At 41.6% G+C, this 72,089-nt stretch overlaps 1 long non-coding RNA gene across 1 annotated transcript; it reads right to left on the reverse strand.

Moving 5' to 3' along the window:
• Window positions 1-23,935: 23,935 nt before the first annotated feature.
• LOC122455436 lies at window positions 23,936-51,938 on the reverse strand. Its single transcript, XR_006273642.1, has 3 exons — window positions 51,855-51,938; window positions 27,931-28,101; window positions 23,936-25,510 (listed from the first exon to the last, which is right to left on the reverse strand). It is a non-coding gene; the product is annotated as an uncharacterized LOC122455436 (long non-coding RNA).
• Between the last annotated feature and the right edge of the window lie 20,151 nt (window positions 51,939-72,089).

Raw genomic sequence — 72,089 nt, forward strand, 5'->3', positions numbered from 1 at the left:
GGGAGGGGGCTGCGGTGAAGGACACCCAACAAACTTAGTGTTGGTTTGAACCTGCCGCAGTCTCAGTGCCTCGAACACAGACATGCATAGGACAATGTAGTATCAACATTCTAATTATACCAGTCACATTTGCACTCCGTTTTTCTATTCCTGTATCTAGAAATGCTGAAAATTCAGCACCTGGGATTGTTTAATTCCTAAATCTCATTTAAACTATAATTGACAGTTCCTAAATAAGCACTAATACATTTTATAAGAGAAAAGCAGGAAAAACTAGTTATATGCTCCTGAAGATGAATAGATTTCAGCATTTCATACTAAAGCCTGGTAATGAGGCATGTGTCTCCTGACATCTGTAAAATAGCTCCTGGTCTACCTCTAGAGAGAAAATAATTACACCAAACCCATTATTACTTTAAGCCAATTACCTCTGATTGCAGTATTAAATATTTAGTTACACAGAAAAACCATCTCATACAGCCTCAATGACCTTGCAAGATTCATCCTACAGGAAAAGCACTGTCCTATCAAAAAAGTAGCTTAAAATCCTTTTTAAAGAAATTGAAGCTGGGGAGGGGAGGTGTAGGGAGATGGATGGAGTTATGCGCTGAATCCTGTAAGAGGGTGGCAGATTTCTCTCCCTCCCACCAACCCCTAGAGGACTTTTGGCTGGATCTGCCAGAATGATTTCTGGGGCTCACATTGCAACATGGCCCCTTCCCACTGCCTCCCACCTATGTCTTAAAGGCACTCTGTGCATATAATAAACTGGAATCTGACAGTGGCTGAATGTTGACACTGAAAGCATGCTGCTGGTTTTTGTACTGTCACAAGCTTTCCCTATGGAGATGGACTGAGGGAAGATGAGGATGTTGAGGAGGAAGGGTTATAATGTTCATTTGTGGTGGATTTGGAGTCCTTTTGTAGGCCAACTCTGCATCAATCTAGATATTTTAAAAATATTCTATGAACATCTAGAGCTTGGGCCCTTATTTAAAAAAAAAAAAGTCGTTTTGGGAAACAGAGTTAAATAGAACGAGAGTGATTTCTCTCCCCATCCCTCCAGAAAGGATTAAGAATTTATTTTTAAAACTCCAAATCTCTGTTTTGCACCAGGAGTGATAATATGAGGATTCAGTTGTAGCATGCCCAGGTTATAAACAAAATAGAATCAACCACATATTGATTCCCCTGAACGTATTTTTATTTTAGGCATTTAGAACGTCTCACACAAGGATCCATGGGTTAACTGCTGCTTGTAACTTTTTTTTTTTACAGGTATGTTTTAGATTATATACTAGGAAATATCAATCTTACAGTCACATTATTTGTTCATATAGTTACTAATCCAGACAAAAAGGCATGTCTGGGGTTGTTTCGAGCTACTCTTGGAGCATTTTTTAACTACAGGTCTCATTTTTAATAATCTGTCCCAAGATCTGCAATAAACTCTTGTGAACTCTGTTGTGGGTGGTGTCTTTTATATTCCAATATAAAGCAAAACAACCTTTTATGTAAGGACTTTCCTGCTGGAACCAAGTGCAGCTTCAAAGCTCAAAGGTGACTAGGCCCCAGTCCTTAGGGCAGCAGACCAGCCCTGGGAAGCAGAGTTATTTTAGAATTGTGCTTGCTGGTAAGATTACCTGGAGCACCCTTACAGCACCCAGGAATTGGCAGACAAAGTCCCTCCCTGGTCACATCTCCAATTTTATTGTCAATATAGGAATAGTTATCGCCAATGACATCTGGGAATTCTTATACCAAAGGAATGCTTGCGTAACTGGTCAGACCAGCTGTGCAGCTGCTTTGTGGTGGCCGGGATCTAGCCCATTATAAGACCACTGCAGTGATGGCCGGGATCTGGCCCATTATATTTAAGATTAACACTTAGAACTAGCAAAAAGAACGAGGAATACAATGCCACAAGTACTCCTCATTCTTTTTGCTGATACAGATTAACATGGCTACCACTCTGAAATTTAGAACTAGGCAGAACTTACCTATTCTTACCAGTTCTAACCTGATTTTTGGGTGTCCAGTGGAGAGCTCATCAGAACATTAAATAATAAATTTCAGTGAAACCAAAGTGTTTCACAGAGGTGTATCAGTTTCAGCAAAATTTCTATTGGCAAAAGGAAGAGAGAGACACACACTGTAACCTGGCAGTTAACACACTGGCCTAATTCAGAGCAGGGACTTAAACTTGGGTTTGGCATATCCCAAGTCAGTACCCTAACCACTAGGCTACAGACACACAGATCCCTACCTGGAAAAGCTCAGGTTTGGAACTGAAGATGGACATGTCAATAATTCCATTTTTAGTAACACATTTGAACAGTTTTGTTTTTGTCCCATTGCAGAATATATTTAAAAAAAAATAGTCATAACCTTGAAAGTTGCCACAAAACAGAACTGTCCTCTGGTCACCTCTGAGCCCCGGCTTGGTAGGGTGGTTCCCAGATCCTAGGCCATGCACCTGTACCACCCTTCTTGCTCCTAGCTAAGTGTCAAACCCTTTTGGAAAGGGAGGAGCTAAGTCCAGGAATGGATACTTTTCTCTAAGCAAGACAAGCCCTCAGAATAAGAAGCAATTCTAGGAGGAGACCCCCACATATAAGGAGTTACACATACACATAACCCAGCAACAATATACTCAGCTCCCTAAAAACCAAATACAGAGATTCATGCTCTCTAAACAGATTGAGAGTTCAAGCAGCCCATCCCAGCCTGCTGTTCCATTCAGGGTACAAACCAACTCTTTGCTGAAGTCACAGTTGCTGGCCCCTGTTTCATGGGCTTCCCAACCAGGTTCTACTACTTCTTGCTCAGGCCTTTCTGCAGGAGCTTCCAGTTCCCCTTCTCTTCTGTTTGTCTGCATAAACCCAACTGGCACCACAGCACCCAACAGAACCTCTATACCAGCTCATTGGCCCAAAATGAACCACGTGACCAATCTTTTCTCTCTGTTCTGTAGTGACATTCCTTCCATCCAGTGGTAATCAGGTGGACGGGCAGCAATTCCTTATTCTGGTTCTGGAGTAACACTCCTTTCCCATAGGGCCAGGTGATTAGCAGCCAATCTCCTATTGCCACCCTGGCCTTACAATGAGTGGAGCAGGCCTGCTGAGGGCACTGCCCTCCCTAGCCCATGAGAGCATTTCTGTGGAAGGGAGGCGCTCTGCACAAGTCCACAGCAGGTTACTTCTTAGAGTTCTGTTACTGCCTAATATGGATTTTGCTCATTTACCTTTTGGTGTTTAAAAAGCTGTAGCACGGCTGGATGTTTACAAGGCTGCCTGATATATAGCTATTGAATTCTTCAATAGGCAAGAGGGGTACTCTCATGTAACAGGATATATCAGAACCTGAAAAATAAAAGCCATCATTTTCCCACATCTCCTAATAGTTTACAAATAAAAATGATGGAAGCGTAGCTCTCTACAGTTTTTGCAGGCCAGCGGCACCCACCTACCTCCATTGAAACAGGTAATTTTCATAACACGCAGTGATCAGTATGTTTTGGTTGATTAATTTTAGCTACATCTCTTTAAGACCAGGTGATTGACAGCAGTGCACAAATCTATGCTGAGTGTAATACTTTAAAGGTGCAATTCCCCTCTGTCAAGGTTCCTTCCCCACTCTGAACTCTAGGGTACAGATGTGGGGACCTGCATGAAAACCTCCTAAGCTTACTTTTACCAGCTTAGGTTAAAACTTCCCCAAGGTACAAACTATTTTACCTTTTGCCCTTGGACTTTCGCTGCTACCACCAAACGTCTAACCGGGTTTTTTATTAGAAAAGAGGCGTTTGGAAATGTCTTTCCCCCCAAAATCCTCACCAAAACCTTGCACCCCCCTTCCTGGGGAAGGTTTGGTAAAAAACCTCACCAATTAGCATAGGTGACCACAGACCCAAACCCTTGGATCTTAAGAACAATGAAAAAGCATTCAATTTTCTTAAAAGAAGAATTTTAATAGAAGAAAAAGTAAAAAAGAATCACCTCTGTAAAATCAGGATGGTAAATACCTTACAGGATAATTAGATTCAAAACATAGAGAATCCCTCTAGGCAAAACCTTATGTTACAAAAAGACACAAAAACAGGAATATCCATTCTATTCAGCTTATTTTCTGAGCCATTTAAAGAAATCATAATCTAATGCATATCTAGCTAGATTACTTACTAAGTTCTAAGACTCCATTCCTGTTCTGTCCCCAGCAAAAGCATCACCAAGACAGACACAGACCCTTTGTTCCCCCCCCCCCCTTTGAAAGTATCTTATCTCCTCATTGTGGTCAGGTGCCAGCAAGGTTATCCTAGCTTCTTAACCCTTTACAGGTGAAAGGGTTTTTCCTCTGGCCAGGAGGGATTTTAAAGGTGTTTACCCTTCCCTTTATATTTATGACACCCTCAAAAGGTTTAACACTGTAGCAAAGCAGATCAAGCACTTTCAGTTCAGACCTAACAAGTCACTCAAATTCAACTGGATCCAAACATTTTCCTCTTTGCTTCCAGTTATTTGACCTCTCAGGAGTATCAAGGCAGCCTGTGTGGAGCTGGTTGTCCTTACTCCCCTCAAAGCTCTCATAACAGTTTGAATTGGTATTCTTTGCTCTTTTTAAAGGTGGGGAATAATTCCAGCATGATGAATAGGGATTGATAGTCATTAGTTCTTCTACACTAAGATGAGACTATTCCTATATTTATTTTCTCCCTCTTGTCATTTAATTTTGATAATAAACCAATTCTTAAATTACACCCAGTCAGCTCTCACCATCATTATTCTTCCTGCAGGGGTGCTTTCATCCTTTGCCTGTGAAATCCACTCCTGCAATGAATCAAATGAAATGAAGTGTGGCATTGGGACAGAGGTTAACATTGCATCCTTTTCTCTGGAATGGAAATGGTGAAGTTTGAGGCAAAAAACCATCAAACATCATCAGTTGCTCTCTTGCTGAAAACAAAAGAAAGCCTTTGTATATAATCCAACATGGAAGCACATTCTCTTCTCCTAATATCTCAGTGCATTTTCACATTTTAGTCTTACATGCTTAATCTTAGTGTGGTTGTAGGTATGTGTTGGGCATTATTTTTTCATTTATAGCACACATTGTCTGTTGGAGTGGTTTGTATGCCACTGTACCTTAGAATGGGTTCACATGAAAAACATTTCATAAGGTCTGCCTGTATCTAGTCTAATGAGTGGAATTTTTGCCCTGCCTCTCCTGCATGGTCCGATCACATGTATGCCAATTTGCTCTCGTGGCTGATCTTGCAGAGCTGCGGGGCAGGAGTTATGTTGGAGATAAAATCCCATTTCAGATTCCATAAACATAGCTGGCTGAATACGAGCATATGTCCATGTACATTAATCCAAACTGTTTCTTGGGTTGGGCCAAAGCTTCTGTTACTTCAAACTATAGAAGATTTCTGGTTGCTTCCTCTTTCCCCAATTCATGTTCAGCTTGCAGATGTCTGTAAATGTTTCAGCCCAAGAGTCTGTGAGTTTATCCACAATCACACACCCTTTATGATGCAGACAACACCAGCTTAATAAAAGGCCAAGGGCGCTGACAACCATGACATGACTGTGAACACTGAGTAAAATACTAGAGAATATTAAATCAACTCATGTCAAATTCATACGGGCCAGGATTCTCATGAGCCTGTTTCTTGGTGTTTATTTATCAAGATCACAGGACATTTTAATCTAAACAGTAGCTTACTGCAGTCTTCCTGGTGCATATCTTGTACATCTACTGTTAAACATCTTTGGCAAGTGGATGAACTTTTATCTTTTCCTGAGGACGTTGTTTACCATTCACTGCCTGTAGACATGATTTAGCGTCTATCAATGAGACACCGGCAGAGTAGCAACTGGAGAAGGCCAAATGAAAGCTTCAGTTTTTAATCACATTGCTACATTTAAAGTATTTAAGGTGACCTTTGAATTTAGAAGGATCAGATAATGGTTCTGGGGAAAGAACAACAAACAAAACACAACACTAGCACTAAACTTGTCTTAGTGCTGGGGAGGGAACATTACAAAAATTAAAGATTTTCAATAACATACAAAAAACCCAGATAAACCTGATTTACAATTGAAGTAAAATGTTGATTTTTAATTGTATCCATATTTTGCGTTCATGCAGAGACAAGCTTGGTTTTAATTATACTCTCTTCTGAAAGAAACCAAAACTAGGGAACTCATTTCAAAGATGGCTGAAATAGAGTAGACGCTTTACGTATGTAAAGAGACACTTGTTCTCTCAAATGCCACTCAGGAAGGCTCAAGCAAGGAAAAAAGCAAAATTCTTAATCTGGCAAAGGGAAAAAGCAATGTCCTTTGCAATTAATCAGAGAAAAGTAAACACATTTTATAGTCACCAATACAATATACGTCAAGGAAAGTATCTGATAAAATTCAGCATTGTTTGGGATATCTGACACTGTTCTCAATTAGTCTCAACTGCACAGATTATTTCCTTATAAGGTAGCTTCAGCTAAAAGGAGACTCAGAAGTGTTTTTTACAGTAGAGATTAACTACAAATGATTTAAAGTGATTATAAGGTACCTTGCATTGTTTAAAAGTGGACTTACATTTTTTACAATTTAAAAACGCATGGAGCGTGTATGAAGCACATATTCTTATAATTTGACTAGTGCTCTGATTTTTCCAAAATCAAGTATACTAAAATGGAAGATATAAGGAACATCATGCTCTTTAAAATAGTTTCAAAATATTGAAAGGATTAAGTGTCTTTAAGGCAATCATAAATCATGCAGTGCTTGGCCATGAGCAGGAGAGGATAGGTGAACAAAAACTGAGCTAATTCCTTAGTATTTGTATATTACTTTTTAAACATAAATCTCAAAGTGGTCTAACAAAAAGTGGAGAAATATTTTAGAACCAAGGCAAGTGACTTGCTCAAGGTCATACACCAACTCAGTGGCAGAGGCAAGGTTAAAATTCATGTCTCCTGTTTGCTAGCCCTTTTTGCAAGCTTTTAGATCACAGAAGACCCAGCTTTGTCATTTCATACTGAATAAAACATTTCTCATGGTCATTTGAGTGTTTATCAGTTACCGTACAAACTCTAAGAGTGTCCACGTGCAGTGGCAAGGGATAAGAAGCAATGTATCTCAATTAAAACACAAGGAGATATGCTCGTACTATGGTGTATTTACCAGAGATGCCAGAAAAGCAGGGAAATTTCTGGATGCCTAAATTCTATGGCAGGAAGTAGATCTGCTGATGGGTAGTACGACTAAGACTGCAAGCTTATCACAGTGGGGAAAAATGTCACGGATACTATGATTTACCTGTTTGTCCATGACTTGTCTTTGAGTCCATACTTTTAATAAACTCACCATGCAGTGGTGGCTCCTGCAGGGCTGGGCCTGGCTCTCCATGCCAGGTGTTGAGACTGTTCAGGTGTGGCCCGGCCATCCCTCCATCATGATGGGGGGGGTGGGAGCGCAGCTGGGCCAAATTTGAATGAATGGCAATGGGACCTGGCACATAGGGTCACAGCACAATTCAAGCTTGGCCTGGCCACCCCTGTGTCATGATGGAGGGAGTGTGGCTGAGCCAAATTTGATTAGGTGGCATTGCCACCTTGCATGTGGGCTTGCAGTGCTGCTCAGGTTTGGCCTGGCCCATCCCTTTTTTCATACAGAGGGGTGGCAGGACCAAACCTGAACAGTGCTGTGACTCTGCATGGCAGGTGACAATGCTGGAGCAGAGAGCCAGGCCAGCCCTGCAGGACAGGCGCTACCGCTGTGTGGAGTGGGAGGGCTGGATGGGCTTGCTCTCTAGCCCCTGACCACTCCCCACAACCCCTCCTCACATGTCATAGCATTTTTTAATCAAAAATATTATAGAACCCATGCCTTTAGTAAAAGTTACCATGACTGCTTCCTGATTTTTAATTTAAAATATGCCACAGTCATAACCAGGACACAATGCGGCTGAGTCGCCTGTCACTTGCAGCAGTGGAAATCAGGAGTGACTCCATTTATGTTAATAGAGTCACAGTGAGGTAAAATAGTAGGTTAATTAGACCCATTACATTTCTACCATCATATGAGGAGGTCATATGACTAAGAAAGATGAATATGAATCAGTACTGTCTGAGCAGTGATTGACTTTGGAGCACATTGTGTACTTCTCTAGATCAATTTTGATCTTATGATCAATTAAGATGATCTGAATGAGAGAATCAGTTTAGCATATTTTGCCCTCTTCAGGAGCTAGCAGAAGTGGGAACACACCTACTGAAGTCCGCATTTAGGCGCTCCTAAATAAGTGACCTAAAAGTTAGGCCATTTATTTAGAAATTTAAATATGTACTTAAAAGCCTAACTTCAGGCACCAGCTTTTTAAAATCTGGGCCCAGGTTTTCAAAGGAGACAACAGACACAGATGAGGACACACAGACACAGACAACATCAACTAGATCTTACATAGCACTTTTCATCAGAAGATCCCAAAGCACTTTACAGAGGAGGTGAGTATCATTATCCCCATTTTACAAATGGGGAAACTCTGGCCTGAGGTAGTGAAATGACTTGCCCAAGGTGACACAGCAGACCTGTGGCAGTGTCAGAAATAGAACCTAACTTTTCTAAGTGCTAGCCCAGTGTACTATCCAGTAGGCCACACTGTCACTGTAAATGGCTGGACTGATAATAAACTAGAAGTTAAGGAAATGTCTCTGGAATTGAAGGTGTATTCATTTACAGTGGCTCAAAGCCAGGCAGCTGTGCACAGAAACAAGAGAATAAACCAGAACAACAACAGGATATAACTCTCCCTCTTTTGAATACTGTATTTTTACTATCTACTAAGGCAACTCTCTGCCTATTCCTGTAGGCATCAGCCAACTATATGTGCAGACAGTGCACTCCTCAAAAGTCTAGATTGCTTAAAACTAGAAATCATTACGTTTTAAGCAAGCAAAAATGAACCCAATGCCAAGTTCTGTAACAGACGGAGATTGGCTCGCATTTTCCAAAAGGTCCAGCGTCTAAGCTGGTTATCATAAGTATTTTGGCTGATCACTAAACACAGTGTAATTTGTTGTCCTAGAGATGATTTGCAATTAAAAACTTATTAACAAAGTGCAATGATAATGAGAGGGATAAAATGCCAAGCTGTGGAATTACTTAATTATGTGAAATAGTTTTACCAAACCCCAGGCTCCATGGAACATTTTTTCCTCTCTCTAACGAACAATCAGTTCTTGTTGAATTCTAATTAGCTTCAATAATGTTGATCCCACTAAAATATTAGCGGCAGAAAATGCAAAATGAATTGTTTCCATTATACAACTGCCTTCAGGTACCAATGAGCTCTGTAAACTGCAGAATGAATTGCAGAACTTTTAAATCTCCGGCAATTAGAGAAGACAGCTGTAGATTATCTTTAAGGGACAAGAAGTCTAACTCTAAAGGTGAGGTGACACAGAGAATGATACATTGCCTACATCAATGAGTGTGATTCCTAGCTTGAGTGAACATACTTGTGCTAGCTTTGAATGAGCAAGAGCTCTAAAAATAGTAGTGTAGCTGTGGTAGCCTGGGCAACAGCAAATGCTGGCACAGGCTAGCTGCCTGAATATGTACCCACAGATTCCTGGCAGGTTTGTACTGGTAGGTGGCTAGTCCATGCTCACCACTGCTTATGCTATTGTGACTACACTACTAGTTTTAGCATGCTAGCTTGGTGAGAGCTAGTGTGAGTATATCTACTCAAGCTGGGAATCACACCCCCAGCTCCAAGTGTAGACGAAGCCACTGATATAGCAGACACATTGTGATGTCTAAGGTATCGCCCAGGGTTTGCATGTAAAGCAAACTCAGTTTGGATACTTAGGCTTGTTTTATCTGGATATAGGGCTGGAATCTAACAAGAACAGGCTTGTAGGAAATTTTCTGGCTTGATCCAGGTTGGAAGTATTTCAAAAATAGCCTCTCTTGTGGTATTTCAGAATTTTTGCTGAGATCAGAAAGTAAAGAGGCATAACAAAGTGAAAAGAAAAATCTTCCAACACCCACTCCCAAGCCTGAAAAAAAAAGAGTTGTGATTTGAGTGAAGGTTCTGGTTATTACATACACAAGATCACACCCCATTTCTTCTTGCTGGGTAGGATGAAGGGTGTCAGACTTATTATCTATCTTAGTTAGTTTCACCCCAGGATTCTAGGTATTCCCTGTTAGACCATTAGCTTAGTCCCCCTCTAAAAGATGTTCACCAGTTTTCTGTAGGAACCCAACCTGTAGTTTCTAAGTGCTTTCAAACTCAACAGGTCAGGCAGGTCGCAATAATAAATGATACTCACAACACAAAATGAAATTAATAAATTGACCCAGACTTATTTCCAAAACTGCCACATTCCCTGAAGTATTAAGAAGTTTAATTAATGTTGCAGATGTTCAGGCTAATTTAGCTATTTGCAAAAGGCAAAATTGACTAGTTGTTAAAGATGACCATGGTAGAAGTGTGTGAAATACTAAAATCAAGTTCAACAAATTCAAGTTCTGAATACTTTGGAATTTGGGCTGAGTACAAAAATGGTCCTATTTTTCAACTATAAACAATATTTTTAAACATTCAAGAACTGAACTATTGATTTTTTTCCTAGGCAAGAATATTTTTTTAAGCAAAAATAGGCAGAACTAGTAAAACAGACCTATTTATTAGCAAGTAACTATATAAATAAAACCATATGAAAACTCACAGTTTTCCTGTCTTAGATGTAAAAATACTCATTTTATTTAATTTTATGTGAAAAAGTGCAACAGCACCCCTACCAGACAGCATGAATGTGTGTGTGAATGCTTGCAGGGGAGGAGGGAGGAAGCAGCACTTTAGTGGGTTGATCTGATGGAGTGGAGATTCTCACATCTGGAAGAGTTTGATGGTAAGGGAAACAAAACAGGATCCTGGCCCTTTAAGTGTAACTCACTTCATCCACAAAGGGAAGTATGAGTGGCTCTCTTAATTCACAAAAAGAAAAGGAGTACTTGTGGCACCTTAGAGACCAACAAATTTATTAGCGCATAAACTTTCGTGAGCTACAGCTCACTTCAATCGGATCGCGAAAGCTTATGCTCTAATATATTTGTTAGTCTCTAAGATTCCACAAGTCCTCCTTTTCTTTTTGCGGATACAGACTAACACGGCTGCTACTCTGAAACCTCTCTTAATTCAATCAGTCTTGAAAGTTCAGTCTAACAGAAGTTTGTCCAATAAAAGATATTACCTCACCTACCTTGTCTCTATCAGGAACAAGGAACTCTCTCTTGTTCTCCTTTCTTCCACTCCTCCCTGCCAGTCTCTGTCTTTTCTAGTATGCTAAGGGATTAACCCCTCACATGCTGGGCCAGACTCACTACCTTGAGGCAGGCATCTATGATGCCTTCCTTTAAATGGCATGATATCCCCATAGCCCTTCACAGAAGAGAAAAACAAAGTAAATTAGGATAAAACCTGATTTAAGTGAAATAATCTCAATGTGGATCGGGCTCTTTAAAAAAAAAAGATATTTCTCTTCAAATAACCTAATATGGTTCAGGTTTTCATTAATGGAATGATCAGAGCAGGAATTCCTCCGAATAAAATTTGCTAAGAAAGCCTTTACACTGAGACAGAAAATAGCTCCTTGCGTTTAGTGTCAAAAAGTTGGATATAAATCTTGTAGAATACAGGCTTTGTTCTCTCCAATGTCAAATTGGCCTGATCTCCCTAACTCTGAAATATCTAACTGTAGAATATTTTTAATTACACGTCGGTACGAATGAGAGCTGACTTAGCACGCTTCTCCTGGTAGCCTTTTCTGGGAGCAAGTGGAAGCAATGAGGAAAGTCACACAGTTTTAAAGTTAGGTCCTGGTTTGGAGAAGGCAATGGAAAAGAGCTTACAGAGTTAGACATCAGTTTCTATTTTTTGTTGTTGAGGCTATAAGTGGGATGAAATCATACTGTGATGCTGCTCCCATCATACCATGAACTATGTGCAAGACCTGTGTTGGCTTCAGCCGGCTCTTGTTTTATTAAGAGGAATTTGCTGTAGATTCCAGAATCTATAGTCAGTTTTTAAAATCTCTCCTCCCCAGAGTCCTGCAGAGTAATATGCTCTGTTACAATGTTACAACTTCCTCCATCTCCTTCCACTGAACTAAATGGCAACATCAATAAGAACATAAGAAAGGCAATACCTGGTCAGACCAAAGGTCCATCTAGCCCAGTATCCTGTCTTCTGACAGTGGTCAATGCCAGCTGCCCAAGAGGGAATGAACAGAACAGGTAAACATCAAGTGATCCATCCCCTGTTGCTCATTCCCAGCTTCTGGCAAACAGAGGCTAGGGGCATCATTGCTACCTACCCTGGCTAATAGCCATTGATAGACCTATCCTCCATGATTTTATCTAGTTCTTTTTTGAACCTTGTTATAGTCTTGACCCTCACAACATCCTCTGGCAAGGAGTTCCACAGGTTGACTTTGTGTTGTGTGAAAAAATACTTCCTTTTGTTTGTTTTAAACCTGCTGCCTATTAATTTCATTTGGTGACCCCTAGTTCTTGAGTTATGAGAAGGAGTAAATAACATTTCCTTATTTACTTTCTCCACACCAGTCATGATTTTATAGACCTCTATCATATCCCCACTTAGTCATCTCTTTTCCAAGCTGAAAAGTCCCAGTCTTATTAATCTCTCCTCATATGGCAGGTTTCAGAGTAGCAGCCATGTTAGTCTGTATTCGCAAAAAGAAAAGGAGTACTTGTGGCACCTTAGAGACTAACAAATTTCGCTTATGCTCAAATAAATTTGTTAGTCTCTAAGGTGCCACAAGTATTCTTTTTTCCTCATATGGCAGTTGTTCCATACCACTAATCATTTCACATTTCACATAGGGTCACATTTGAGTTCTTTCAGAACTCTTGGGTGAATATCATCTGGTTCTGGTGACATATAACTGTTTAGTTTATATTTGTTCCCAAACCTCCTCTGACACCTCAATCTGGGACAGTTCCTCATATTTCTCACCTAAAAAGAATGGCTCCAGTTTGGGAATTTCCCTCACACCCTCAACCGTGAAGACCGATGCAAAGAATTCATTTAGTTTTTCCGCAATGGCCTTATCATCCTTGAGTGCTCCTTTAGCATCTCAGTCTTCCAGTGGCCCCACTGGTTGTTTAACAGGCTTCCTGCTTCTGATGTACTTAAAAAAATTTTGCTCTTACTTTTTTGTGAGTCTTTGGCTAACTGTTCGTCAAATTCTTTTTTGGCCTTCCTAATTATATTTTTCCACTTCATTTGCCAGAGTTTATGCTCCTTTCTATTTTCCTCAGTAGGATTTAACTTCCACCTTTCAAAGGATGTCTTTTTGCCTCTCACTGCTTCTCTTACTTTCTTGTTTTTTTGGTTGTCTCACTATGTTTTTAAATTTGGGATATACATTTAAGTTGAGCTTCTCTTATAGTGTCTTTAAAAAGTTTCCATACAGCTTTCAGGGATTTTACTTTTGGTGCTGTACCTTTTAATTTATGTTTAACTAACCTCTTCATTTTTGTATAGTTCCCCATCTGAAATTAAATGCTGAAGTGTTGGGCCTCTGTGGCGTTTTCCCCGCCACAGGGATGTTAAATGTAATTATATTATGGTCACTTTTACCAAGCAGTCCAGCTATATTCACCTCTTGGACCAGATCCTGTGCTCCACTTAGGACTAAATCGAGAATTGCCTCTCCTCTTGTGGGTTCCAGGACTAGCTGCTCCAAGAAGCAGTCATTTAAAGTGTCAAGAAACTTTATCTCTGCATCTTGTCCTGAGGTGACATGTACCCAGTCAATATGGGGATAATTGAAATCCCCCATTATTATTGAGTTCTTTATTTTAATAGCCTCTCTAATCTCCCTGATCATTTCACAGTCACTATCACCATCCTGGTCAGTTGGTTGGTAATATATCCCTACTACTATATTCTAATTATTTTAGCATGGAATTACTATCCATAGAGATTCTATGGTACAGTTTGGTTCATTTAAGATTTTTACTTCATTTGATTCTATGCTTTCTTTCACATATAGCAGTGGTTCTCAAACTAGGGTCGCCGCTTGTTCAGGGAAAGCCCCTGGTGGACTGGGCCGGTTTGTTTATCTGCCGCGTCTGCAGGTTCAGCCGATTGCGGCTCCCACTGGCCATGGTTCGCCGCTCCAGGCCAATGGGGACTGCAGGAAAGGCGGTCAGCACATCCCTTGGCCTCCACAGCCCCCATTGGTCTGGAGCAGCGAACCGCAGCCAGTGGGAGCCGCAATCGGCCGAACCTGTGGATGCGGCAGGTAAACAAACCAGCCTGGCCCGCCTGGGGCTTTCCCTGAACAAGCGGCGGCCCTAGTTTGAGAACCACTGACATATAGTGCCAATACAACTGCAGAGTCCAGTCCTTACTTAAGCTGAACTCCTGCTGTCGTCAGTTGGGGGTTTTGAATAGTGTTGTAGATCTATTACCTCATATCCTGGCTTTGGCTGCTGTGTCAGTTTCCCTTTCAGGTAGAAGGTGGCTTATTTAAATTGTAGACTCTTTGGGGACAGGGACTGTCATTCGTTCTGTGTTTGTCAAGTGCCTACCGCAGTAGGTACCCCCATCTCGGTTGGTCTCAAGGGGCTATCGTAATACAGGTAAATAGTAATAGTTATTATTATGCCCCCTGGTCAATGTGACCTTCATCACATCTCGGGTATCATCATCCAAACAAACCAACCAACAGCCCGGCTGTCTACAAGAGTCTGATAGAATAAATTGCCTCTTCATCACAATTGGCCTCATTTTATCTATTGGCCTCGTTTAATTTATCGAACAACAGAAAGTGTGTTATGAAACGTTTACATTTAGAACCATATGAATAATAACCATCTGTGGTTTTCCTCCTCATCGGATATTTATTCCCAGTGATTTTCCTGAGCTCTGACTCATCCTGAGGGTCAGTGTACAAAGATCAAAGGATAACTAAACAAAAAGGTCCAAGCTCAATTGTACCTGGATGGATCTTTGGCTGCTCTGGTCCCAGGATTTCCAGCAGGGTTACGACCAGCTCCCATTGACTGTACTGAGGGCTGGGAGAAGGGGAGCTTCCTCCCTTCCTATTCTGGAAACATGCACTATACTAACCCTAGATTTCTGCAAGCTGTGTTGCAATACCCAGGTAACTCCCTTGACACAGACACCTCTCCAAATAAATGCACATGCCTGACATAAACGAACTCCCTTGCTGGAGCTTTGTCCTTCCAGGATCTCTCAGTGCTGGCTCTGTAAGGCACGTTCAATCACTGCCCAGTCTCCATCTTGGAAAGGCCCAGTTACTCCTGCTCTCGGCACACTTTATAGCGAGACGCACAATCTTCATCTCAGTTCCGCTACTGGGGAAAAGAGAGGTCTTTTATATTCCTAGCCCCTTTCATGTCATGAGTTACTGCCACACGTACAACTGCCATCAGTCCTTCTGGGTGATGTCTTGGTTGCTTCAGTAAAATTGTGCCAAGCCATAAGCTTGCCTTAAAGGGCCCATCACACTGTTACCCTGGCCTCCCTTACATGAGTTTGCAAAGTCCAAAACACAATGGGAAGTGCAGTGCTTCTGCTGTGCAACTGGGCTGTGATGCAGAAAGAGCTTGTGCAGTGGGACTAGAGGGAAATGTCTGTGTGCTGTGCTGCAGATCTCACCACCAGCTCTGTGCTACTCACCCTTGAAGGGGGAATGTACTGAGCCACAGTGCAATCAATGGATGGAATAACTAAGGATGTGAGGTGTGCCTGGCCTCTGTTTTGGAAGGCAGGGTTCTGGGTAGCAGGCAACAGAACAGACTGAGTGACTAGCCCCTAGCAGGCTCCCACTGCTGTTTAGTGTAGTTGTTAAATACAAGCTCTCTGTGACTTAAGAAAAACAATACAATCAACAGCTCCAGGCTGAGCAAGGATACACTGTCCCAGTATCCAGCATCAGAGGAAGCAGCAGCTCATGTGCTCCCTCTTTCCCTTGTTGCGAGTGTGCCCTGGTCCCATTTGCTGGCTGGGGTGGAGACAAGAATATTCTCCCACCTCTGCATATAGCATTTTTTACAGGCAAAACCCTATAACTCGAGCTTTGCTTGTGGGACCAAGATCTGACCTTCGTGTCTGGGCCCATAGTCACAAACAGCTGTTTTTGGAGAAGGAATTAATTTGGGTACATACAAATTGGAGCTAGGGTACATTGCTATCCTCCTAGTACTTATCCAACAGGTTGGCGTAGAATAACATACCCGCACAAAGAAATAGGATTAAGAAGAATTGCTCTGGCAAAAGGTGCTGGATTGACATTCCAGGACACAAATCCTAGGTTTAGCTACAAAACAGACAAGGTAGCAGAAGTACAAGCTTTCATCAGATGATTCTACCAGTGTGTCTCAGTGTGACTTAGAGGGGCTACCTATAGGGAGATCATGTATTGCAGCAAGTCCTTATGGTGAGGTACTTCATGCTATTGCAATATGTTTGGGAAAGCAACTATTCTGCCCCTTTACCATTCTCCCTGCCTCCCATCCCATTTTGGATGAGAATTTCTCAGTTTGTTTTTGTTTCTGTCTACATGAGTGATCAGGATTTAAAAGCATGAAGCTAAATGAAAACACGTAAGGAGATTTGTTTCCTTCTCTCTCTTATATTTCCTGTTGTTATGAAACCAACAAGCATCTTCCTTTAGAGATCACATCATAATTACCCAGCTCAGGATGGGGGAGGGGGAATTTGCATCCCACATGTGGCATTCAAGCTCCTTTCACAGGCTGTATGTACACTTCTGGGTTTGCTTTTTCCTACTTCTCTAGGGGATCTCTTTTATAATTTCCCATGATTGTTCATTTATCCTTTCAGACTTTGGATCCAAACTGTTTCTTATGCCTTGGTGATTCAATCACATGTGCAATTTTCTCTCTTTGTGGGCAGAAGGTTTTTTGCTGCAGCTCATAAATTAATATCCTGTCACCCTAACCCACCTCCATCTTCTAAAGCCCAGTCACTTTCCTGATTACCTTGACTTATCCAATATACAGCATATCTCCTTTTGAAAACCTTGTCTCATATTCATTTCTCTTGCAAAGGGAAATCACTTTGTTCTCTTTTTGGCTGGAAGAAGGCCCAGCCATCTTTACCATTATTGTACTCTAGGCATCTTCTCTCATATTTTATTCTGAGAGCAGCACATTTGGGAAATAGAGAGGGTAGATAATTTTTACTGGCTCCCAACTTTTATGCCCTTGGGACCTCAGATTCAGTTCCCTCAGTACTTCAAAGGATTTCTAGCAGTGGAGAAGGTACTTTGCCCTCCGGCCTCTTTGTACAAGTGTGAGGAAAATTCACTCCTCCCTGGCTTCTGGGAGTGGGTGGAAGAGCTTGTTCTCCCATGATGGGAGCTGGGCTCTGAACTTCCAGCTCAGCGAATAGAATGCCAGTTAGCTGGTCCTGACACCGTACAGTGTTGCTACCCTATTAAAATCTGCTGGCAACCCACCTCAGTGCTGTTATCCACAGGTTGAGAATGGCATGGGGGGAGTGGGGTGATTTGATTTAGAGAATCTTTCCCCTGGTTGAGAACGTAGACACCAGGAACAGTAGTATTTAGAGAAGACCAGATTGAAATGCAAAAAAAACCCCAACAAAAAACAAAACAAAACAAACAAACAAAAACCTTAGAAATCTGTACGGGAAGATGGAAATCAGGAAGTGAGTTCACTAACTGGAAACCCCATCATTTAGCCTAGTTCCATTTATGGTATCAGGAATGCTCAAAATATGAATATTGCATGATATTGCTACATTTTACAGACTCACTTCTTGTAGTTCTTCTTGTAGTATTGGTGCCTTCCATCAGTGCTTTTGTTAATGATTCCAAGTTCTCAGCTTGAGCTTGTGACTCCATCCCCTTATTACAAAAGTCTTTGAGATTTATTAGCAGACTCAGCATGATAATCTAATGTCGTCCTTCCAAGTGTAATAGCATCTAACTTTGAATCAAATGACTCACATTTTCCCCCCCACAGGCTGAATTGCATTAAGTACAGTATATAGGATAACCTTACAATCAGCAGTGGCAGATTTACAGATCTAGAAGAAGATTCTTTTTTGGTTGATTGTCTATTTTTATTACAGAGGTCGTACAGAGACACAGGTTGGGGGCTAGGAATGTGAAAACATTCCCATCATCACATTTCTGTTATCTTTGTCATCACCAATCAACTCAGACATTGCACCTTTTTCTCTTGTACTTGCTTCCTTTCCCATTCTTTCACTTAGGGACATAACTAACACACACACACACACGCATGCATGCACAAAGAGAAGTTAAAAGTTGCCTGGAGAGTGAGGAAGGAGTAAGGGGTGTGGAGGCACCACCAAATAAATTCATAGGAAAAGAAAACAAGGCAGATACACCTTGCTGAGCTGGAGGTGGGATCCAGATGAACCCAGGCCTGTCCATCAAACCCATAAGGAGATTGGCGTTAAAGGAAGTAGCTGGATTGATAGGGATGCTTCAGACACTTTTAGGGGCAGATCCTCCACTGGTGTAACTTGTGACAGCTCCACTGACTCCCATGGAGTTGTGACAATTTACACAAGCTGAGGATCTGCTCCTTATTTTTTGTCCAGGGCAATGGAAAGAGATGATCTCGTGTTGCCTACAGTTTTATATGAACAGAAATAGAGAAAGAGGTTTTAAGAAATACATCTAATAGGTTAAAATGTATTAGATGTATTTAAATATGCAAATAAAAGCCATAGACTGTTCTGGTTCATATGATCCTAAATGTAAATATTTTTACAATGCACTTTCTTTTGTTCAATGTATGAAACCAGGCCAATTTAATACTACATGTTTGTTTGTATGTGTACACATGTAGACACAGATGTGCCCTGGAACTAATTATTTTCCATGAAAGTGACACTGGTAAATATTACCATTTCATTCCCAAACTATGTATAAATTGCCACACTGAGCTGTTTGTGTGGGTAAAGTTGACTAACGGTTATTGTTCTTGGCTTTTTAACTTTAAATGCTAAATTACACATAGGCAGGCAAAGCCTTTGCATCTATCTTTATGGAGTACTTGCCTGAACATCTTCCAGGGATAACTCTTATTTATTCAGCTGGCATGACTGAATTGATTTCATACATGCAGAAAATTTCCAGGAAACATGTGGGAAGTAGTGACCACAGCAAAACCACCAGCATTGGAGTCAAAATTGTAACTACATATAATGTATAAGTATTCCATAGATATACAGTATATAAATAGATGCGCATGAACTACAATATATTTTACAGGATATTAACATGAAAGAAGAAAACATTATTTTAAATAAGGTCAGACAACAAGAGAGAGCCGAAGAATGTCAATTTGTCTGACTGGTGGGAATACATCACACAACAGATTTAAAACAGACTCTCACTCCTGCATGTGCGCAGCAAAACCACGTGTGCGCTCTGCAAAGATTCATTAGGCCTATTGTTTCAAGTGTCAGCATCCTTTTATTCTGAACGTTTCTAAAAACAAATGCTATCTCCTGTTTAAATCTGTTATTCAGATCTATTGACAGGGAAGGTTAATATATTATAGTGCAGAAGTTTTTATCAAGTAGAATTCTTGTAAAAAGCAGGGGAGTAATTCTGCATCGGTAGCATTAGGGCTGGGTGAATATTGTAATGTGTACATTATGAATATTTGTTTGAAATAAACCTGCAGATTGTATGCATTAAAATATTGACATTCTTCTGCTCTCTCATTGTCTGACCTTATTTAAACAGATTTGAAGGCCAAAAGGGTTCATACAAACCAAAGGACACTTACAAGCTTACAGCGGCACAGATGTACCAATACAGCTTTGTCTCTGTAAGAATGCTTATGTAGCCATTTTATACTGATGGGAGAGAGCTCTCCCATCAACATAATAAAACCAGTTCAATGACCAGTGGTAGATATGTCGGCAGGAGAGAGTCTCCCACCAGCATGCGAAAGCTTATGCTGACAAAACTTATGTTGCTCAGGGGGATGGGGGTTTTTTCACACCCCTGAATGACAAAAGTTTTGCCGACGTAAGTACTAGTGTAGACATGGCCTAAGTCTTGGAAATTAATTTAGAGTCCAACCCTGGAAGGTACCAGGCCCTCATAACTAGAGTTGAGCAAATAATTGTTTTTTCAGTTTGGTGGCCTGAGCAGTTTGTTACACCATCGTAAATTGGGAATAACACCACTGGAAGAGAGAAACAAGGTGGGTGAGGTAATCTCTTTTATTGGACCCACTTCCGTGGTGAGAGAGACAAGCTTTCAAGCCACATACAGCTCTTCTTGTGTGTGACTCAAAAGCTTCTCTCTCTCACCACAGAAGTTGGTTCAATAAAAGATATTAGCTCACCCACCTTGTCTCTAATATCGTGAGACTGACATGACTACAACTACACGGCATTCCACTGGAATAGAATTACCTTCAATTTATACCAGTGTAAATGGGCACAAAAGTTGGCACATATAGGGCTAGATTCATTGTGAAAATTGCTCAATTCTAGTTTCAGGGTCACTTTGGAGGAGCGCTAGGACAGATTGCTTCTCCTGGCATGTGGACCCAGCTTTGAGGGCAGCGGGGGATCTAAGGAGAGAGAGAGCTACCTCCTTTCCAGGTGGTTTCACCTCAGTTAGGCACAAAGGGCAAACAGTCCCTGCTCACAGTGACTGCTATTGTGAATGTCCCTTGTGTGGCCATAGTGAAGGGAGGGCTTGTGTGCTCCTACCAGGGCAGATCATAATGAAGCCCATATTTTTTGGGGTGGGGGCATGGACTGGTATTGATAGGTATATTTTTACAGGTAAATGTATGTATGTGTGTGAGAGTCCTTTAAATTCCCAGGCTTAGCTGTTCTCCTTAGTGAAGTAGACTGGGCAGTCATTACAGCTATTAGAACTCGAGCGCTCAAACCAGCGGCTTCCAATGTTTGGAGAATGAAGCTATGCACTATTACTGTACACAGAAAGTGCTCTGACTGCTATTAATCATTAATTACATTTGTTCTGCATTTATAGATAAACAGCTCAATTTGGAAATGATTTATACATGGTCTTTAGCATCCACCACATGTAAAACATGACAGTGAAAAACTAGTTTAATCTTCTTTAGAGTAGCTATTAACTACTCCTCGTGCATAATACAGGCACATATTTCCTAAACATATACCTTTTTCAGAAAAGGTTTCAGACATTGCTGTCTTCAAGGTGCCAGCAGTCTATTACATTTTCACTGTGCTACCTGGTGTATGTCTCCATCTCTGACTAAACAGCAGTATAAGATTATTCCCCCTCACCCCCCGCTCAGGAATTATGTTGGTCTTTGTCAAAGTGGGTTTTGAGTCCAAGCCAGCAGTACCGCCTAGTGGCAATACTCCAGACTGTACTGTTCAGTGGCAAGAGCCGGTGGTGGAATTCAGTGACTGTATGGCCCAGTGGTCACCATACCTAGTGGTGGGATTCAGCAGCTGTGTCACCCAGTGGCGAGAGACAGAGGCTGGGAGAAGAGGAACCCAGGCCTCCCCTACTCCAGCAGGTTCCAACCCAGGGTCAAAAGAAACAATAATTCATTATGCATGGCCTAGGAGATGGGCACCCCTGCACCTGCTCTCTGGGCCACTTCCTAACCTGGCTTCAGAGCTTCTGCTGGTGCCACCGGTCGGTCTTGGGGTCTCCTCGAAACTTTCTCGGGCCACTCTCCAGAGGGTCTCCCTCCAGCTGCAGCAGTTAGTCGTCCTCAAGCCCCATGGCTGAAGGGTCTGCAGCGGCTTGACCATAGGACCTGGTCCCAGTTTTTGGGAGCCTTGGAGGCTTCTCTGCAGGAGGCTGCAACACCCAGCTACTCTCTTGCCCTGTCCACCAAGAATGAGCTGAGCTGCTCCCTTTTGAACTCTGCCTCCACTGTGTGCATGCCCAGCGGGGTGGCAGGGCGTGGCCTCCTGTGTCCAGAGCAACTCCTTTACCCTTGCTTCACCTATGTGGGGTTCATACACCCCATCATTGTCCTATTATTAATTGGTCTACCCTGGTATGAGGGAGTAGTGAGGACAATATTTCATAAGCATCCACACATTTTTTCTGTAGATGAGAGAAAAAAGAAAACCCACATAATGAAGATGGAGTCTTTTAAAAATATTATAGGTGGTCTCTGCCATGTTAAAAGTAAAACATTCAAAATGTTTTTAAAAGATACAAGTAATAGAGACAGGTCTCCTGCTGATAACAGCCCACCTTAATTGATTAGTCTTATTACAGTGTGTATGGCAACACCCATTTTTTCATGTTCTCTGTGTATATACATCTTCCTACTGTATTTTCCACGGCATGCATCCAATGAAGTGGATTTTAGCCCACAAAAGTTTATGCCCAAATAAATTTGTTAGTCTCTAAGGTGCCACAAGTACTCCTCATTCTTTTTTTTTTTTTTTTTAAGTAATAGAGAGTAAGTGATGACTTTGGGACCTTAATTAGGTTTCTTACATGCAGTATGTATTTCTGGGCCATAAATACATTTGACATTTAAGTTTTGTGGAAAGATCAGTATAGTTGTCCTCCACATCTGTTGGCTTTTAGTGCTTCCATTTAGTACGGAAAATCAAAAGGACGAGAGAGCTTTTTAGGCAGATGGAATTGAAAAATGTTCACATTGTCAGAGACCCCTTATTTTCCCTCATCTGTTACTCTGGGTGCCTTAGTAGAGTATAACTGTGAGTAATGGATTGAAATAACATAAGCAAAATATTACCTAAAGCTACTTTTTGTTGAGATCTAGTTGGCTGTGGGATAATCTCTTAAAAGCAATGGTAAATTGTATTGCTTGATTCATTTACAATTGGACTGGGCACAGCAGTAGAACATATAGCATAAGAGAAAATCCTGCATTTCCATAGAAATGGACTTCATGATTTATTTTACCTGTAATTACTACAATTCTTGTTCAGGCACTAATATTTCAGAGAGCTGTACATGGGCACAGCAGTCTGCCCACACAAAGTGCCTTCCAGATTAGGGGCCTTAGTACCCACTCCTCAATGTTTGGTGTTATGTCAGATAAAAGCCTCCCCCAACCCCCGCACAAGACCCCAAATCATTAATCTTTATTCCCACCTGGCTTCAAAATTGGCAGATGCCCTTGTTTTCCTAATGGAGACTCCTTGAACCTTACAGTTTAGTTCAATCCTTCAGATTCTAAACTGAGGTTCCTTCTACCTGTCTTTGTGTTTGCCCAACTTGGAAGTTAAAGATCTGGTGGCTCTTTTCAAGGACAATATATTGAAGATAATTCTGCATCTGATAGTCCTCTCAAAAGAATAGGTTCAAATATCAAACTTTGCAAGGTGATACACTTTGGCCCCAATCCAACAAAGCCCTTAAACTCATGCTTAACTTCAAGCATGTGTCTAAAGGGAGTCCGTACAGTCAGCTGTACGGAAGTGCATACGTGGCTGTTGCGTTTGCTTATTTATTCACCACACTCTTATTAACTCTTTAATACCTAAGGGTCATTTCTGCATTAGTTGTTCCCATGGTCTATGGCACAAGTCAGTAGCATGGGAAAGGGGAATGGATGGTTAGTGGATGTATGAAATTTCTTGTCGGATTCACCCATCCCCGATAATAAATTATTTCAGACCAGTGAGCACTATCCCACCAATGATTCCTCATCCACTTTTTACCTAAGTGTGACACTGCAAACCCTCCCTCTAGCCTTTTCACAAAGAGTCCCATCAATTTCAGTAGGAACAACTCAGTAGGTAAGGATTGCTTACGTGAGTAAGTGTTGGCAAGTTCAGGAGGCAATATGACTACAGAGATTTCCTGTACTCAGGACCCAGGTAGGGTGGTGGATATTGACATATTAGAAGGAGGCATACTGTTGAAATTTCATTTTCACTTTTACATGTGACCTTTAGTTCTTAAATCATAATCTATCATTACACATTATTAATCCAGGTGCATTCCTCTTTGAAAGGTTGATGGTGTTGGGGTGCTGCTGTTTAGTGAAGGTTTATGAGAGAGGATGCTGTCTTCTAATGGAAATTTCTTTTCTTTCCTGGCTGGGCAGGAAGGCAAAGGTGACTTACAAAATGATTAGGATTTTCTGCTTTGCAACACTAAAAGAATTCCCAGTGAAGGAAAACAATGTTTTTGACCTTTTATCTGGCTTCTCTCCCTCTTTCCAACAGACTAATTATAGGCTTTTGCCATTGGAGAATAAATCAGGTTTCAAGACTACTTTATTTCACAGATGGTATTAGATATTGATTTTATTTTTAACCTCTTTTTATTCCTCCTAATATTCTTTTAAATTTTATTTTCATTTATTAAGAATTTTAAGACTACTTCATACAATACATAGCAACAAGAAATATGAGAGACGATGGCCCTGATACCTAGCAGAGCCTTAATTCAGACTGCCTTTATGTATTCATCATGAATTGCAGTTACCTTTTGTAACTACTTGATAATGCCCACAAATCACATAGTTAGATATCATAGGGCTGGATCCTGCAAGGTGCTGAGCAACTGGTGAAATGGTGAGTAACCCAGCTCCCATTGAGATCAATGGAAATTGAAAGAAATTGCTCAGCATTTTACAGGATTGAACCCTAAGTACTATAAAATGCATCCCTGGCAGTTAACTGGAATCATTTGCAGCCACAAGACGTTATCACAAATTAGCAGCAGATTGCTTCTGAGAACTGAAAATCAGGTCCAACCTCTCAATAGTATTTGATCTACCTAAATACAGATACGGAGAGATAAATAAGAGTGTCTTTCTCTCTCTAAAACAAACACATTGTTATAAGGTACATTTTAAAACATGCAGAACACTAGAGAGCTACAACAACAGTGTAGAATAATACACATTTACTATAACAATTTTCATAGCTGTATTTTCCAACAAAGGAAAGAGAATAAAGAAGTACAATGGTACAGATATGTATGATTTGTTTATAATTTGGTTATATATTCTTTCAACTGAATCAAGATCAGACTTTCCATTTTTGTTTGGAAGATATCTTGAGCAGGGTTTTACTTCAAGACCACTAATCATAGTTAATACAAAAATTACAAACTGCACAAACAGTACACAGCAGGCAGAAAGCAAGCTCTGTGCTCAAGGCAACAATCCCTCTTCTTCTCTCTTTAGACTCAAACTAGTTCCTGCCTCTGATATGTAGCTAGCCATCCTAAATAGGCATGATTTGCATCTGCACATTAATTCTCCTAAACATGCTACAAAGTCAGATTAGATAGGGTAACTACAAGCTGTTGCTTAAAGATGATTACAAAAACATTCTCATTTTAGAGATGGGCCTGAACTGAAAATCTGGAACTGAAGACCTTGGACTTTGGGGATACACAGATCTTGATCCAAATGCAAAACTTCACAGCTTGGATCTTTCTCTATAAATACACCAAAAACTTCATTGTCAAGCTGTTACAGTTACTACATACATAACCATACCTGACACAAGAGCAAATAAATGAAAATTAAGCTCCCTAATAGTATCTGCTCTGCTACACAGAAGCACGAACCTTACCATTACCACAACTATCATTCATCACAGCACCACAGACCATATATCACAACCTTTTCACCATTCTGCATGCGCTGTTTTACCAGGTTACTTTCCCCCTCCCGCAACACTAGTAATTGTGTCTGCTCGGTGTAATAGTTGATTGTGTTGGAAGTGGGTGGTTTGGTAAAGTTATGTTCAGAAAGGTCCCTAAAGGAGACAATGGAAGGGTGGCATCCCTGAGAAATAATGGTGCAGTATATGGTCTGTGGTATGTCAGTTGTGGTAATAGGAAGGTGTGTGCTTGTGCGTAGAGGAGTAGAGGGTATGAATATATTGGAGGGTGGCTTAACTTTTCATTTAATTGCCTTTGTGTCAACAACTCAGGCTTGTGTGCACCTGCCCAATCAACCAACCAGGCTTGTGAGTGCCCAGTGCCCCACAAGCAGACTTGTTTGTGATCAATGCCCTCCCCTCAATTGCATTTGGATGAGCCCTTCCTCCCAGTCAATCAGGTTGCTGTGTATATCCAGCCTCTCCCTCTCAGTCACTTAAACTTGTCTGTGCCCCACACGTAATAACCAAACATGTCTGAATGCACAGCACATAATTTTCTAGTTATAATGTGAATAATGGCTTTAAAAATAACCCTAAATCCAACATTAAAAAAAACAACAACAAAAATCTCTCCCCCTTTCCCGCCCACACCAGATCTACTTAAAACCCACCTTCCTACCTAGCTCTGCTTAAACGGACAATATTTCTAAGAAGTATCATACAACAATGAAAAATAGAACAGCCAAGAAAAAAATTTCACTAGAGCCCAAATTTCTTTCACTAGAGTATGAATGGAAAGTGAACATAAAAAAAGGTGTACATATTAAAAGAAAATTCATTAAAAAAATTAAACAGATATTTGTGGGCTTTCCTTGCAGTATTCACTTAGCTCTTTTAAATACCAAAAATGTACTAAAAACATAAGCCCTGTTCCTGCAAACATATACACACATGAAATAAATTTGCATACATGAGCAGGCCCATTAAATTCAGTGAGATTAAAGGTACTTATGTATATGTATGTGTGTATACAGGCATATAAATATACATTATGGATAAAAGAGGATCTGTATAAAAGATCCATTAAGAAAATCATTTTTACTTTCAGAATAAAGACCATTTTCAGTCTTAGAATCCAGGAATCAATCCCTATGTATCTACTGATTTCTCTAAGGATGAATTTGGTCTCTTGGAATAAAGAACAAGATTCTAATTGCAGAGGAAGTTGTAACTATCTTGTGTATCTTTTCATCTCACTTTATTATTTCCCTCAAATTTATGTAGGTTTAGCCCTGCTCACAGTTTCATGAATAACATCTTCCTTCTTTCCTATATGTCTGTCTGCTAAAATCATTCCGACTGCAAAGAAATTGCCTTGGTAGATACAAGATGAGTTTGACAAATGCATCTCTCTTTTCGGGATATGTACCGGTTGCTTTGTTGTCTGCTTCCATTTTGTCATAAGCCATCTCACTGAGCTTGATAACCTACATGATTATCAACCCATTGGAGATCTTTTGCTTATTTTTCTGAGGCTGTAATGACTAAAATTTTCTTTCTGGTAAAAACTCATCTACTGAAAATATCACTTCCTATGATCATCAGCATGCTTTGTGGAGACAGATTTAATTCATTTTACAATGTCCTGAGCTACTGTGATCATTTTCTCCTTCCCTCCCCCACATGTTGTTAGTATATGAAGCATTCAAATTAGATGCAGCATGAGTCATTGAACTCCTGTACTCAAGACTACGCTAAGGAAATGGATGGCTTGTGATAAGTGAAAACTGTCACTTGTTCACATCCATCTCAGTGACTGAAAATAATTACTATCTGAAGGTGGTTTGGTTGCTTATATGGAATAGATTCTACTAGGTGGTTGCCTATCCATTGACAAACACTAGCAGTAAGACCAACATTTGAACAGGCAAAGTAGATAATTCCATAATCATCCATCCCATTTTGCATTATTTATTGGGAGGAAGGATGATCCAGTATTTTGGGTGCTAGCTGGAGAACTCAGTTCAATGCCCTGCTCTGTTCAATTTCCTGTTCCTCGGGAACTTCAAGCAAGTCAGTTTATCTCTGTGCCTCAGTGCCCCATCTGTAAAATGGGGATAATAGCACTGCCCTACCTCACAGGGGTGTCGTGAGGATAATTACATTTAAGAATGTGAGCTGCTCAGAAACTATGGTAACGGGGCCATATTTTCACTCTCTCTTTTCCATAATGCATGTGGAACACCTTACCTCTCAGTCTCGCTAGTGCGGCGCACTCTCTGATTTCAGCCACAAACTGAAGTATGCAGGACTAAAACATGCAGATGAGCTGCACAGGAGCTCCAAACTCAGCAGGAATTGAACTCCTCTGTACACCCATCCTTGTGGAGCTAAGAAGCTCTGAGAGACTTGCCATCAGCCCTGAAGAGATTAGGGAATTTCATCAATAGCAATATATGTTGGCCAAAAGTAGGGTGACCAGACATCCCAATATTATCGGGACCGTCCCAATCTTAGTGGCTTTGTTTTATGTATGCAACTATACTCTCCTCCAAAAAAAAAAAAAAAAAAGTGTCCTGATTTTTCACACTTGCTATCTGGTCACACTAGTGCAAGATTTGACCTCAAGAATACTGATGCCATTAGAATACTTAGTAGAATTATACCCTTGTATAATTATATGGCTATATTAATTATAGTACAACTTCAGCTCAGTGGGTCAAGCAGGAGTGATGCTGTATCTCTGTGACATTATGTCCTAGGCACTAGCATTATACAAATAAATAATATCAAATTTAAAAAAATCAGGAAAGAGTTTTGATTGCATTACTTTCTACTGTATCTTAACATTACTGTTTCTGGTTAATGCTTTCCTTCCAGCTGAATGCCATAACACATGATGCTTGATACTTGTTTATTGCAATATAAGAAAGAAAAGAATCAGCATTATATATACAAGTTTACTCTTGTATATTCATGGTACATAATAGTTGATATTCAAATGGGGTCACAGAGTAGTTGGGGAAAGGAAAATAGTAATGTTATATCCAGGAGTGATGTTATAATCAAGGACACTAAAACCTCAGTTAATTGAATGGAACAATGGGTCAGTGTCTTCAAAGGCAATTGTGCCCAGGTAACAAGGAGTATAATTTGTTCTCATAAATATATTCTAATATCTCTCTATATACACATATGTTGATTTATACTGTAAATTTGTTTCTATACAGCAATTTTTTCTAGTAATTAAATAATGAATAGAATTGCCATTTGTTCTAAGATGGAGGGAAAAAAGAAAAATACCTTTCCATTATTCATTTGGCGTCTCTAACCCAGTCCATGATAGATAGATAGATAATATATTCTGCCAGGGAACATAGCGAGAAGAAATGTTGGTAGAATCACAAACAATAATAAAAAGCCAATGCAGTTCAGGTTTCCATGTGTATTATTAAGCAGAAAGTACATCAGGAAAGCATACAGATATGAAGACTAAAGAACGGTGCAATCAGTATTGATACAAACATGAAAAATAACATAGGTACTGTACAGTACAGGGGGTATTAATACAATCAAATAGCCTCGTTTTTTCAGCTGTTAAAAAAAATTGTCATAAGGAAGAGGTATGTTATCGTTCACCTTTGGGTCTTTCAGGGGGCTAGTCAGTGATGGCCAGAAAAGCTAGAGGGGGCAGACTAACTCTTCTTGTGGCCTGTATAAATAAATGTTTTTATTACTGATTTCTAAATGCTCCCTGCAAGTGTAGGTTACATTCACTTGCTCATTGTCTTACTTACGTGGTAAGTTCTTTGCATTAGGTACCACCTTGTACTTTATGTTTGTACAGCAGCTAGTACAACGGGGCACTGATCCAGATTGCTGCCTCTTGTCATTATAGTAATAACAAACAACAACAACCGGACAGCTCTGGAGTCTCACTAGAGTCTCCTGCATTTTTTTTTTGTAGTGTTGGAAAGAAGCTGCCATCCAAAATGTTCATGTGAATCACATAATGGCATCCCTTGCATCATTGCAACATTTTCAAAATGATTAACTGATTTTCCTCTTCCCACTTTCCTACCCTGCTTGAAACTTTACAGCTTCTCTAACACATTTTGATATTTTAAAGCAAACAAATATGTAGAGAAAGTTCATCCATATTGTTAGATGCTCATTGCAATTTGTTTTTGTTTATCCTATAAATTGTATTGGAGATTCATTCACTTGAATCCAGCTTTTCTATTGTATTAGAAATCAGGTTAGATTCTTTCACTGAATTTATCTTAAGTACCTATCCAGGTCCTTGTAAGAGTTTTCCACACACCTGGATTTTAGATTTAATTTTTCAGGTGAAAAAAAAATCAAAATCTCAGGGAAGACCATGTTTTAACTATATACAACCTTTGGGGCTTATTATTTTTAACAAGTCAAATTACAGTAAATGCATAAAGGAAAGGAAACAAGCTATGGAAAGTTGTGACATTCCATCTAGGCACAATTCTTAACTTGCAGTAAGATCCCCATGAAAGGGCTATCAGTCAGAGGAGAGAATACTACAGTAAAATGGTTAAAATGTGCTCTGACTAGACAGTGGATCATGAAGAGTTTACTTTGTTTGTCTGGTTTGCCCTAGGGATGAATTTTGGAACCAAGATGATGCATTGACAACATGGCCCCTAGATGACTTCTTGAGCTACTCTGAAATTAATAACTGTTACTTCAGTGGCTTGGTAGAAGGAATCCAGGTGGATCAGTATGAATTAAAGGTCAGATCGTATCCCCTAGATCTGAGTGCAGAGGGAACCTGAAATATCTAGACCTGCATCTGGCTGAGTGGTGGGCATAGGCGTGGACTCTGAGGCATCGTCCCCTCACACACCATGGGCTCTATAGAAGTAGATTATCTGCATGTGAGTGGTTGTGAGGAGAGGCTGGGAGACACCTGGGATTAGGAGACCTACATCAACCACCCCAGTTGTATGCAAAATGCACTCCCGCTTCACTTCAGGGGGTGGGTGTTTCAGGAGCTGTCGCTGGCACAAACTGTTGAAAAGCTGGGGGATTGGGAGCAAGGCCTCAGAACCAGTATAAAGGCAAAAGGCCTCCATGCAGATGGCTCTGACCTCCTGCAGAACTGGAGGATACCAAGGGTTTTGAATTCAAACCCCTTTTCACTCTTTGGAATGGCATGTCCTACTCTCTTGATTGAATACTATGGAGTAAACTTTGTGAGGAAATCCTCAAGGAGCTTTCCTTTCCCTTTCTATTTCTCTCCTCACAGTCTGTCTGTATTTGTTTTTCATTTCTTTCTACTCTCTGCTCCATTTTACTCTTTTTTTTTTTTTAAAGTGGTATGAGCGTTTTCCCTCACCCAATCTCAACTCCTTTTACACTATTTTTCCTAAGGGGAAAGTATACAAACCTAGGCCCCACTCTTGCAAATCTTTTCACATATACTTAACCTTGCACTCATGTGGCATCACTGGGACTATTTACATGAGTCCAGTTAAACCTGTGAGTAGGTGTTTGCAGGATCAGGGTCCTAATAACGTTTGAGTCAAACTATTAAACTCATGATGTATGAGTGGGAGTGTATCGCTCTTTCTAGTCTTAACTGTAAATAATTAGAAGAGTTTGCAACATAAAAGTTTCAGCACTGGATATTTAGGTTGGGTAGCATGAACTGGACCTGGAGTTTCTAAACCCAACAGTACCATCCTCTCAGTACAAATGGGAGAATGGTAAGAGACATGACACCTTTGACATTAAATTCTTTGAATGAACCAAAACTCTTTTAAAATGCAAAGTGGTCAAATATCAAGAGACTCCTTGCAGCAAAGCATTAGCCCATCATCCAGTGGATGTTATAATGTCTTCTACCCAGGACTACCTTTATGACAAGAATGGCTGAATGCTGGACCTTTCCTAGTCCTCATTAATATCTCCAAGGGAGGAGAGATTTTGTTCTTCCCCCGTACTTGTCATAATCTTCTTCTCTCCCCGTCTTCCCTCCTTACTGTCATTCATTTTCATTGCAGGCTTTAGAAATGGTGAGAATGTTGGCACTGAGCTTTGAGAATATCACAGGCCTGTAGGAGCGACGATACAGTTTTGTTTTCAGTACAAATCCTGAACTGAAAGCAAAACATTAATCTTTGTCAATGGGAAGATTAAAAGGGTCTAATCATGCAAAATCTACTCATGCAAATAATGTTTACTCAGATAAGGCGCCCAATTGACTCTTTGTGAGGGAGGACGGCTTATGCAGGTTCAGGTACAACGTGAACTCAATGTGCAAAATGATTCATTCCTGTAACGATCAAAACTTTAGAGTGTAACGGAAGCTTGCTGGCAGTCTTACAGGCCAGACCCACAGCTCTCCTGGCTTGACCTTTCCCTGTCTTCTACTTCCCCCTGGCATACTAGGTTGGAAGAAGCTCCTGGGCAGTACACAAGGAAGGTGGACCCTCTATGCATCTGCTTTCTCCTTTTCTTGGGTACAAGATTGCCCCACGGTTGATCTCAGATGCTGTGGCACTGACGAATATGCGGTGACATTCATATTCAGCAAGGAACAATTAAAATAAAACCATACATCACTTTGTTCGTCTGTTGAACTTGCCACATGTTTCACCAGTGGCCTGGCACTCATCATAGTGACAAGCTGCCACTCCCTTCACTTCTGTTCCCAAATTCAAACTCTGTTGTTAAAGGTAAGGCAACAACAACAACAAAAAAGACATCATCTTCATTTGATGACTTTTAAACATGTTTGCTAAATAGGGTGGTTTAGAAGAAAGTTAAGGCAACTGCTTTAATGGTACACATTTATAGCCATTTTGATCGTGTCAGTGAAGTCCAAATTGGAACAACCTCCCAAATCATCTGTTCATACTGGGCGTGTCAAAAGCAAGCACTTTTAGCTTTATACTGTGCATAGTTTGACACTCTTGCTTTGGGGCTGATCTATATGCAGAATTGCATGGATTTAATATAATGCATCATTTTAAACTGATTTAGTTAAACCAGTGAGAAAGGCTGTGTAGCACTCTTATTTTGGTTTGAATGATCTTATTTTGGTTCTGTTTAAATGGACTAGGACTAAATTAAATCAAAAGACACCACTCTTAAACTGAAATAAAAGTATCTACACAAAGGTTTGCATCAGTTTAACTAAACCAGCTTAACTAAACTGGTTCAAGCTCCTGTGTGGACAAGGCCTCAGTGACACAGGTGAAGACTAACCACTGAAAGGAATGAGTCCTGCTCAGGACTGCAAAATATTATACGGGATTACATTTCACTTGTCCTGGCACAGTCCTCTCACCACAGTCATGACCCATACCACCTTCCATGAACAGATCTCATCCAGTATAAATGGACCAAATAAATCAAAGCTTCCAAACCATTTTGCAAATCCACAATAAAAATGTTGCAACCTACAGTATATTTCTTGGCCCTCAGTGCTGATTGTATGCTACCTGGTCTCTTAAAGACAGCGATGTCACCACTGATTTTCTTTCTGCACTACTCTTCCATCTTTTTATGTTTCAAGGGGAAAAAATGAAATACCTACGTTAGAAAGTAAAAATGGACTCACTATAATCCATATTTTTCTCGTGTTATTTGTTATTCCTTATTTCATCAAGCATTTATATATTACAAAAATGGAATACAAGTAATAATAAAACTGTACAAATACAAAAAACCAAACAAACCAAAACTGACCAATGAGGTCATGCAAAGGGTAGGAGTTAAATTCATGAAAGGTATGTAGTATTGTTGCAAATATATATTTTGCTTGCAGCATGTCCTTGGAAAACAAACTCAGCTAGAATGTTTCTGTATATTATAACCCATGAGAATGGATCACTATATCTCATGCATCCTTGATTAAATGTATTCTTTCAAGCCTAAATTTGCAAAGGCGACAGGTGATTTTGAGTGCTTCAGTTTTTGGTTGCATACTCATGACATCTTAAAAGGATCTCATTTTCAAAGGCAGGTGCTTAGCACTTTTGTGAAAATCAGAACTTTTTTAGGTATCTCAAGCTGGGCATTCAGAGCTTTAGGTACCTCCAAATTACTAGTCATTTTTGAACTTGTAGGCCTTCTAGTTAAATAATTTTAAATAAAACTCCATGGCTCCTGGCGGTTACAACCATAGGGCTGGAGCACCCATGGGAAAAAAAATAGTGGGTGCTGAGCACCCACCGGCAGCCTCCTTATCAGCTTCCCCTCACCCTCAAGCACTTCCTGCCCACTGGGAGGCCTCACCAATCAGCGCCTCCTCCTCCCTCCTTCCCACGCCTCCTGCCTACCACAATCAGCTGTTTCACAGCACGCAGGAGGCTTGGGGGGTGGGGAGGAGCGAGGATGTGGAGCGCTTGGGGGAGGGGGAGAACAGGGCAGGGAGGAGCAGGGGCGGGAAGAGGTGGGGCAGGGGTGGGTGGAGTGAGGTCTTGCGGGAGGGGGTGAAGCGGGGGCGAGGCCTGGGGCAGAGCACACGCTCCCTCCCCGGCACATTGTAAAGTCGGTGCCTGTGGTTACAACTACCTTATATACACCTACACTACTCAGAGCTTGTCTTCACATACAGCACCACAGCTTTAGTGAAGATGCTACTACACCAATGGGAGAGCTTCACCCATCAACATAATGCTGTCTACACAGGGCGTTAGGTCGGTATAACTACGTCACTCAGGGTTATGGATTTTTCACATCCCTGAGCAATGTAGTTTTACCGATAGAGGTCTATAGTGTAGACCTGGCCTTAGAAAGCTAAATCATTACTATATCTCTTTATTAAATAACAAAAATGTTACTGAATCTAATCTTGACGGTCTAAAGCTACTGCTGCAGCACTATTATTCGCTGGCCTGGTTTGGACCTTTACTGTTGAATATTGACATGTTTCTATAAGGGGCAAGTTATAACTGGGAATTAAAATGCAAGAAACACTAACAAAATAAGAAAAGTTCCTAGTGCACAAAAGTATATAAAAGCATTGGTGTGCTAAAGGCTTTCTTGCCCTCTTTAGTGGTCCATTCACACCATTTCCACCTGAATCCCTTCAAATGAGAGTCATGTTGTGGTTGGTTTATTTAAATACCTGCCTAGTAGCGTTTGTTTTGGAGTGTTAAGAACTAATGGCTATCCAGAAGGATGTTATTGATTGCAGTGGTTGAGGCAAATTATGATCAGCCGTTGCAGGTGGAGCCTTCTGGAGGTAGAACCAGTGCGACTGTGTTCTGAAGGAGGGAATGGAGGAAACTTCAAGATTTGTAGAAGCTGCACAGTGGGGGCATGACCTGATGGTGCATGCATACAGCGCTCTGTCATCTCCCTGCAGTTTTGTAACCCACACACCTTCTGGCCCATCTAGTGGCACCGAGACCACTTAGAGAGAGAGAGAGAAAATGAATCTGCTAACAGTGAGTTGGCTTTTAGCTCATGTGGTAGAGGCTCATGCACTAAGCTCCTGGGGTCCCAGGTTCAATCCCGTCCACTGATCACCGGGGTCTGTCAGTGTTACAGTTGCACTCAGGTGAGGGTAGGTGTGGCTGAAATATCTACATTATATGGCCCCTCTCATTCTTCATCCCTTTCGAGAAGGCAGGAACACTGGCAGTGGCAATGACATCAGTCATAAGGCTGGAGAAGCTTCTCATTTACACCTCTTTATGGTGCCGGGTACCTTTCTTCCCTCTCCTCCCCAATGTAGAATTCACTACTATTTAGCCTAAATGACTAGGGCTGAGTGCCCAAAAAAGGATTTTAAATGGCCAGTTTTGATTGTTGATTAGACTGGATGTTGCTGGCACTGTATTTCCTAAAAACCTCTTAGAGATTCATTAGAAAATATGTCACCTGGAGTACTGATGTCTGAATCTATTCACTGATCTGAGGTGAAAGCATCTTTACCATTTGCCAATATAGAGCAGAGTGGAAACCTAATTCTTCCTGACCATTTTAGGGAAGGGGCAGGAAGAATTGAGTTTCCACTTTGCTCTGCATTGGTTTTCTTCCAGAACATTTTCTGCCCTGATGCTAGTAGAACACGTACAATAGCAGTGTTTCTGCCTTTGTAATAGAACAGAGGGGGTAGAGAATGAGGGAGTTATGTGTAGTACTTTTTGTAAATATCATGTAAATAACCTCAGGTTATCTGTGATACTAACACCCGTTAGGGCCAGGAGTTCAATCAAAGGAGGCTGTTAAGGCAGTCGCCAACAAGAAACAAAACAATGATAAAGCTAAGGCTCCTTGGGGAATCAGTGGGGAAGCTACTGATTGGGGATACCCTCAGCCTGACTGCAGCTGGTCTGGTGATTTTTATTCTTCCCAGATTAAAACATAGGATTAAAGGGGGAATCCTAAACCTCAAAGATACTGGCATCAGGAAGGAGGAGGGGGCCGAGTGAATTATCAGCAGACAGAGACTGACATCTAGACTGATAGAGGCACACAGGGACTACAGCAAGCAGGCTGGCACTCCCAGCCCAGAGATGAGAAAAAGCTGGACCTTCCTGAGCTATTCATAGAGAGGTTAAGCTTAGGAAGGAACAAAGCACACAGGAAAAATGGGTTAACACTACAGTATCCTAAATGCTGTGTTTCCTTTGACAATGAAATGCTACTTTGTTTTGAAGATGTTTCTTGAGCCACTTTAGTCAACTCCTGTCACAGGTCCCTGAAAAAAAAGGGCCAAACACAGTTGGGCCGTCCAGGTTAACATGGTAGGTAAATATGGGGCTGCAGCTCAGAGATTCAGTCTAAGAGTGGTAAAACTGGCGAAGAGTCCTGTGGCATCTTATAGACTAACAGACGTATTAGAGCATAAGCTTTCATGGGTGAATATCCACTTCATCAGATGCAAGTCTAAGAGTGGATACACCAGGGGGTTCCTACAGAGAGAGGTGTAGGAGGCCAGTCCTGTCACCTGAGGGAGTACACTCAAGAGGGATAAGGCATGGCTCGCCTGGTACCCATGACAGATGGTAAGGCTATCTCAGTGAAGAGCATTGCCATTCTTGGACCAGTATGGGGTTACCTGAATCCAGTGAAAGCTCTTTAAGAGAGAGGAACATTAGACAAATAAGAGAAGTCCAAGAGTCAAGACCCCCCCTCCCCATAATGCCTCAGAGTGATGGCTCTCCTGGATATATCCATCATTTTAAAATCTGTTTGTTCAAAAGAGGCTTTTTCAACACATAGGATTAGTGAGTTCCTCTAGCCCTCCCTCCTCCCCCAAAGAAAATAAGGATGGGGCAGGTTTGCTACCAGGTTTGTGATAACTTTCACCATTTGTGATAGTGTAAGCACATGGGCTGCTTTACACAGAGCAGCATGTGTGGCTTTATGCCTATTATTTTATATGCCACATGACAGTCCCTCAGTGAAATAATAATCCTCTACGTCCTCTATTAAGATTCTAGTTCAAGCAAGGAAGCAGCGAAGTAAAGGTTTAGTCTGAACAGGATTGCATGCTGATGGGAAAACGTGCATCTTGTGTACCTATCAATAGTCTGGTCACCTCAGACACAGACTTGAGTATGCCAGAAAATATAATTAAGCGGATTGGCAGGCAGCATCCTGAAAAGCTGAGGATTTATTTCAGGCCACAGGAGGATTGTTTATGGTGTCACAGACATTTAGTAGGGTTTTCTCAAATAACACTTGCCATATATCACACCAAGACATGGTGGCAGATAACATGAAGAAATCCATGAAGGTATGACAATGGTGTCTTTGTACAGCACCTAGCACAGTGGAGTCCTGCTACATGACGGGGGCTTCTAGGTGCTATGGCAATATAAATATATATCACTCCATTGCCTTGCTGTTTCTCCAGGTCTTCTGTTTGGTTAGGGACCATAACATGGGGCTTCTTTCTAACCCCTACTCTATCTTCTTTTGCTCTCAAAAGCTCATCAATGTCATGGAAACTCCAAGAGGCAAAAGGAAGACACACTACAAATGCTACCTCTGGCTCCTCCAAGTAAGCCCGGTAAGTATTTTAACAATTTGTATTTCATTTGCATTAAGAACTCTCCAATGCATGTAATAAAATCATTTTGAACAAACTCACATATGTATTTTTTTCCCTTCAGAACTGGCACTTAATTGCTTGAAGGCATTTGCTTATCCAGCAAGTAAAGTAATCAGCAAGACAATGAATCTTATTACTGGATGCGTGGTCAATTACCCACTAGTTAACAAGAAAAGTAGCTATGTACAGCAGAAAGTTAATTAAAAATTTTCCTATTTAGAATTTTTCTAGTTTCTCAAATACTTTCATCACACTTAAATAGCATAATTAGCTAATTAAAATTGAAACCAATTAAATCAGAGCCTGAGTTGTTTGAAATTGTCTCTCTAGCAAAACTGGTTTAGTCTTAGTAATATTGCCTTTGAAAATGATTTGCCTCACATTAGAATAAAGGTGTGTCTTGCATGAGTACTGGTAAGAAACTGGTCTTTATTTATTAGCCTCAATCATGGCATTGGTCAGGAGTCTAAAGGTCACATGACATGGTTTGTCTCCATAGACTCCAGTGACTATTGTTAGAATAAAATGAACGGATTTGCTTTAGTGTACTTCTATAGACTTATATTTCATAGTTAATAATAAAAAAACCAAACATTCAAGTGTCACATAATACCTCTCATTCTGTAATAACAGAAAGCTTACTAATCTGAAGTTTTCTTAGGAGCCACTTTAATATTAAACTTAATTATATCACCTCAGTGCTCCAGTATACTCACCAGGTGCAGCTTTACAGTATGTATAATACATTATCTCCAGAACGTGGATCAGAGCTTTGATTTCAGGAGGTTTTATGAGAGAAGCAACAAGATCTCGACAGCAGACTGCTTATGCATAGTTTGCCAAAAGGTCACGTTCAGTGTGATACCACAAGTGTTGCAGACACTTGCCTTCTTTAACATAGCCCACAGAGAAAAACCTAAATTTCATGCTAACTAGTACTTACAAGGAAGTTATAAATTGAAACCTCCCACTCTGGCACGTTTTAAGGCAAGCTAATGCTTAGTTTCCTATGATTACAAGCTAAATATCTGCACAGTTATGGCCAAGGAAAAAATCACTCACTCTCTAGTTATGTGCTCAGACAGTTGCTCTGATGCATAGCAGATGCCAGGGGTTTTCTGTGGTAGATAGCATACAAATACTATTTGCAATTTGACTGATGTCTCTCTGCTTAGATACTACATTAATGAAAATAATTCAAAGGATAAATTGACCATTGAAGACAGATGATATGAGGGAACTCAAAGGGTTCTCTGCTACTCTGTAATTTTTGAATATTGTATGTTTGCTTGTTGTAAGGGATGTTTACTGTATGAATGCATTGGTTTAATTTAAAAAGCAGCCTATTGAAAAATAAAATCAAGCAGGAAGGCAAAACAATGACTTGAGATAACATACCTCGATGAACACTTCACTGTGGCAAAGAGAGAACCCTGCCTTCTGGGCCCCAGTCAAGTTGCACACCTTGTTTTGCCAATACTTGCAACTAACGGATTAAAACAACTATAAACAATTAAAAGGACAAAAAGAAAAGGAGTACTTGTGGCACCTTAGAGACTAACAAATTTATTAGAGCATAAGCTTTGAAGTGAGCTGTAGCTCACGAAAGCTTATGCTCTAATAAATTTGTTAGTCTCTAAGGTGCCACAAGTACTCCTTTTCTTTTTGCGAATACAGACTAACACGGCTGCTACTCTGAAACCTGTAATTAAAAGGACACTCTCTCTCTTATTCAAGAGGTTGTGGGAGCGGCTGGGGGACTGTTTTGGGCAGGCATGTTCACACCTACAGACAAATCCATGCAGGAGGGTTTTAAGAAGCTAGGTTCCTCTCACAGAACAGAAGGGTTTAGGTCACCTAAAACAACAAAAGGTCTGCATAAAGAAAAGGAGTACTTGTGGCACCTTAGAGACTAACAAATTTATTAGAGCATAAGCTTTCGTGAGCTACAGCTCACTTCATCGGATGCATTTGGTGGAAAAAACAGGAGAGATTTATATACACACACACAGAGAACATGAAACAATGGGTTTATCACACACAGTAAGGAGAGTGATCACTTAAGATAAGCCATCACCAGCAGCAGGGGGGGAAAGGAGGAAAACCTTTCATGGTGACAAGCAAGGTAGGCTAATTCCAGCAGTTAACAAGAATATCAGAGGAACAGTGGGGGTGGGGTGGGAGGGAGAAATACCATGGGGAAATAGTTTTACTTTGTGTAATGACTCATCCATTCCCAGACTCTATTCAAGCCTAAGTTAATTGTATCCAGTTTGCAAATTGATATATGCCATCATGTGCCAGCAATGCCCCTCTGCCATGTACATTGGCCAAACTGGACAGTCTCTACGTAAAAGAATGAATGGACACAAATCAGACGTCAAGAATTATAACATTCAAAAACCAGTTGGAGAACACTTCAATCTCTCTGGTCACTCGATCACAGACCTAAGAGTGGCTATACTTCAACAAAAAAGCTTCAAAAACAGACTCCAATGAGAGACTGCTGAATTGGAATTAATTTGCAAACTGGATACAATTAACTTAGGCTTGAATAGAGACTGGGAATGGATGAGTCATTACACAAAGTAAAACTATTTCCCCATGGTATTTCTCCCTCCCACCCCACCCCCCACTGTTCCTCTGATATTCTTGTTAACTGCTGGAATTAGCCTACCTTGCTTGTCACCATGAAAGGTTTTCCTCCTTTCCCCCCCCTGCTGCTGGTGATGGCTTATCTTAAGTGATCACTCTCCTTACAGTGTGTATGATAAACCCATTGTTTCATGTTCTCTGTGTGTGTGTGTATAAATCTCTCCTCTGTTTTTTCCACCAAATGCATCCGATGAAGTGAGCTGTAGCTCACGAAAGCTTATGCTCTAATAAATTTGTTAGTCTCTAAGGTGCCACAAGTACTCCTTTTCTTTTTGCGAATACAGACTAACACGGCTGCTACTCTGAAAAAAGGTCTGCATGTATGTCTAAAATATTTTTTCACTTATGTTGTGCCTTGTCCCAACTGTTAAGATTAAACAATACTTTGGTTTAAGAAAAAAGAAAAGGAGTACCCGTGGCAACTTAGAGACTAACAAATTTATTAGAGCATAAGCTTTCGTGAGCTACAGCTCACTGCATCCGATGAAGTGAGCTGTAGCTCACGAAAGCTTATGCTCTAATAAATTTGTTAGTCTCTAAGGTGCCACAGGTACTCCTTTTCTTTTTGCGAATACAGACTAACACGGCTGCTACTCTGAAACCTTTGGTTTAAGAAGGTTGTCTGACTACTATATTTCCCACTGGTCACAAGCTTCTGAAGGGAATAGCAGCATGCAGAGGGACCCAGTCAGACTTTCTGGAGTAAGCATGGTTCATCCACAGGGTACCGAGTCTACAAGTCAGAAAGTTGCACAATACTACATGAGGAGAGATAAAGGCATGAGGCCTGTCACCTGAGGAATACACTCAGAGACCAGAGAGGGGTCAGAGGTGCCACTAGCTCTGTAACTGTGACAGGAGCAAGCATCCAAATAATAAGGAAAAAGTGAAGAACTTCTGTAATTTGCTGTGGTGTGGGTCTAGCTTTGGAGCAGTGCATGGGATGACTGCTGCTTATCATGCCCATTATCTCACTATCTTGTGCGCTCTGCTGTACGTTTGTTGTATGTCTCTCTGTAAGCACTTTGAGACAGAGACCATCTTTTTGTTATATGTTTGCACAGTGCTTGACAGAATGGAGCTCTGATCCATCATTAGCATCTCCCCAAAGAGAGCACAATCTATTCTAAGAACCAATGTATCGTCTGATTGTTGCTTAGTAGAGTACCTGACAGGGCACAGGAACCAAAGATCTACATCTTTTTTGGCTCCCTAAATATCATCTAAGCTGCTTACAACAGGGCTTCAGCACCTGTGAGTTGAGGTGTGCCACTTTGAAACACAACTCTGTGAGTAGGGGAAGAGACAGCACTCCCTGCTAAAAGAAAAAATATTTGGTTGACTAAGTGACTGTGGGCTGGGTGGGGGGAGTGCCAGAGAAGGGGAAGAATGGATCGTCTTCACTTTGTCACGTGTTTACTAAACAAATTCTGTTTCCGACCCATGCTAGTGCTGGAGTATTTCTATAAAGTTGCTCCCGAACCTAGCCTTGTGTTCAACCTAATGCAAACATTTTTATGGTGAAATTACGGAGACTTTTGTCAATTTTATTTTATTAGCAGAAATCCTTTTGAAAATACTAACTTTTGAAGGAGGCAGAGATTGCTTCCACCTACCTCTGACTTGCTAAGTGTGCTATTATACTGCTCATGTAACATCAACTTGGAAATACATTAGTGTTGCTCTCTGTATAGAAAAGGATGCTAGTCTAATTTTAGCATGGATCAATTTCTTCCTTCTGTTTTACCGGGAAAATTGCACACATTCAAGCATGGGACTTACTAGCAAACCCACAAGCATCCCTACAGATTCTCTTTCAGTCTTGCTAGTTTGTGCTTTACATCACAACAGAACCAAACAATTTAGGTTTACATGCATATGGGTAATTCAGCTACTGATATACAGGGAATAGCAGATATATAGCTATATGCAACCACAGGTTATTTAACCCAGAACTACAGCTCCCCACTTTGGTTATCAGAAAGGCAGGCTGCACTAATAAAAGACCACTGCAAATCCCCACAATACCTACAGGTTCGAGCTCAGGCCACAAAGAGTATGTCTACATTGCAATGTAGCCTGGGCTCAAGGCTAACCCGCCCACTCTTGTGTCTATACTGCACTTTTACTAACCCAGGGCTCAGGTTTAGATTTGCAGGACCCTTTGTAGGGTCTAAGCTTGAGTCAAGCCAAGGTCCAAGCCTTATTGCTTTGCTGTGTAGCTGCAGCTCCACTTGACTCAGGTCCCAGGAGTAATCCAGACGATCCCACAATTCCATGGGATAATTTCTGTTGTTCTCTCTAATCCAATAATCTGAAATCCACTCTATTGAAAACAGAAGCCCTCCCCACCCCGCCCCTTGGCGAACAGCAGCAGCTCAGATCAGCATTAACCCATTCTGGTCCGATCACTGATCTGCAAGCACACTGCCAGAGAGCCTCCTGGGTTTGCAATGGAGAATAACTCCATCAAGCCTTTTGCAAATTGAGCTGCTTCCTGGTAACGTGAAGGGTGGGCACTAAAGTTTTCCCACAGTGCACCACATTCCTAGGGCTAGAGAGGCCACATTTGGGGAGGGGGAATGCTAGGGCCTCTGGGAAACTGACTCAAGTCTGCACACTGCAGTGTGGAAGCTGGAGCCTTAGGTACGAGCACAGGTCAAAAAATTCTTAACCTAGGGTTAAAATACATGTACCCGCTCAAGCCCAGGGTTCCCTAACACAGGTCAGCCAACTCGAGTCCCACTAATCCTGGGTTTACATTGCAGGGTAGACATATCCAAAAAGGGTGGAGCTGGCTTCACAAGAAGCATGCTTGCAACAAATGCTTTGAAAATATAGATATGCTGGTCTCATGGCCTGAACGCCTTGGATATGTGTTGATAAAGTACTTCCTCCAGGCAGCCTATACTTCTGTGGAGCCATGGCTGTAAATTTAAACCTCTCCATCCCTGGATGGAACTAGCCCTGAAGGAGAATTGCTCTGTGATACCATAGGCGCACGAACTAGGGGTCTGGGGGGTGCTGCAGCACCCCTGGGCTCCCAGCTCCGTGCCTGGGCTCCTTGTCAGGAGGTAATGCCAACCTTCTCTGTCATAGTAGATGAATCAAGCCCATAATGTTTCAATAGACTTTTGACTTTGTGCATTGCTAAATTTTGGCTACTGCCCAGTTTTGGGGCTGAGTGCAACAGATGCAAATTGAAATTCAATGGATCTCTGATAATTTTGCCTCTGTTCAGAATGTTAACTTGAAATGAAAACTTGATTTTATCTATATTTATATAGAGATGTACAGGTAACAGTCTTGGTTACAAAATATAACAAAATCAAACATGTTTAGTTTTTGAGCTTCTTTATGTTTTAATTTTAAAAACAAATCTGAAAGATTTCTAAACTAAAAGTTGCTTCAAATCAAAATGTTTCATTTAGAAAATATCAGAATGAAACATTGATTTTTTCTGTTTGTTTTCAACCAAAACAAATTGGCAAATTTGACATAAGTTCATGAAATGTTTCAGTTGACCTGAATATGCATTTTTTGCCCCCCCCCCAAAAAAGTTTGGTTCAAAACATTTTGCCCAGCTATATAGTATCACAGAGTAGATGCCCATGGTACTGTGCAGAGAGGGTGGGGTAGAAGGGGGCTGACAGGCCAATAACAGGGACTAATCAGAAATAATCAACACCACCTCTTACATCAATGAGTATTTTCAAGTATGAGCTATAGGAGTGTGTGTTTGTGGAGGAGATGGGAATAAAAGGGTATTTCATGGAGGTAAAGCATATTAATACTGCAGTAGAATTTGGGGGGGGGGTGAGGTGTGGGTGCCATTGAACTTGGTGCCATTCTCCCACAGCACAGGACAAGCAATAATGTCAATGGGACAATAAAACCAAAGCCTGGCTGAGGTAGATAAAAGGGACTGTGGTATCTAGAGTCAATGGCAAATAAAAATATCCATTGCACTTGTTATAGCATTGTTCACCTGGGACCATCAAAGCACTCTACACCTAGCATTTGATTCAATCTCAGAACAGGCCTGTGAGGTTGATACCCCAAGTATGATCATTTTACTGATGAGGAAAACGAGGCAGAGGGGGAGGTTACAGTGACTGACATGAGTGACGGAGTCAGCATTAGAACCTAGGAATCCTCAGTCCCACATTCTTTCCAAGTCACATGCTGCATCCCATGGTCACTCTCAGATTCCAATCCTTATCTCTGCACCCAGTCCCATTTGACATTTTCCTTAATGTGACCGTCCTCAGAGAACATGGAAAGACACTGTGGCCACCCCCAGAGCTTACAATCTAAATTTCAGACATGACGATCTGAGTGAAGGTGATAAGGAGTTGGGAAAGGAGGTAGTGAGGAAGAAAGAAGGATGAAGCAGCAGCATGATGTGGTTACTTAGTTGAAGGCATGTATGCTTTTGGTGGTACTACTCCAACCTCGCTACTATATTAAAATAAGAAAGATGGAGCTGATTCATGAGCACTGGATTGGGGCTCAGATGATCTGAATTCTATTCCTGGCTCTGCAGCTAGTTTAGTGGCTGACTTGGGAGTAACACATCACTTTCATGACTCAGTTTCCCCATCTGTAAAATGGGGATAACAATACTTCCTTCATAAAGCACTTTGAGCTTTATGGGTGAAAAGCACTATATAGCAGTCAGGCATTATTACTATTAATTCTAGATAAAGATGAATAAAATATAAAACTCTCCCAGGGGTTTATTAGCAAGCTTCCCACTGCTCTACTGGATGATGATTTTAATCCCTTATCTTCTGATTCTTCCCTTGCACCTGCTGTACTGCTGATGTCCATTAACATTCTGTTGGAATCAGTGGAAAGTTAGGGCTTACATGGTACATTCTGAATCAGATATATAATTAGTAGTCTGCTTGCGAACATTAGAAAAGCAGGACGCTGAGGGAGGCTTTTAGTAATCTCTCCTCACAATCCAGCTGTAGCACTCAAGGAAATGCACTAATTAAGTGCAAAGGTCAGTTGGTCAAACCAGACATGAAACTAATAAACAAATGGAGAGTAAATATTTTGATGTAGCTCAAATTTCTGTAGACATAGCTGGCCTTGACCTGAGCCACAAAATGAACGCTATCATCATTGAACATTAACGGATGTGAACTGGACTGTGAAGGAAATACTATTTACTTGCTATTGTCATGTTTATGAAACCTACACTTGTAAAACCCCAGCCAGCTTCACAAATTAACGTACGGCTCTTGCAGCTCGTAAAAATAGTTTCTGAGCAAACAATTATGAGAATTCATTTAATTAAGATGTTTTTGACGATTGAATTTAGGTTGATTTTTTTTTTATTGCAGTGCTTGGGGAGTTAAACACACAGCTCCTGAAAACAAGAACCAAGGCATACAGAATGAGAAAAGAGGCAAGGCAACTTGGCACAGCCACGCATAGAGTCTGTAAGTCAAGTGGGCGCTTAGCTACTCACACCCATACCAACTCCTCTTCAGAAACACTTTGTTCCTCCTCTCCCTATGCCCCAAGTGCATATAGAGCATATAGGATACCCGGGATCACTGAATCAGAAAGTGCTGATTGGCTGATATTGTGTGATGCTCCACAGGGGTACCCAGAGTTCTGAGGCACCTCACCACTGTCTATCCATAGCCTGAAGTACGTCTGTGCCCGCTGTTGATCAGCTCCTTGAAACTACTAGCCTCTGGCAGCACAAGCGCTCTCTTACAGGCCTTTGCAGGCGTTGCTTTCTCTGAACAGGTAGCAAGAGACACACACCAACCCCGCCGAAAACTCAGAATGTTCCCTGCAGCATCCAGTCCCTTATCCACTGGACATTCACAGAATTAGCAGGCCTGCTGCTCCCAAAGGAACAAAACACATCAGCTTGTAAGATTCCACTCAGGACTATTATTTTACTTAGCTTAGCACCACAGCATTTAAGTATGTGTGTTTATTATCAAAGAATAGAGATTCAAGCAGGGGTGCAGGAATGGGGGGGGGGCGCCAGGGGGCCATGGCCCCATCGTTTTTAAAAGTGGGAGGGCATAGCCCACTTTTTACCAGCCATAAGGGTGAGGGACTGGGGGAGGGGGCGGAGAGGAGCGAGTGGGGTCCTGTGGGGAAGAGGCGGCGCTCAGGGGAAGGGGTGGCATGAGGGTGCGGGGAGCGGAGCAGGGGGGCAGTGCCACAGTTTGAGTGCCCATGGTCCCCTCAGTTTTAGCAGGTTCTGTCGCTCCTGGATTCAAGTTGTGGTAAGAATATTGGAAACAGATGGTTACATATGAAAACAAATTCATAACAGGCTTTCTAGAGACTAAGTTTACTAACTTCTTATCTAAAGAAGTTCTCTCTCACCGAACGTTTTCTTCAGTGTTTTCTTCAGCATTTTCAACCAAGCCTGGTTGAGACCTTGTTTAAATGAAGCAAAACCATTGTCCTTTCACTTCCTCAGTTAAGGGTGCCTGGATTATATCTGTCCCGCAAATATAATCAAGCAAACCAGTGACGAGCACCTCAAGATAAAGTCCTCACACATCCCCTTTCCAAAAACCATCCTGCTTCTTTTTCTCTTCCTGTTCGATTATTTCTGAAGTTCTGACAATCCTTTATCTGCATGCAGTTCAGTCTGGTGATAGGAAGCCCATTGTGAATGAGACAATCCTTAATTTAAATGTAAGCAGATAGACGGCAGAACACCTGTTTTACACCTTTGCTGCTGACCGGACCTCTATACAGCCTAAGGCCTGGTTTACGCTAGGATCTTACTATGGTATAGCGACGTCTCTCAGAGATGCTATGCTAAGCCTTGGTGTAGACCAGTGCTAGGTCAATGGGAGAATTCTCCTGTTGACCTCGGCCATATCTATACACATAGTGCTGCAGCGGCACGTCTGGTGAAGACACTCTATGCTGATGGGAGAGACCTCTCCTGTCAGTGTAATAAAACCATCTCTGCAAGCAGCAGAAACTATTTGGGCGGGAGACTCTCTCCTGCCGGCATAGCGCTGTGCTCATGAGAGCTTATGTCAGTATAACTTATGTTAGCCGAGGGGAGGGGGGTGAGGGGGTCACAACCTTGAGTGACACAAGTATAGCTGACATAGGATGTAGTGTAGACAGCCCTACCGGCTGCCTCTTGGGGAGGTAGCGTACCTACACTGATAGGAGAAGCCCTCCTGTCGGTGTAGGTAGTGTCTTCAAAGTGCTGCAGCTGCACTGCTGCAGTGTTTTAAGTGAAGACAAGCCCTGAGAACATATTTTCAGTATGTGTAGACACTTAACTCCTTACACAGTATCTACACATGCATTTCACAATAATATTGAAGACCAATATGATACCGGCTTTCATTTGAGACCTCACAAGGCATTCCGTTGGTGAACTAGAATGTACACACCAGACTCATGAGATTTCTGTAACTCCCTGCACACGATTGAGAGGTTGTTGGGCCACAGTCCTTCTCAGAAGTAACACCTTTTGGACACATGAACACATGTTCTACTAACATGAAAGGAAGCAACTAACTTCTGTGGCCACAAGGGAAATGTCTCAAGTACGGTGGAGCAAGCCTGAGACACAGTCTACACTTAAAATGCTACAGTGGCCCAACTGCAGTGCTGTAGTGCTTCAGTGTAGAGACTTACTACAGTAATGGGAAGGATTTTCCCCCATAGGAAATCCGCCTCTCCAAGAGGCAGTAGCTAGGTTGACAGAAGAATTCTTCTGTCAATCTAGTGGCGGATATACAGGGACTTAGGTTGGCTTATCTATGTTGCTCAGGGGCACGGGTCAATATAATTTTCCAGTGTGGACCAGCCCTCCCTCTGCTATTATATGTGATATTTCAGACTGATATTAATTATATTACACTAACACTGGGTGAATAGTGAAGAAAATGATTCACAAATTTAAGTTTAAATGGGAAACCCTTTCACATTCACTTCCTGGAAGCTTGAAGTTTCCTCAAAGAAGTGAATTTTGAGCTAAAATCTTAACTGAAAATAATTTTCAAATTGCACAACCAACCAAAAACTGAATTTTGAATTTAATTCTCATGTAAGCTATTTGAAACTAGCAAGGGCTTTGGCTAATGAATCAATATGCGAATTTCACAGGACACCTCTCTTTCACCAACCTCATAGGAGATCTGCTAAGAGTATCCCCGCTGGAGGTTTCTCCTTGCATACTGTATCCTTCATATTTATTTTTCCCACCATTCTTTGTAGAAACATCACACATAAGGAACATGACATTCCGGATACTTGATCGCTGGCTGACCGACTCATTGGTATTGTGCGTGTAAATCTCAATTTATAGGGATTAAAATGTGACCCTTGTATTGTAAATCCTGTGTACATTTGCTAGTTATTACAGTTAAGGGACTTGTAGGTTAACCAGTGCTGACAAAGATAAGAAACCTTATTGTTCCTGTAAAAACGTGAAGGTTTGAATCTCATTATCTGAGTGGCATATTCTAGCTCTTAAAAACACAACATCCTTAATCTAGTTGATGAAAGTGACCTCAAAGCCAAACTTCTAGGAATTGCCTTTGTAAATTGAAGGAAATTAAAGATGGTTCCTTCACTTTATTAAGGATGGTCACTGTATTTATTAAAATTAAAAAGTACCCTCATTTGATACTTTGGAAATGAAGTACTAACTTTTAAAAAACTCCATCTACTCTAGATGAATAAACAGAGCCAGAGATTAATTGAAAAAAGTCTTTTTGCATGCTAGCTGGAGTTTAACCTATATGTCTTGCAGTCATTAACGACTGATGAATTCACCTAATAGCTTGAAAGGACATTGTCAAAGTTGATAGACTTAAAAACTATCCTTGCTTGGACCATGCCTCCATTTTAGATTTGGATTGTCCAAAAGAATGGGATTGGCTAAGAGTGGATTTCTGGTAGTTAAGTCATAAACAGAAGTGACTGAATAGTAGCAAAACTGATTCAGGAATATTTTTGCATACAAAAGCATGGCATTTGGTTCACTTTGATTTGCAGGGTTATATTACTTGCGGTTTGCAAGTATTCAGATGACCACCAAGTAATAAAACTCATTATCTCCCAAAAGTGTCATGAACATTAACACAGAGGATGAGTCCTCTGAAAATGTTATTCCCCACTTTATAAATTTTCAGTCATCCAATCAGGGAGCAGAAACAATACCATATGGCCAATCACACAACATAAATAATGAATTCTAAATTTCTGAAGCACACCGTTCCTGAGCAACCAGCAAGATGAAAATCCATTTAAACGCTTAGGGGAATAATGAACACATTAGAGGAACCCAGTTGGGTTGCAAACCATTCACTTATCAAAAACGGGGCTAAATTAATACCAAATAACATTTATATAAGAGGTAGTGTGGCCTAGCGAATATGACACTAGACCAGGACTCTATTTCTGGCTTTGCCACTGACCTGCTAGGTGACCTTGCATAAATCGCTTCACCTCCCTGTGCCTCAGTTACCCCATCTGTTAATTGGGGTAATGATACTGACCTCCTTTGCAAAGTGCTTTGAGAGCTATGGATAAAAAGGACTGTATAAAAGTTAAGAATTGTTTTTATTATTTTAATAAATAACCACGTCTAGTCATTGATTCTGTGAGAACCATTTAAAAAAAACCTTTGAATATTTGAGGATTTTTTGTGGGTGTCATGGTCACAACTGAACAAACTCCACTGAGACATGCAAAGTGAAATTGTTGGTTGGATGGTAAACTCATAGGGATCAGCCGATTAACAATACAAGAGGCCAGATTACAAAATTGACCGTCAACAAACCTGCTAATGTCTCATGAGATTCCAACATCTCCAAAATACAAAAAAATTTACATTTCTTTCAGCGTCACAAGTTAAGTCGGGTAGATCAGCTGTGACAACTCAGACTACTGACTAGGGATGCCAGTGACTGAACAGCTTTAGATTTTGCAGACTTCTCACACTGTTTATTTATTAACTGTGTGATGATCATAAAACTAATTCACATTTGTAAATCTTCATTCCAAAGAGATTCTGTTAATAACAATGTTGGTCTAGGTAAAGGGAAAGCCGTACTATGTATTAGGAATAGAGGAAGACCAAAAAGCTGGGTGCAAGACAGTGCCCTGTGTGTGTGTGTCTATTGTGTACACACACATACACCCTGATTCTCAGGTCTGTTCTGATTGCTTTTCAAGACGTATGCACAATTTTCAGAATTTCCCTCCCTTTTCCCCCCTCCCCCAATTTAAATGTGAGAAAAAAATTTTTCTCTCTCTCTCTCTCTCACCCCCCCCCCCCGCAAAATGTAACTTGTAATGGGAATTAGTAACTATTTGGCTTCAGTCATCTAAGAAAACGATAGTAGTTTTAGTAGTAGTGAAAGATCCATGATCCAGTGGAAGACTGCTTGCCCCTCCTGGGAGGGATGGCTAATGCCTTTGAGGTGTGGCACTCTTTTTAGCTTGGTGTACATGTGTGTTACAGGGAAGGGATTTTTAGCAACAATCAAGCATAAACCAGCTGTAGACCTATGCTACAAGTTCTTATAGAGTGTAGGGAAATTTTTTACCCTGATGTGTTGTCATGGGGAATTACATTCTCTTTAATTGGAATAGCCAATCCTTTGCATAAACGTTGATTTTCTCTGGAGCTCTGTGGCATATCCATTAATATACTTTTCACTGATCAAGTGGTCTAGTTTAAATTGTTATTTTAGTTACATCAGTTTGGAACTCAGATTGTCAAATGATAACTCTGGCTATTGTAAAGTATATTGTAGGCAGGTGTTGTGCAAACTGCTACTCCCACATGCACACACACGTGTGCGCAACACACAAGAAGAGAATTGTTTCATTGAGGAACAGCGGAGACATTCATTCTGCTTAGCTAGATTAGCTTCATGTTGGCCTCTAAATTCATTAGACTAATTATTATCTGGAACAACCTCTGTATCATCGCAACGATTAAAGTATTATCCCTGTATAAGTATGTACAGTGCAGCTGAAATTCACAGCGATACTTGCAAGGCCCTTTGTTTTGCATGTATGGTATGCACTTTGATTTATTTATATTTTTCCTGTGCCTGGTTTCCTTTGATCAGTGATCTGAGGCATTACCAGTGATGTTATGTGTGAAACATTTAATAGGCTTTTAAAAAAGAAATGGAAAGGCACCTAGGAAATCATAAATCAGTAGAGTTAATAAAGACTTTAGAAATTCAAAGATTAATGTAAAAGGAAGATTTAGAAAGGCTATCCTGGCATCGGGCTGGGGGGAGGGAATTGCAAAAGAGACCTGAATGGTAAGGACAAGAACCCTCCTCAGTGCAGGGAGGAGGAGAAGACCACTCCCTGCAAATGGGGGTGCAAAGAAATAGGAGTGGGAATGAGGGGAGATATTGAGAGTTGGTGGGGGAGGAGCACCCAGCTACAGGCTGGGCAGAAAGGTCCTGGTTGTTCCTACCTGCTCCTGGGCCCATTCCAACCCCTCCGGGTCCTGCTCCCCTGCCCAATCCTGGGCCCATGCTGGCTGCTCCGGAGACTACAGGGTGTATTCCAAGGTTACACAGAGTGGAGCCTCCACAATATTTCCATGGGGGGGGGGGGATTAGCTCCCACTGCCCCTTGATTCTGCTACTCCTGCCTGAATGTAAGTGGAAGTAAGATGACTTCCACTTTTCTCAGTTGAGCAATAGGGCCCGGAGTCAGCAAAGCACTTCAGTACCCGGTTAACCTTAAGCATGTGCTTAAGATTCATTGACGTCAATGGGTCTTAATTGTGTATTTAAGTGCTTTGCTGAACGGGGTTAGGTTATTCATGTGCTTAATATTAACCATATGCTTATGCGCACTGCTGAATTAGGGCCCTGAAACCAGGTGTGCCTCTGTGATGCTCCGAGTGCACAACTCATCCAGCCACAGCTCTTGGCTATCAGGTCACTGTCTCTTGTGCAGTACAAGGTAGTTGTGCTTTAGCCCTCCAGCCAAGGCTACTGCCGACCCTACCCCTTCCCAGGTGTTAAAGTCCAAAAAAAAAAAAACCAACAACAACAAGGAACAGCACCCTTCCATCACTATTCAAAATAGGGCTGTCCAATGAACCTTCAGCAGGGCCCCACCCTTCTATTGAGAGCTTGACTACAAACAGGCAGTACTTCAGCCAGTCTCCCTAGGTCTGGTTATCCCTTCTAGCAGGAGGCTCACAGACCATCAAGCTAGCTCAGTCTCTAGGCTGCAAGGGCTTCTCTCACCTCAGGAGATGCAGAGCTCTGCTCTCCTGCCTAGTCAGCCCCAAACTGGGCTATGTCTCCTTCCTTTAACTCCTGTCTCCATCCCTGACATTTGCTGTAGGTGTAGTGGGATAGGGCCAGTTGGATCCATGGGCTCTCATTAACACTCTCATTGCCAGTATGGGGCCTGTGTTTGGCAAATGGACAAAAGTGTTGATAAACAGACACACAGGGCCTGACTCTTATTTACTCTAAGGCCACTTTGCACCATTTGTCATGTAAAGGGGCCTTAAAGTTGTGTAAATATTTACACGACTTTAAGGCCCCTTGACATGACAAAAATCAGACCTGTAACCCATTCTTGGTGGTGAGTGAAAGGTTTTAGCCATCTTGGTTTTATAAGTGGGCCAACTTATTTATTCCTCTTGCATTATCCAAGTGGATAATGCAACCTCTTACAACCTATGTAAGAGTAATCTCTTACATTATCCAGTGTGCTGTAAGTTCACACATTGTTTTTGAACAATCTATTCATGGAAAACCTTTTTACTGGATGAGAGAAACCCAGTCTGTCAACTAGGAAAAAAAAAAAAAGAATAAACCTGCAAGAAAATTAGTGGACAGTAGTGAAGGGAAGTAAAAGTTGAAAACTTGCACCATGGCTGGGCAGAAGCAGCTCCTGTTCAGGCATGTGGGATCCATACCAGGGCTTTTGAACATGCAAGGTGAGTGGGCCTGACTCTTGTTCATGGCCATGCCCTGTTCACACTCCTTTGTTCCCTGTGCCCACCTGGGTACTGAGGGCCATACGTGTCGATGTACACCCCAGTTTTGAAAATGCCTCACACAGCCAGAGGAGGCAAAACAACCACTTTTAGGTGCCTAAACAGCCAATTTCTCCTGCACAAGGTTGAGAATTCTGTCTCATATTTCCCAATTGCTCTGTGTCTGGACTTTCCTGCAGAGAGATTCTCCAACAACTTCTACATAAATCAGTAGGCAAATTTTAAGTTCAGCTGTTGGCTCTGCAGTTATCCTTATGCACCACTGCATTTATGGGGCTGTTACCAGATTCCTTCCCCAGCATGCCCCCTAGACAAGGCCCCTACACTGGGCCCTCTTGTTGTGTACAGGTGTTCCAAAACACCAGTCCAGTTGGAAGAAGCTGAGCCTTGAACAATCTGCCCCTTTCAGGACTGTCAGTGAACAAAAAAGAAGCTAACACAAATGTATTGTCCCACTGGTGTGGTAAAGCTCTCTTTCTTCAGAATGCCCTGTAAAGCAGCAACCTCAACTAGGGTCACAGGCTAAAAAGGAGAAATAGTCCCACCTGCATCAGGCCCTCCCTTCTTTCAGGAAAGAACCACCACCAGCAGTCATCTGAAGATCTCTTGCCTTCAGTCAATCATCTCTCCAGGACCTGAAGATTGGAGGTCGGTTCTTCTCTCTGATCTGCCATCATTTGGCCTAGTTCCCCCCTTTTAAGCTCCTTCCTCCAAGTCTGACTCTCTCAGAGGTGTGGCAGGGCCACCTGAGCCCACAGTAGCTCATTAATCCCATTTGCCCAGAGTGGGCTTTGCATACTTCATCACAGGGACAAAATTTCATTGTGCCTGTATAGGCAACCAAGCCACAAGCACAGTTTGAAAGGTCACTCCTAGTTGTTGTACAAAACTGGATCGGACACCAATAGTGCACTGACACTAACTTTCCTTTATTGTCTGCTCAAGGCTTCAGCAGTGCAGCCACTATTCCCTCTCCTTTTCCACCCTTAGGCGGTATTCTTTGTTTGGAAGAAGATGCTGTAGATAACTGAAAAACCACAAGGGTTGACATCTCCATGTATGACACCAACTGCAGCTGCAAGATCTTGGCAGATCTAGAAGACGCATTCTATTAGAAGAATTTATTAGGTAATCTTTTCTATGGATTATTCACTGGAGGAATGGGTCCTAGGAGACGTCAACATCCATGGAAGTCAGTGAGAGCTGAGGGTACAGGATCAGGCCCACTCTGATATGTTTTCTCCAGTGCTAGTATTGCTGTGCTAAAGGAAGCATCCCCAAAGACTAGGAGACATAGGCTGTCAGATTTCCAAAGTGTACAGCATTGGCCCAATTATGCTTTAACTGAAGCAAATGGCAAAACTCATGGATTTCAATGGCAGTAGAGATTGGGCAACAGTGGAAATCCCACCCTGCTGCCAACAGTGGGAGTATCAGCTACCTTCTGCTGCTGAAATCTACATATCCCATGGAAGCAGCTTCCCACCTCTGCGCCCCCACTGTGTTAACTTTGCCATGGTGGGAGTTTTTCCTCTTTTGACTCTGACATCTCTATGGAGCTTTATCTTATATTTAGACTTAAAAATATCCTGCACGCCAGATTCACAGCAGAACATAAGAAAGAAAAGTAAAATCTACAGGCATTGAAAAAAAAAGTTTCAGTTTGCTTCCATTGCAGACTCACAAAAGCCTACTGCTCTCCCTTGCTGTGGTCAGATGGAATGCATCTCGAAACATGATGCTGTTTTATTTTGATCCTTCCCAATATTCCCTGACTGGGCACCGATAAAAACATCAAGTATAACGTCTACAAGCACACACACAAAAATCACTCAACGTTAGGGCATTGTCCATACTGCAGCACTTCTCACTGTCTTGAATGCCCAAGGGAAAGATTATACAAGTACTCGTTTGGTTCCCAGTCCCTGCTGCCTGCCTGTTTCTCTTAATCCTTATATCTTGGCTCACTTACAATATATCCTGAAATAACCCACACCACACATCCCAAAGGAGATCCTGACACAATATATCTATTATGGGCCTGATTCACATCACTCTAGAAGTATAAAGGGGTCTTCATGTGAATGAGCCCTATACGGCTCATCTGTGAAGCTCACTGACCTTTGAGGAGCTCACCATTTCCCCCCTTCACTTTTGCTTCTCCCCCCTTCCCTCTCAGGACCCCAGTAGTGCTATCATGAGCCAGACCTCTGAGAAGGATAGCATGGGACTCTCCTTTCAGAGACATCAATGCCAGCCCTGACTGATAAAAGGAAGTACTGTCAAGCACAAATACTGCTCCTCACACTTCTTCCTTTGGCTCTTTCCCCACACAGCCTGCATCAGCCAGAGCCAAAGGAAGAGAGAATAATTTAGGACCTTCCAGAAACCCAAATAGACCCAGAAGGGCCTGCCCATGGCACCAGGCCCAGCAACATTCCCTCTATATGGGAAGCCGCACTGACTAGCCAGGAAGAGCTTTCAGGGAGCAGGTTCTCAGAATTCCTTCCTCACATCAGGCAGCACCAGCTGAAGGTTCAGAAAGGTCAGTGAGGCCCTTTCATCTTACCTCTTGCCACACAGACCCCAGACCCAGAAAGCACTGGGCCCAGAGATAGCCATCCAGGGCATCGGTTCCAGAGAGATATTTTCCATCTGGCAGCCTCCTGATTTCATCCTATTATCTCTGCTCTTGACACTTAAACTATGGAGATTGATTCTCATTTTCTGCGTTGCCACTGATTGTTTGCTCCACTTTCCTTCCATTCTTCTCCTGCCATGGCAGTTGCTTTGCTGCCCCCGCTATGCCTGCCCATTAGGCTTCTCACCCTCTTTCTCTTTCCACCCATCATTCCTTTCCCATTCCAGCTTCTGCATTCCATTTCACCTCCTCCTTTCTCTCCATTCTCAATCCCCACGGTCTCTTCCTCCTCCCACCATTCCCCTTCAGCACCAGTAAGTGCCTCCCCAAATAAATAAACCCTATGTTTTCATAATGTAAGTAAAAGATCAGCTAAAAGCACTCTGTAGCAACAAAATCCCCAAAAAAATTTACCTACATGTGTGGATTGATCTTTAAGCAGCCACACAATCTTGCTAGAATCGTCTTGCTTTGCCCATCCCCTTTGTTTTTTGTAGATCCATTTTCTTAGATTGGAAGCTCTTCAGGGCAGGGGTTATTATTTTCTCTATAATTTATAAGGCATCTAGCCTACTCTTGAGTCACTGTAAAATAAAAGCACCTGAGCATGCCAACTTCAGAGTGCTCCCAGATACTGGCAAGCAGGGTTGCAAGGGTCCAAACATGGCAATCAAAGCCAGATCTCCTTCTTGGCAAAAACATTACCACAAGGTCACTAGGCTGGTGCCTTTGACATGCTGCTATGTTTTAGCAACCCTGCTTGGATCCTTCATTTCAAACACTTTGAATTTCCTGAGGGTGCAGTGCTATGCCAATTTCTAGGCTAGCTTTTCCTTCCAGGCCCTAATAGCAAACAGCATTTTTAAAAGGCTTGGAGTGAAGAGAAAACAAAAAGGGGCGAACAACAATGACATTCCCAACTAAAGAATATGAGCGAGGTGGGGTCTTGCTAAGTGATAAATAGCTTGCAACAGCTCAGTGGAGATATCACCAAAGAGAAAAAAAACACAAAACAACTTACTGAGTATGGAAATCTGCCTTCCATTTCCCTAGGATCACAGACACTTTCTTTCTCTCCCCTTAAAAAAAAACAAAACAAAAAACAACTGAATCAAGTATGCAAGTACTGGCAACTTTCTAACTTGCTTTCAGTCCAAACCTAATGGGCAAATGGCAGGGATAAGGTGAGTTTTTCCAGTCCACCATAAACTAGAGTTTGATCCTTTGGTATCAAACATGAAGCTTATTGCAGCTTTTGAATGAGCTCTGGGAGCCCAATGGTTTAGCTTTTTGACCAGTGGTGACTTAGAATACAAATTATATGAGCCATCAAATCAGTACAGCAGCATTTTAAAACATAGGCATTAGAGAAATGCCAGCTCCTTCTATTTATTTTAAACAGATCCATGCATATAAAAAACTGCCAAGCAGACATAAGGGTTAAGCAGCAAGGTCTTATTCAGGTTTGGTTTTGATTAAAAAAATCTGAGTCAAATTTTCAATACAACCTCCAAATTGTTGTACATGAAATTGCATACCTGAGTACTTGTTTATGAAATTTGGGGTGCCATAAAACTTGGATTTGTGCATGAAAATGCCACTTGTGTAGCTAGATACATAGCTAGATGTCTAACTACTTGGTGTGAAATCCTAGGCCTGCTATTGTCAATGCGAGTTTTGCCATTGATTTCAATGAGGCCAGAATTTCATTTCATGTAACACCTTGCTAAATTGCACACCAAAATGTCATTCATATGCAAAATCTCAAGGCCCTTTATAGATCAGTTAATGACCATAGTAAATAAACAAATCTTTTCAAGTTGAAGATCATATTGTTGCCCTTCAAATTCTGATCTGAGACACCAGTATAAATTCAGAGCAAGTCCATTCTGCTAGGTGGAGTTATTTTGGATTGCCATCAATATAATTGAGATGAAAACTTGGCCCATAGTTTTCATGAACTAGCTTTACTGAAGTTCAATTGTACTGAGTACTTTAAGGACATGTTTTTTTAGTTTGTAGTAGGTACAATTAGGAATGTTTGTTGCCACTTAACAGAGAGGAGCTGAACACAAAAACTGAACATATGTAGATGTTTAGGCCATAGGGAATACAATTCTTCAATTAAAATGCTAATAAATGCAGAATATCCCCTTCCTTAATTAATTGGTTAAATAAACAGTGAGACTGGGTGAAATGCATCTATGATTATTTAACACACAAAAATCAAGAAGGTTGACTGAATAACAATTACACACTTAACACAATAAAGAACACTTGAGTTTTAATTAATCCTTATTGGCACTGCAGTAACTTCTACAGAGAATCTATTTCGATTCATTTCATAGGCAGGCCTTTCAAGTGTAGGTAATTTTAACATTTGGTGTCCAATATAAATCCACTTATTAAAACTGATAAAGATACATGGGTTTAAAATCAAATATAGAAGGGCAAGTACACTTTGGGAGCTAATTTACCTAAGTAAAAAGGTGTTACTATCTTTGACTGAACTTATCTAGCTGTCTTCCCTTGGTCTTGCTCACCTGCCATTTTAAAACAGCTCTCTCTCTCATAGCTTTTAGAATACTAGAAGAATTATTTCAAGCAATTATATCCAACCCTCATTTGGGGTTTAAATTCTGTCTTGCAAGTGGGAGAATAAAAATAAACAAACTGCACTAAGTTTAGCTGGCTGGCTAGACTGATAGTGTGTGGTTGATTCCTGGCACTAGTGCCTGGATTAAGAATTTCAGACCTGTTAATTTTTCCTGCATTGATGAACTGTTACATGTAGCTACAGAAGAGGCCAACATTTAGTAAGAGTCTGCTGAAGAGAATCTTTCAGCATTGTGCAGAGGGGGATAGAACAGGAAAAACTCTAAACAATTGAAGAAGTTATCTTCTTGCTGTGATGCTGGCAAATCAGGTGCCAGATCTTGCCAACACCACATGTGTTAGCTAGAGACCAGACCAGCTCACCTGTATGTTAGTTTTACTCAAAATGGGCATTGTCTTGTCAGAATATATTTAGGGGTTAGACTGTCTTGTAAATTGCTGCATGCATTAGTCTCACTTGTAATATTAGTATTCCATGCTATAAGAAAATAAGTAAATTTTGCTTATAACTGAAAAATGTTTGCTCTGAACTGTTTCAGAATAGCAGCTGCGTTAGTCTGTATCCGCAAAAAGAAAAAGGAGTACTTGTGGCACCTTAGGACTAACAAATTTGAGTATAAAACTTTCATAAGCTATAGCTCATCTGATGAAGTGAGCTGTAGCTCACAAAAGCTTATGCTCAAATAAATTTGCTAATCTCTAAGGTGCCATAAGTACTCCTTTTCTTTTTGCTCTGAACTAGTGAACCCTGACATGGGAATTGCCTCTCCCACCCCACATCCAGAAGGACTATCAAAATCAGATGGGCCATCAAGAAACATCACAATAGAAAGGATTGGTTAATGGCCCTATCCCATCTTGGAAATACTCTGTGCAAGGAAGTGTGTCCTGTAGACTTGGAAGCTGAATGAAAGAAATAAACAAAGTAACAGGAAAATTTCCATTTCTCTCTTCACTGTTTGAAGTCTGAGGGGGCCAGAAATTCTAAACAGACAGAGATCCCCAAGGGTTACCTCCTGAGTCCACTCTGAAAGACACTTTGAATGGCCAGATCACTACAACTCTGATACGCTTACGATTTAGATGAGAACTGTGTTTATGTTTGCTTGCTTTAATCTGTATAGAACTCTTATCTCTTTTTCCTAATTAATAAACCTTTAGACAGTTTAATACAGGATTGGCTACTGGCTTTGTCTTTGGTGTAAAATCTAGGGTACCAACTGATCTGGGATAAGTGATTGGTCTCTTTGGACTGGAAGCCAACCTAAATATGGTGTGATTTTTGGTGTAAGTGACCATTTATCACTATGTCCAGTTTGCCTGGAGAGTTTGAGGGGCCTGTCTGTGACTCCATGGCAAGACTGTTACTAGAGCTCACATTTGTTGCTAGCTTGGTGAAATGTAATTATAGAACACACCACCAGTTTCGGTTGTCTGGCCTCTCTGACAGTCTCCCCTGAGGTAGGTTCTCATGATCATGAGCCACTCCAGACAGCGTGACACTTGCTTTCTGGAAATTATTTTTCTGTGTGTACTACAGGATTCTCTGCTTTTCATTGTACATCTACTATACAAATTAAGTTAGTACAGGACCATGTCTGTCCTTGCGAACAATTGAATCCTAGAAATGTAGGGCTGGAAGGGACCTCGAAAAGTCACCAAGCCCAGCCCCTTCCACTGAGGTAGGACCACATGAGAACAGGGGTTCTCAATCTTTTTCTTTTTGAGGCCCTCCTAGCATGTATAAAAACGCCACATCCCACTTGTGCCACAACAACTGTTTTTCTGCATATAAAAGTCAGGGCCAGGGTTAAGGGTAGCAAGCAGGGCTACCATAGGGGGCCCTGTGAAGCTAAATTGCTCAGGGTTTGGTTTCAGCCCCAGATGGCGGAGCTTGGAGCCCTGGGCTTCAGCTCCAGGCAGTGGGGCTTCGGCTTTCTGCCCTGGGCCCCAGCAAGTCTAATGGCAGCCCAGTTTAGCAGACCCCCTGAAACCTGCTTGAGGCCCCCAGGGGCTCCAGACCACTGGTTGAGGACCACTGACCTAGACCAGTTTGGTGTTTGTCCAAACTGTCCTAAACTCTGTCAATTATGGGGATTCCACAACCTTGCTTGGAAGCCTGTTATGTTCTTACATGCCCTTATAGTTAGGTTTCTCTTAATACCTAACCCAAATCTCCCTGGCTACAGATTAAGCCCATCACTTCCTGTCCTCCCTTCAGTGGACATGGAGAACAATTAATCATGTTCCTCTTTGTAACTGCCCTTAACATGCATGAAGACTTATCAGGTCCCCCTCTCAGTCTTCTTCTCTCAAGAGGAGTTTGCACCTCAGCACACAAGGTAGGAGTGAGATAAAAGCCCCAAAGAAAAGGAACTAGGTTTCTGTACGCTGCTTGGACTCAGCAGTGGGTGAGTAGTGGGTGAGCAGGTCACAAGGTATTTCTCGGTATAAGCAAGAGACCTCCACCTGCTTAGCCCAGGTTAGCCCTAAAGGTCAAATAAAGCTTGTTGATTATAGAAGCCTACATTATCTTTTGAAACCTAAAACACTCTTTCATTTCCCTCTTGTTGCTCCTATGATGCTGGTAATTTTCCATGTCTCTCCCTCACCTCCAAAATCTAGCCCTCTGTTAAGATTGCCTTTTTTTATGCTTACCTGTGGGCTTTTGTCACCTGCCCCCTTGGAACCTAGCTTAAAGTCCTTTTCACTAGGTTGGCAAGTTGGTGCCAAGAAGATGCTTTCCTCCTTCTTGGTGAGGTGGAACCTATCTCTTCCCAGCAGACCTTTTTCCTGGAACAGCATCCCATGGTTGAGGAAGCTGAAGACCTCCTGCCAACACCATCTGTACCATGCATTCATCTCCAATATCACCACTGTATGTGCAGTAGCGTTCTCCTCTAGACTTCCTGCCATCTGGAACCGCTTTTTTAGGAAAATCATATAAAATTTGAGAGTTAGCTAATAAAGTTCTATATAAACTTATTTCAAAGTCATTCAATTTTATAGAACATTATCTTTTTAATGAAGGCATAACATTTTCTATTATATCCTGCAGGATGATGGTCCTAAACACCTAGAGAATGGTTATTTTCTATCAAATTCCTAAAGGCTTTTCGCATAAGGTTTCCCATAACTATTCCCAGAGAGTAGTTATCAGTGGTTCACAGTTATGCTGGAAGGGCATAATGAGTGGGGTCCCTCAGGTATCAGTTCTGGGTCTGGTTCTGTTCAATATCTTCATTGATGATTTAGATAATGGCATAGAGAGTACACTTATAAAGTTTGCAGACGATACCAAGATGGGAGGGGTTGCTTTGGAGGAGAGGATTAAAATTCAAATAATCTGGACAAACTGGAGAAATGGTCTGAAGTAAATAGGAGGAAATAATATAAGGACAAATGCAAAGTACTCTACTTAGGAAGGAACAATCTGTTGGACACATACAAAATGGGAAATGACTGCCTAGGAGGGAGTACTGCAGAAAGTGATCTGGCCATCATAGTGGACCACAAGCTAAATATGAGTCAACAGTGTAACACTGTTCCAAAAAAATACCCAAATATCATTCTGGGATGTATTAGCAGGAGTGTTGTAGGCAAGACACGAGAAGTAATTCATCCACTCTACTCTGTGCCGATTAGGTCTCAACTGGAATATTGTGTCCAGTTCTGGGTGCCACATTTCAGGAAAGATGTGGACAAATTGGAGAAGGTCCAGAGAAGAGCAACAAAAATTATTAAAGGTCTAGAAAATATGAATTTTATGGCAAGACTGAAAAAAGTTGGTTTATTTAGTCTGGAGAAGAGGAAACCGAGAGGGGACATGATAACAGTTTTCAAGTACATAAAAGGTTGTTATAAGGAGGGGGGAAAAGAATTGTTCTTTTTAACCTCTGAGGATAGGACAAGAAACAATGGGCTTAAATTGCAGCAAGGAAGGTTTAGATTGGACATTAGGAAAAACTTCCTGTCAGGGTAGTTAAGCTTTGGAAAAAATTGCCTAGGGAGGTTGTGGAATCTCCGTCATTGGAGATTTTTAAGAGCAGGTTAGACAAACACCTGTCAGGGATGGTCTAGATAATACTTAGTCCTGCCATGAGTGCAGGGGACTGAACTAGATGACCTCTTGTGGTCCCTTCTAGTCCTAGGATTCTATAAGGCAGTCACCTAAAGGATAAACACCATCTTTTTTTTCAAAACACAGCCATCCCTACTAGAGCACCTCTGCAACCTGGAATGAATGAAGGACTGGCCAAATAGACATGTTCCATTTCTGGCTTCCATGCTTTAGGTTACATGTGTGATGGTTTCCTGCCTTGGCAAACAGGATGTGTTGAACGAGAACTTTTTATTTAATGTGCAGCATGTGTTAAATACTTAAACAAACGTATAGAAAACTCAATCAAAAGCCTTTTCTTGTAGATCTTGGGGGGTTATTTGCTATTGTGTTGACTTTCATTGCTGCCTTTTTTTTATGGTAGGATATTTCTGAGTTGTCCCATGAGGTTAACAAACATACCAGTTTCCCTCACAATGCTAAATAAACCTTTTTCAAAAATACTACTCAAACTATTCACTTCTGTCTTTGTTTTTTCCATTCTCTAACTCAGGGGTGGGCAAATGTTTTGGCCCGAGGGCCACATATGGGTATGGAAATTGTATGGCAGGCCATGAATGCTCACGAAGTTGGGGGGTTGGGTAGCGGGAGGGCTCCAGCTCGGGGTGCGGGCTCTGGGGTGGAGCGAGGGGTTGGGGTTTCAGGAGGGTGCTTGGGGCTGGGACTGAGGGGTTCGGAGGGTAGGAGGGGGAATTAGGGTCATGGGAAGGAGGCAGGGGGCAGGCTCCAGGCGGTGCTTACCTCAAGCAGCTCCCAGAAACAGCGGCATATACCCCCTCTAGCTCCTAACTGCGCGCTGCCCTGTCTGCAGGTGCTGCCCCTGCAGCTCCCATTGGCTGTGGTTCCCAGCCAATGGGAGCTGCAGGGTCGGCACTTGGGGTGGCGTCAGTGTGCGGAGCCCCTTGGCTGCCCCTATGTGTAGGAGCCAGAGGGGGGACATGCCACTGCATCTGGGAGCCATGTGGAGCAGGGCAAGACCCCGACCCTGCTCCCTAGCTGGAGTGCCAGAGCGGGGCAAGCCCCTGACCCCACTTCTCAGCAGGAGCTCGAGGGATGGATTAAAATATCTGGAGGGCCAGATGTGGCCCCCAGGCTGTAGTTTGCCCACCCCTACTCTAACTCCTTTGTTTTTCTTACTTTGAAAGTAATTGGGTTTGGTGTTATAGTTATCTGCACAAATTGCTATTTTATTTTCTAGGCTATATGAACTAAGCAAATAGGACTGAGGCTTACTGAAATCTGTGATGTACTGTACTGGTGACCTCAGAACCGGTGCTAGACATACAGACTAAACAATTGCTTAGGGCCCCAAGCAGCTCAAGGGGCCCCCTATTAATTATTAGTACTGTATGTGTTAGAGGGGGAAGTATTCCTGCATTGAACTACCAATAGGTTAGCATCAGCACTTGATTACTTTATCCAGAATTAGAAGGTGTCTGTCTCTGTGATCACTTCATTGCTGCTAAAGGGCCAGGGGTCAAGGCAGTAGAAATTTGGTGAATTTCTCTAACAATAAAATCATTTGAAATCTAGTAGGGTGCGTGGTTTTTTTTCAAACTATGCAGCATTTCCTTTTTGTTTTTCTTCGTTTTGAACTTGTATTTTATTGCCATATGTCATCATGACCTTCCAGGGCTCTCTCAAATATGCTTATTAATTTTTTAAGCTCAACAGCATATTAAAGTGGTGAACAGCAGAGTCAACAGAAATGTGTAGGAACCTCTGAGAAAAATCAGCAGAGCTTGGATTTTTCCCAGAATGAAATAATTGCCTTTAAAGAGAGTCCACATGATAACATGTCTGATCAGGAATGAAAATAAGGCAGGCTCTGGCTCTATACAATGCTGCTCACTTCCCCTATTCAATCTAATCTAGTCTATCCCTTTATGGAAATAAGTGGCTGATATTCAGATCCAGATGCCTGACCCCATTAAAGTCACTCCCACTGATTTCTGTGGGCTTCAGACCACACCCACGGGTGCTGGAACAGTTTTTATAGTGGGGGTGCTGAGAGCCTTTGATCCCAGGGCTGGATTAACTCTCTTGTGGGCCTGGGGCTATTAGATTTTGTGGAGCCCCTGTATAAAAATCTTTTTCCTAATTTAAAACAAAATGATCACAATTATGGCATCGAGGCTATTAACGCTATATTAAACTTGCCTTTTAATTAAAGCCATTCTGTGGTTACATTTCAGTCTTAAAACATGTAGCCTGGAGTTAAGTTAATTCAAAATCGCCTACTTCTTACCTTAGAACAGCTGATATATTAGTTTCTTTCTGAGAGGGAGTTTGGGTGTAGGAGGGGGCTCCAGTCTGGGGCAGAGTGTTGGGGTGCAGTCTCTCGGAGGGAGTTTGGTACAGGAGGGTATTCTGACCTGGGGCAGGAGATTGGGTTCAGGAGGGGGTGTAAGGTGCAGGCTCCGGCAGGGAGATACTTACCACAGGTAGCTCCTGGCCGGTGGCGCAGCAGGGTTCAGGCAGGTAGCCTGTCGGCATGCTGTGGCCCCACGCCACTCCCAGGACAGCTGCTGGCACATCTCTGCGTGCCCCGTGGTGGGTGAGAGGGGGTCAGCGTGTCTCCGTGTGCTGCACACACCTGCAAGCGCTGCCCCTTTGCAGCTCCCATTGTCCAGGAACCAGCCAATGGGAACTGCGGGTACATTACTGGGGGAAGAGGCAGTGCACACCCTCCCCCCCACCAGGTCTGCAGAGATATACCAGCAGCCGGCCACTTCTGGGAGCAGCATAGGGCCACAGCATGCAGACAGCCTACCTGAGCCCTGCTGCACTGGGGCCCCCCTTAGCCCCAGGGGGGAGGACCTGGGCTGCAGCCCCTCTAGCCTCTGCCTTAATGCAGCCCTGATTGAGCCACACTGTAAACTCTGTATATAATGGAATCTACTTCATGCCAGGGGGTGCTGCAGCACCCCCAGCACCTCTAGTTCCAACATCTATGACTCACCTATTGCTGGCTGGGGGGGGACAACAATTCAGTTTCATGGCAACATTCAACTGATGCATGTGGCCTGATGCTTAGGACACTGAGCTGGGATGTGGGAGGTTCAAGCTCCTATTTCACCTGATTCAGAATGACTTAGGATGGAAAAAAGCTCTGCTCTGAATAAGGTATAGCAGTGACTTGAACCAGGATCTTACATACAAGGTCATTTTCCTAAGCATCTGCTCTAATTGCGCCTCATATGAACAAGAGGATGCATATTAAAATCTTTACATAACACTTCTACAGTGGAGCACATTTGCCTGGGCTGAGATTTGTCCATAGTCAGCAACATTTTAAAAAGTTTGCTAATGCAGAATTGTCCGCATAATTGGAAGGATTGGAGGCCTTTAACCCTCATATCTGGAGGTGCAGTACTTAGATACTCTGGTGACTTGCTATGGAAAAACCCAAGCTGGATGGACAGACAAAAAGGCAGATCAGGCTGGAAAATGGAAACATGATTTTGCCAAACATTCTGTTTTTTTAAAGAAAATTTTGTCATGTTTGGAAATGTCTACCTAGTTCTGGTAGGCATTGCATGGCAACCTATGGGGCAAGGTGTTTCTGTGGTGGTCAGCTGGATTATACACTGAGCTGCAATATAACTTTGAACCTTGGAGAGCCATTGAAAAGCAGCAAAAATAAATAAAAGGTGTGTGCACAGAAAAATTGGGGAAATTCTGTCAACATTTTCTAAGCAGCACCTTGTTAAAGAAGTTGTTCTTATCTACTCTATCTGCAGGTAAATCCAAACAACTATGGTAAAAAACAAGACCACACAGCAATTTATGTTTTAAATACTTTTAAATATTAACCCTCAACATTTCTCTGAGATGAACCAGTTATATTATACCCATTTTACAGACGGGGTGGGGAATCCAAGGCATGGAAAGATTAAAGGGAATTGATTACAATCAGAGTTTGTCAGTGGCAGATCCTGGATTAGAACCCAGTATCTCCCCTCTCACCGGCCTGTATTCTAACTCCTAGACCATGGCATCTGAATTGCAAGCAAAGCAGTGTGGGTACATGGATTAATTCCAAGCTTCACAATTGAAAATATATATTCCTTTCAAGCCATGCCCCCACGTACTCGCTTAGAAAGCCTGGCAGCCACTTGTTTGCTGTAGCAACAGAACACCAATACGCGCTATGCATGCCAAGTGCAACATGCAGTTTCTGCTTTGCAAGGCTGAAGAGGGATTCTCTCTCTCACCCATTGATGGAAAAGCTGAAGTCTGACCTATTTAAAGGAGGGAATCACACCAGGTGGATGGCATCGTATTTGTACAGCTGTGGATCGTTGCTAAATATGGGCCCCTTCAGAGGGACTTGGCAATTTTTTTCATTCTTTATTCAGGAAATTCAATGTCCAAACACCAATGTTTAAAATGTACCTATAGGTAGGAATGGAAATGTATGCAGCAAAACTCCCTTTAAAGAGAGGCATTTATAGATGAAATCCCATGGGTGATTTTTTTTTTCCTGGAGCATGTTTACACTATAAATAAAAGAATCCCCTTTCCTCAGAATCAAATCTGAATCAGAAGGAAATGGCATCCTAGAAGACAAGGTTGTCTAGACAGTCCATAAGCAGCCTAACCACATGGTGGGCCCAATGGCAGCTGCAAAGCTGTCAAAACACCACCTTGTGTAGTCTGTCACTGAGCCATACCCAAAGCTAAGCCTCTTTGCGCACTGTGATTATTATACAAAATGGGGAACAGGAGTAATACAATGTAGGAAACAGCACTCTGCCTTAGCCTGTTTGGATGGAGTCTCCAAAAATGTAATTACAGCATTGAGTTCATGAATTTAGATTGGCTCCCGACGATGGTTGGCAGAAAGGCCAGAGAAAATTTTTCCAATATGCTTAAACTTATGCTTTATTGAGAGCACTAGAACACCCAAATGTGAGGCTTGTGCATAGCCAAATTTGTCCCTCCTTCTGGATAATCACAGAGAGCTGTGAAAAGGTGTTTGCAAATAGTGACTGGTGAAATCCTCCCTTTCCTATGGATTTGGTAAAAAGCAAGCAAGGGAAGTTGACTGGTGCATCTGTGAAAGTGTATAGGTTGGGAATTCTGGGATGACCTAAAAGCTTGTTCCATCACCAGGCACTGTGCAAATCATAGCTGGATTGTGTGGCTGGTACACAGGGCTGCACTGGGAATGGTGTGGAACTGCAGCCATCCCATAAAAGAGCTCAGGGGAGGATTCTCCCTTCACTTCCCCAGTACATATTGGGTATATGTGGGCTGCACCATGCTTAAGGATGGAGTAGCTTTCTCCTTTTAGTGTGTCCAGACAGTTCTGTGGGCCGTGTGGGAGGAGAGGGGTGGCACCATGCTACTGGCTCCTCCTTAGCATTCCACTCCCCTGTGTGCAATCAGCAGTGCAATCGCTGCCAGGCAATCTAGGAAGAGTTCTATTTTCCAGCAGTTTAACTTTAAAAAAAATCCAGTCCAGACAAGTACAAAATAATTGCTTGCTGCCCTTAAAACTCCTGGTGCACCACGTGGCAGATGCAGTGGCCTACGGCTTTAAACAAAGGGGCTTTCTGGTTCATTTTCCCTGTAACCGCCATCCTAGAGTAGAACGAATGAGTGGGTTGCCTGCTTGGGTCTCCATTTTGCAGAATTCCCCTTCAGGCTGTTATGTCTTATGTTGCACATTGGAAAGAGTGTGCATGGCTAACAAAAAAAATTGGGCAACCCTGTATTTGTCTCTGACTGCCAAATCAGAGATTCAGGTTGCCCTTAGATCAGTGACCTTCGATTAATTTTGCTAGTCTGCACCAGGGCCATCTCCACTAAGGAACAAAAGCTGCATGAGCAGCAGTGGAAGAACAAGAAACAACATCATGGTAATAAATGAGTGGTAATAAAGCTCACCCATTTTATTGCTCTTCTATGTGCACTTTGTAAATATAGTTAAAAATGGAAATGTGGGGGAAACGGAAATAAACACTGTGTGGACTAATGGAATGAACCACCACATTCCACACAGTCCACCTAGTACCCTAGCAAGCAGTGGAATGGGTCAGGCAGAAGAGGAGTTGAATCCACTCCAAACAATGTGCAACGCTGCCTGAAGAGAAAAAAAAATACCCACCACCACACTGGGTTTTTTTTAAATCTAGAAAAAATAAAAAAGGGACTCCAGCAATCTTCAGGGGGGAGGGGAGGGGCACCTGTTTTTTGCAGGCGAGAAATTCTGCAGTATACTGATGGCGTCTATCCAATTCCTCCTCCTAGTTTAAGACTTGTTTTCCAGTATTAAGGAATCATCCAAACTCTCTGCCGTGGCACAGCCAGACTCTTGTGGATAAATCTATACCGATCTCTTGGCATGAGTCTGTCAAGATTATGATTTAAGGGAAAGATACATATGGTAATGACTAGAGGAGACCACTTCCACCAAAACAACACTTTCATGTTAAGAGAGAGCCACTACTGTCTCTCTTTAAAATAGTTTCCTTCCCATTCATGAGAAACTCTTCTCCCCCTAGAGTGGTCATTTTAGATTGGATTTCACTGTGTCACCACAAGTTATCTCAATCATCTGAGCCAGCATATATCTTTCTAACAAGAAGCTGCATCATACAACTTTGAACAATGACAACTATCAGGGGAACCTTAAACCAAAATCCTTGTGATCCACATCACTGCTCCAGCCACCATGACTATAGGTTCCTTGGTTTGTCAGTCAAGCCTAAGACAGCATCAACCAGCCATCTGTTCTTGCTGGCTGAGACAGTCAAGACTCACCACAGCTCCCCACCCGCCGTACAGGGCTGCATATTTAAGGCAAAATCAAATATATTCTATCATTTGTAAATAGTCTTCAGGGCCACAGAAGATCACGTTCAACCATAAAAGCAGAAGCAAGTCCCAATAGAGTCAAATGGAGTTGGGTCAACTTACACCAGGTCTGAATTTGGGCCAGAATAAGTAAGTATCTAAGTTGGTGTAATTCCAACTGTACACTCAGATGTTGTCACCCAGTGGAAAGGGTAGAGAATCTTCCTATGGTACAGAATCAGAGAAGAGGAGTGTTCTCAGAGTGTATTCAACCAACAGAAATGGGAAAAATTACAGGAGGATAAGGATAACAAGACAAGTCTATTAACTACAGAAATATGTTTATTAATTATTATTATTATTATTATGCATTACAACAATATTTCCAGGCTTCTGTCAGGATGAAGACCCCATTGTGCTAAACACCTTACAAATACACACTCTGGTTAGAGACAGTCCCTATCTTGCTGGCCTTACAAAGAAGTTAGGTGTAATACTAACCTTGACTTGTAACACCAGTACTAAATAGATTTGGCAATGAGGTCCTTGTGTGCTACAGGCTTTAGCTTTTGAAAAATCTTTGGAAAGACTGGCAGCTAGCTTTTTAATCATGGTGTCAAATGCAGCTAGTCAGAGCATCAACAAGGGGCAATATCTGATTTTGATTCACCTTTATGTTTTCTGGCTAATTCTATCAAACTTCAAGATGGCTACTTTCCTATGATGGTCCAATACTTATTTAATAGGCGACTAGATTTGTCTAATGTCTAGATTCATGTCACATCATTCCAAAATGGACCTTCAACCATAAACATTAAAGATGCAATAGGAGGAAAGTCAGACTCAGGTTTGTCTTTGCTCAATTTGAAACAGTCTTTTTCTTGGCTTCTGCACTAGCATTCTTCTTTTGAGTTCTTTCACTCTAGGCCAAATTCACACCTATAACAAGGTGTGACTCCACTGAAGTCAAATGAAGCATCAACTGTTCTCCAGCGCCACACAATCCACCTTTCTTCACCGTCCTTGTTTTCAGTGTTGTAATATTTCCTTGTTGCTTCTTTTCCTTCAGTGTGGGTTTGTGGCAAGGAATTTATCTCCTGGAAAGACATGATGAGCTAGCCCATGATCCTGCACAGTGGGAAGCAACACTTACAGGTGTTCAGCTCCTTGCATAATTGAGTCTTTAAAGGGATGCTCTAGGGTATTTCATTAATGTTCAGTAGTTGAAACATACAGATCGATACAAACGGGACTGGTTGGGAGAGGGAGGGAGTTGCAAGACTCCTGAAAATGATTTTTTTCCATGTTCTTTTAATTAATACCAAGCAAGAAAATTCTGCATGTCAAGTGATCCTACTGTATATCTGCACCTCTGTAACATGCCCTTCGAGTGTTAAAGGTTTGTAAGCAGATTAAATTAGTTAGGTTTTCTACAGGAAAGTGTAAATGCAAAACAGTTCATTAGCGAATGAGAAGTACTGGTTTGGACTGGAAAAGAAATTCACCAAGATCTCTTTTCTGCTGGTTTTTATTTTTGCTTTTCATTATTCCACTCAGATTTGAAAAGAAGTTTTGTCCTGAAGAAATTCAGGGGTTGGGTGGCTGACAATCACCATAACAGAAAGATCTACAGCCTAATCACAACTGGCTAGCAGCAGGTTTTGCTAATTTTTGCATACATTCCATAGCATTATTGAAAATACCATTTCCATGCTAACACCTATAAATCACAAAGTAGCAACCGTAAATTTACATCTTTGGCAGTGTTATCCCTTCCAAGGGAGAAACAACATTTATATATTCATAGCCAAGGATCTATACAGTATTATGATAAGGCTGTAACAATTCAGAATAAGCTAGTTTTGAGTGTTCTATTGCAAAGTGAATTAAGGGGAAATTTCATTATGCAGAGTAATCATGCTTGCACCAATATCAGAGTGCTTATTCAAGAGAGGAAAAAAATCAAAATCAGAACAAACTTTAATTATTCAGAGACAAAGAAGGTTAGACTCTTGCTTGTTTACTTAGCTGCTTTCATGAGAGATCAGAAATACAACAGAAGTTTTAGAAATGTAAAAAGAACCACTTTATAGGTCTTTGGATAAGTCATTTAAAAGGCATTGTGGGACAGCTTTACTTGTTTACCAATCTGGTCAAAGAGAAAAGAAGGAGAATTGCTGCACAAGCTGTTATTTCTAACCATATTCTTGAGCAGCTCTTTTGCAGTAGAATTGCACCCTTATTAATTCTGCTTGTAAATGAATGCAGCTACTTGTGCAACCAGAAATTGTCTACAGACTTGCTTGGAAAATTATTGCATGTACAAAATCAGCAACATATATTCTAATTCCAAGATCAATAGACTTGGAAGATAAGGAGATTCTAGAGTTATTGGCATGTACAACTTCCTTTTGTACCCAAAACTCACTGATTTCATTGACACAAAAGAACTGGGCTCAGTAACTGTATACTACCAGTATAGGTTTCATTGCAACCAGGTTAA

Source organism: Dermochelys coriacea, chromosome 8 (genome assembly GCF_009764565.3).
Source record: "Dermochelys coriacea isolate rDerCor1 chromosome 8, rDerCor1.pri.v4, whole genome shotgun sequence".
In the NCBI taxonomy this organism is placed as follows: Eukaryota; Metazoa; Chordata; order Testudines; family Dermochelyidae; genus Dermochelys; species Dermochelys coriacea.